The 56,597-nt window shown below is 29.3% G+C and overlaps 5 protein-coding genes and 2 long non-coding RNA genes across 14 annotated transcripts; 3 read left to right on the top strand and 4 right to left on the bottom strand.

The window, feature by feature from the left end:
* Nucleotides 1–6,507: 6,507 nt before the first annotated feature.
* On the bottom strand, nt 6,508–8,726 carry LOC101255557 (uncharacterized). 7 transcript variants are annotated; one of them, XR_011214607.1, is made up of 6 exons: nt 8,312–8,706; nt 7,630–7,727; nt 7,292–7,473; nt 7,087–7,204; nt 6,935–7,003; nt 6,508–6,816 (listed from the first exon to the last, which is right to left on the bottom strand). It is a non-coding gene; the product is annotated as an uncharacterized lncRNA (long non-coding RNA). The 7 variants fall into 7 exon arrangements; XR_011214609.1 differs by having other exon boundaries at nt 7,630–7,685; nt 8,312–8,553; XR_011214612.1 differs by having other exon boundaries at nt 7,649–7,733; nt 8,312–8,491.
* Nucleotides 8,727–11,767: 3,041 nt separating this feature from the next.
* Nucleotides 11,768–14,440, bottom strand: LOC101255856 (uncharacterized). 2 transcript variants are annotated; one of them, XM_004233439.5, is made up of 4 exons: nt 14,088–14,440; nt 13,745–13,974; nt 13,349–13,635; nt 11,768–12,076 (listed from the first exon to the last, which is right to left on the bottom strand). In XM_004233439.5, exons 1-4 carry the CDS (start codon nt 14,212–14,214, stop codon nt 11,929–11,931), a joined length of 792 nt encoding a protein of 263 aa, XP_004233487.2. In that variant the 5' UTR covers nt 14,215–14,440; the 3' UTR covers nt 11,768–11,928. The 2 variants fall into 2 exon arrangements, with proteins under 2 accessions (XP_004233487.2, XP_069149485.1); XM_069293384.1 differs by having other exon boundaries at nt 13,745–13,950; nt 14,088–14,362.
* A 935-nt stretch (nt 14,441–15,375) lies between these two features.
* Nucleotides 15,376–18,289, bottom strand: LOC101256156 (delta(7)-sterol-C5(6)-desaturase 1). The gene is given in 3 exon segments (NM_001366108.1): nt 15,376–16,095; nt 16,945–17,250; nt 17,862–18,289. Coding segments are annotated over 3 exon segments (816 nt in total). The 5' UTR covers nt 18,079–18,289; the 3' UTR covers nt 15,376–15,802.
* A 6,268-nt stretch (nt 18,290–24,557) lies between these two features.
* Nucleotides 24,558–26,128, bottom strand: LOC101244837 (uncharacterized). Its single transcript, XM_004233914.5, has one exon. The coding sequence runs from the start codon at nt 25,657–25,659 to the stop codon at nt 24,883–24,885; it is 777 nt and encodes a 258-aa protein (XP_004233962.1). The 5' UTR covers nt 25,660–26,128; the 3' UTR covers nt 24,558–24,882.
* Nucleotides 26,129–39,699: 13,571 nt separating this feature from the next.
* LOC138341735 (uncharacterized) lies at nt 39,700–42,112 on the top strand. Its single transcript, XR_011214618.1, has 3 exons — nt 39,700–39,821; nt 40,763–40,832; nt 41,873–42,112. It is a non-coding gene; the product is annotated as an uncharacterized lncRNA (long non-coding RNA).
* Nucleotides 42,113–45,179: 3,067 nt separating this feature from the next.
* LOC101256451 (mannose-6-phosphate isomerase 1-like) lies at nt 45,180–50,389 on the top strand. The gene is made up of 5 exons (XM_004233441.5): nt 45,180–46,037; nt 46,461–46,628; nt 47,302–47,514; nt 48,836–49,102; nt 49,943–50,389. The coding sequence occupies exons 1-5, from the start codon at nt 45,687–45,689 to the stop codon at nt 50,249–50,251; spliced, it is 1,308 nt and encodes a 435-aa protein (XP_004233489.2). The 5' UTR covers nt 45,180–45,686; the 3' UTR covers nt 50,252–50,389.
* A 1,411-nt stretch (nt 50,390–51,800) lies between these two features.
* LOC109119480 (LRR receptor-like serine/threonine-protein kinase FLS2) lies at nt 51,801–53,819 on the top strand. Its single transcript, XM_069294350.1, has 5 exons — nt 51,801–52,200; nt 52,310–52,465; nt 52,515–52,892; nt 53,017–53,420; nt 53,511–53,819. Exons 1-5 carry the CDS (start codon nt 51,801–51,803, stop codon nt 53,817–53,819), a joined length of 1,647 nt encoding a protein of 548 aa, XP_069150451.1.
* Nucleotides 53,820–56,597: the final 2,778 nt, after the last annotated feature.

The raw sequence follows: 56,597 nt of genomic DNA, 5'->3' as shown, positions 1-56,597 counted from the left end.
TTTTGGGGAAAGAATATAGATAGCTATCAAATGATATCTTGAAGCTAGCTAGCTTTGGATGATATGATGGGTTTTCTAGCACTTCTATTTATAGATAAGATATGAGATATAAAGTGGTATACTTGTGAAATATTCTTATTCTTTCTCCCAATTAAAGTAGATTGCTTGAAAGTTTTAAAAATCACATATTAGGAATAATTTGTTTTTATAAATATATAACTTAATTCATATTCTCTCCATTCTATTTTTTTCCCTTTAGTTTGTTTTAAAATAGTGTCATCTTTTTATATTTGAAAATAATTTAAGTTTAATTTTTTTCTTATACTCTTAATATTGGATGATTTTATAGTCACATAATTATTATGATATGTTTAATACAGTGAATTTGAAAAAAATTATTCTTCCTTTGTTAATCTTTGTTTTATAAATTCTAATCAAGCTGTACGACATAAAAATGAAATAGTAAAAATACATTTTATCTAGTAAAATAATTTTAGTAATTCATTTGGTGGGCTACTTGAACTAACACCTTATTAGTGAGAGTTTGATCCCCGAAATTATAATAATCCTCATTCCTATCATTTTAAAGAAAAGTGTAACAGAAGAGATGGTGATCTTTTCAAGATCAAACCAATTAATCCAAACATTTTCACTAGTTAACTATAACTAATTAATGGATATGCATTCTCAATTTAATTTATGATTATTACCCTTAAATGATTTGGCTCGATGTAAAAGGTCGAGACATCATATATTCCATTCGTCTCATTTTATGCCTCGAGCATGTAATTTTTAAAAATATATAAAAAAGAAAAACTTTATGAAACTCTATAATCTTAAAATGGAAAATATATATATTACATATGTATAATATAAGAAAAATATTCTTAGACTTGTGTAGTATTTACTATGTTATATCATTGATTTAAAAGAGAATGTAAAATTGAAATGTTGGAATTAAAAGCATACTAATTATTAAAATATAACGTTCCTTTTTAAGTATTCATGAATTGACAAAAACAATATCAATATTAATGTACTTAAGTTTTTTTTATATATATATATATATTTACACAAATTTAAGTGGTTTAACACTACTATTATACTTTCGTTAATCGAAACAAAAATTGCATTAAACATAAATTTATGAGTTTATAGGAAAATCTAATGATGGAATCTCCCAATTGGGCTGAAGGGATGGGATAAAGCCTGCATTCTCAAAAAGGGCAAATCCAAAAACATTGGTGCCAATCCCTTTTTGGGCAACTAGCTTTGATTCTATCTCAAAATCCCCTTATTTGACTATATATTTATGTGATAATATTTTTAAATATATTTTAAAAGGAATGATTTTCTTTATTTTAAAAATAACTTTATTTAACCTTAAATGACAAATTTTTGTATTACTCCTTTTTTGAAATATTTCCGCTTCTATATTCTCAATAGTCAATTAAGTTAACAATTTAAAATCTATCACGTTCATTAATTTGCATATTAAGCTCAATAATAAGTAGTAAAACCTCAGGCTTCTTATTCTTTAAAAAAAAAATATACTCTATAAAAAAATTATATTCTAGAGGATATGTGGGAGAATAGTTTGAAGATTGTAGAAGAATAAGCTTAAGTCAAACTTATGGGGTTAAGACAGGTGTAGATACTAATTAGACCATTTTTTGAAAAGAGAAAAAGAACATTTTGATATAATGGGAGTGGGAATAGGGGAAAAGTGAGGATAAGGAAGTTGTGGTGAGGGAACAGGGATTCTCCAAGATTGCTTTATTCTCCATGGCTTCTTGATTGGCCACTTGCATGTTTTCCTTGATCTTCAAATATATATTATATGTAGATTAGGATTATGATAATCATTATATTACTTCTTAACTAGTAATTTATGTTCTCAAGGATTTATTTTTTTTATGTTGATATTTTGTCATGTTAATGACTCGGTGAAAGAATGGTGTTAGCATATGTCAAGTTGCCTCAATAGACTATTTTGAGAGTAACAATGTGAACTCTTGCTAGTCCCTAAAACATTTGACTAGAGTATGTATGAGAAAGGATTTTACTTGTACTATTCAAGACGAAGATTTTTATGAACATAATTCCAAACTTGTATCTCTAAGGAATAGAAGACAAAATGGTCTTACTCCGGATACATGTATCTGTGATTATTCGTAGTGATTCACATGTATTTAGGAAATCACATACATGGGAGTAGGGGTTGTTCAAAACCAGATCGAAATCAATAATTCGAACTGGAAAAAAGTTATTGATTTAGCGATTTTGATCACGATTTTAATTTATTTTTTTATCGGGGTATCGGTTCTTAACTGTTTGAGTTTTTTTTCTTAACGGATTAACCGATAACCCGATAGTAAATTAAATAATTATATTTATACCATTTTGTATATAAAGTCAGTTGACTTAGAGTTTGGTTTCCTACTTTTTTTGGTTGTCTCAAACATTTGGTTATTCTACAATGTAAAAGTGTTGTTTTTGAGCAAGATGTAACTTATGAACTCATGTGCATGATTCATTTGACTTGTCACCTTGTTTCTAAGTGATTTTCAATGACTTTTTTTTATGTCAAATCTTAACTGTTAAACCGATTACCAAACTAATAACGATCAAAAATCGATAAAACAATATGAATAAGTCAATATCTTAATGGTTCTATAAGGGTTAGCATCTCTACAAATCAATAATCAATAAGCCAAATCGAAACCGGTTCGCAGTCCTACATGGGAGAGAAGTGAGCAAAATTTGTGATGTATCTCAAATATATGTGAATATACTTGGATACAATGTATTTAGAATAAACTACTCCTAAATTTGACCTGCATGTACTCGAGATAGTATATCTAGAAGCACCAAAATTTGATAAGATCATATGCAATATTACGAACCACAGTGTAGTTAAGGAATTAACTCAAAAGTAGTAAAATTTATTTAAATCCTCAATTATTTTAGAAAATTTTTTAAAATGTCATTATTTTAGTATTTAATAGGGTATAGTGTCAACACTTTCAATATTTAGTGATACTGTCAAAATTTTACCTTATTATGTATTTTAATTATATTTTAATTATTTTATTTAATTATAAAGAATACATAATTTAAATAACAAACAGAAGCTATTTAGAATAGAGAAAAATTATAAAAAGTAACAGATGCTTAAAACTCTCAACATCAGTTACAACTTATTGAAAAGTTGAACGATATATCTGTGCATTATTCATGATGTTCATCAAAAAAAAAAAATCTTGTGAGGTTTATGTTTTGGAGAATAAACTGGGTAAAAGATTTTTGGAAAATAAACACAATAGAAAGTCGAAAGTCAGGTATGTTTTGGTTAATTAATCCTTATATTTTTTGTATTTGATGCGATTTTGTTTGTATAATGATTATTCAATACGTATTTGCGTTTTGAATTATTATGTATTTTGTCTAGTTATCTTGTCTGATTCCTCATTATATTATGGGAAAATGACAGAAATTCGATCTGTAAGTTCTCTTATTATTACTACCACTATTAATTTTATAAATCTCCAAAATCTCTTATTTTCGCGCATCAGATTAATGTATTTCGCGCATCAGATTAATGTATCATGTATCAAATGTACACCAGATTAGTATATGATGTATAAAATGTAATGTATCTAACTTAACGATTAATGTATCTCGCGTATCAGATTGATGTATCAGCGCTTATATTATTGAATCAGTTTGACAAATTTCTGTAATTATAAACTTATAAGGAACAAATGTTAATTTTATTTTAAAAGCATGTGATTTCTGTCCTTTATCCTCACTTTTTAATGATTTTTTTTCTTTTCCGAAAAGACGAAAAATATACTGAGTTAGGACACATCAAAGTTGCTTGTCATGTAATGCAGATTGTTGTCTACTTGATCTTCAAATGTATATTATTTGTAGATTAGGATTATGATAATCATTATATTACTTCTTAACTAGTAATTTATGTTCTCAAGTTTTCTTATACTATATATCACGGTTTCCTTAACCATTTCTAAGGAATTATTTTTTTTATGTTTGATATTTTGTAATGTTAATGAATCAGTGAAAGAATGGTGTTAGCATATGTCATGTCGCCTCAATAGACTATTTTGAGAGTATAATGTATAAGAAAGGATTTTACTTGGTACCATTTCAAGACACAAATTTTTATGAACATAAGACCAAACTTGTATCTCTAAGAAATAGAAAACAAAATTGTCTATCGATCCTGGATATGTGCAAATCATACTAGATACATGTATATGTAATTACTTATGGTGATTCACATGTATCAAGGATACCATATACATGGGAGAGAAATGAGGAAAACGAGCGAGATTTTTTATGTATCTCAGATATATGTGAATCTACTTGAATATAATGTATCTAGAACAAATTACACCTAAATTTGACCTGCATGTACTCGAGATACATGTATTTGGAAACACCAATTTGATAAGAATATATAATATTGCAAACTAGAGGATAGTTAAGTAATTAGCTCATAAACTAATAAAATTATGTAGGTTTCTCAATTTTTAAATAAGTAAATTGACCCGACGTGATTAACGACCCAATAGTAATAGGTTGAAATTGATATTACTTGGCCCAACAAAATAAAGACCAGCTCAATTTGACCCGTCAAATTTCTCAAATTCGAGTGGGCTAGCCTAAAATATCTAATCTAGACTATATTGATAGTTGTACAGTCACATTTTCATATTAGTAAATATTTTTTTATAAAACATCATCCAACAGATTGTATGAAAAACAAATGGATTACATCTTATTTGATCAACTGAAAAGTGTGGATGATACTATGAAGTAATATACTGATTGAAATTGGTGCTACATGACACATCTTGAGTTTTTGTTTTATAGAAATATGATAGAGTAAAATGTCAACTCTACTATATCAATTAATTAAGTAGCTTTGTGATAATATTATTATCTAGGCAGGTTAATTAGACTCAATCTTAGAATAAAGATATTCATATAAAAATAATTGAATATTTATCTTTATCTTTTTGTAAACGTTTATTGATTCTTATTATCTATAATTTTATTGTTTAAAATTTAAGAAATTTACTTGATCGCTAAAGAAATAAAAAAAAGAGTTAGAAAAAGAATTGAATAATAAAGCAAAAAGACTGAAAAAGAGGACTCTACAAAAAAAAAGCTTAAATAGTGAAAGTTAAAATTACATGTTGTGACAGTCAGTAACTTCACAATTTAATTTTGAGGCAGTAGTGAGAACCCCTACAAATAGATGTGTCACAATTAAGTAATGGGAGTTTTTGATCGACCCCTGTTATCATTAGCATGGTTTATTAGTGGGAGTTTTAACCCAAAAATGTATGTCAAAAAAATTGCAGTTCAAGTTTGAGAATCAGAATTCCCAAAAATCATGAATATTACATAAGAATAACAGGAGTTTTTAATCCCTGTAATTTATGAACATGTAACCTGAATTAACATGTACATCATAGTCAAACCTGAATTAGTGGGGTTTATTAGCATTAATAAATAACAAAATATTTCAACACAAAAATGTATTATAAAATGTAATATAAGTTTTACAAACTAAACTGAAAAAATATCATTCACTTCAATCATTACGATTACAATTACAAGAAACATCAAATCACTATTAAAACAATCATTCGCTAATTTTGCTTTTATAAAAAAAAAAATTACTATCATCCATACTCAAGGAAAGGCCTGCAACGATTGTCACTATGACTAGTGTCACTAATGCCCTGCTTTGGAAATATTAGCTGTCAACTTTTGAAGAAAAAAAATTGACATCTTTGGACGTTCTATAAAATGTCCTCCCACCTCTTAGCGAGGCCATTACCTTCAAGCATTCTTACAACTTCTGACATCTTTGGACTCCGTAGGCATACTTTGCATGCAAAGTAGAGTACCTGAATAAGTTGGTGGACCTTGAAGATCGACATCAACTAATGTTTCATATTTCTTGTCCTTCATGATTCCCTTCACCTGAATATCCAGTGGAGTGTTACAAGTCAAATAATAGTTGTGCATGCAACTATATGTGCCATCTCTAAGAGCACAGTCACTAAAAAGCTAGTAAGATCTGAAGGGAGAATAAGAAAAGAACACATATTAGTGTTCATATTAAGGCATGAGGCTCAAACACAACTAATTGTTTCTAACTGACTTTAGTGGTATTGCTGCTTATTAGTGTTCATATTGCCATTTATGATTTTTGTATCCATCATAGACACAAGAGGTTTGGAAAAGCTTTTATTTTAATAGTCACTTCCTAACAGTTTGACTATCTCCTTTTCCTTTTTCAGGATGGCGATACCACATAAGACTAGACTTTCTCTCAAGGATGCTCCGAATGAATACCTGTCCTAAAGTATAATTTTTACTATATCTACACCCGAATACAACACGACTAAAGTGACATTAATATGGTAGCTGCAAATACACCTTAACTTATTTGAATATGGCAAAGCATTAAAGAAAACAACGACAATGAACTGCAATCTACAATAGTACTAAAATTTACAATGATACATAATTCACTTCTACAATCTACAATGATACCTAAATACACACATAACTATCTTTATTTGCAGTCCACCAAGCACAAAATACCCAATAATATCAAATACAGTGTACGTCAATCCACAGTAGTTGTCGAATTCATAAAATTCTTGTCACAACTCACATAAATTAAAACAAGGCATCAACAAGATATCGTAGCTCTCTACTTATCAATTGCCTCTATCCGTTGCTTATCTTGGCACAAATCCAGTATGTAAGCTTCAAAAGAAAAGAAAATATATGTTAGAAGGGCAAATACACCAAATTCTCAAGAAGAGTGAAACTATAACAAATGAACAAAAAAAATCTAAAACATAAGCAATCCATATGTGTGCACCATTATTTGGTTGTCTCTTGAAACTTAGAAAAACAACTTAGATGTTACTACATCCATTCCAATTTCAATCTGCACCAATTTTTCAATGAAAAAGCCATCACTTTCAAAAACAATGTAACAGAACTTCAAGGCCAAAAAGAAAGTGACCTTACCGGTGTAATTAGCCCTTCCCTACTACCGTGGACATTTAGAATGAATCCACCTTCATCACCAACCTCACAAGCATCTTATCTGTACTTAACTTTGATAATTCCCTTTAGTGTGTATAGACTGTTCTCTTTTAAAATGTGGACAATCAGAAACAATGACTAATTTGCGGTAAGTGAAAAGTGAAAGTGAAAAAATTAATACACTAACCTAGAGCAATAGCCTCTTATTACATGCATAGACTTGTTTTCATTTTCACTGACATCAATCGTCTTTATAGCACCAAAATGAGCAACTTGAGCTCCAAAATCATTAGTACTCTACAAACGTACTCTCAGAACAACTTCTATTTCATGTGTCATACATCTTTCAATGAGAATTCAAAAGTTAACCTACCAAAACAATTAAGATATAACGCTTGCCAAATAAAACGTTAAGCAGAATTCAAAGCAATTTATGGCTTGATATATTTTTTGCAGTGACTAATCTTATGTACAACACATAATATCCAAGTGAACACATAAAAGAGAGTTTTACAGGAAATATACCATTCTTTCTGCAACTCACCCAGGATGGCAATCACTAAATCTCTATTTCAGATGACCTGCGAATACATCTAGAGCTAGAATCTCACCACTTCATATGCCTAATACTAGGAAAAAACTCATACATTCAATATCTGCTTGATAAATAATCAACTAAAACTCAAATCCAATACAAAAGTATAATTGTAGAATCTCAAATAAGCATATAGAATAGGACTTCAAAATTCAAGCCAAGGATCTATCTAAAACCAATCTAGTAGAACAAATGTATATCTATATAATCAAGTATAGATAACACTATGGTACTACAATTGCACATAAGAATTTCAGATCCTTCAAATTCATTCAACATTCAGAACTTTATTGGATACTAGGACTGGAAAATTTAGTCTAGAAATAATAGTAGAAACTTTGACTCATTGAGTTGCAATTTACACCAAACAGTAATTTTTCACACATTGCATCATATGCTGAAACATCTAAGAGCTTAGGAGTTAGATTCAGAATTGCAGCTGATTCCTCATAAAGTACAACTTACCTCATCAATATACTCAACGAAAACACATTAATTCCAGAATCAAAATTCAGAAATAAATTAAAAAAAATAACTAACTTTAACTCTATCTGAATCAAATACACTATACATAACTCCTAATATTGCACATGAGGGAGACAATATTCCCACCTGTGACGATTTTGAGAATATTTGTCGACGGAAGAGCAAATTTGCAAGCTTAGAGAGAATCCAATCAATCCTCTCTTCCTTAATGGAAAATCAACACCTAACTAGAGTTCCTCTTCTCTTTTGCGAACATAAATCACCAGAATTCTCTTCACCAGCTAGAAAATTCTGAGAACATCTTCCCTGCAACCCTAAATTTTGGGAGGAAAAATATTGAGGGAAAGTTGAGATCTAAACCCCGGCATACATTTTCATTATAATGAAATACTAATGAACTTTTATATTTTTGAAATAAAAATTTTTATTTTCAGATTACGGGCATTTTAGATGGCGGGGTTCTGAACCTTCGCTATTTACTTATATTTTCTGTCAGCTCTAAAATCTCCGATACTTAAAGTAATTTGTGAAGGTTGCAACTAACCTCTACTTTAAAACTTCCACAATTTAGATATTTTTTTTGTAGTGGCAGTTGATATAAACTCATGTGGTACTTAGGTTTGGTGAAAGAAAAAAATGAAAAGTATTTTATCTAATACAAAAAAACAATTGGGTAGCCAATAACTAGGAAGGAGTGGGTAAGAAAACAAGTTGAGAAAGAGAAATTGGTAGGTTTTGGTGAAAAAAATTGAAAATGAGTTTATCTAATACAGAACAATCGTATTCGGGTAAGCAACAATTGGGAAAGAGTGAAGATGTGTCACGATTCAAAAGTGGACGTGATGACACTCGTCTTATCCCACCAAGACAAGTTAGCCTAAAACTCAACCATTACAATAAAATGCGGAAATAAAATATAAGTAACTTAATAAAAACCCAAAACCTAGTAATCACGTGTACAAGCTTCTAAAGTATTACAATTGATTCAAAAGAAAAACTCAAGTCTCAAATGAACTTGTATCTAGAATAGAACAAGATCATAATTAAGGAGAAGAAAGTCTGCTGAGATGGAAACAACTACCTCACAAATCTCAAAGAAGCCTCGGAAAAGAAGAGAATGACAAGTACAACAAAAATTCAGGCTCATAACCTACAAAAATTTATAGATGCAAGGGATGAGTACTAAACCACACGGTACTCAGCAAGTAAACCTCTAAACACAAGCTAAGGGGATGAAATATCTCCTACCACCCCCAACCGAACCTCCACAACTATAACCTGCATTAAAATCAACTCAACCTAACAACTCACAGTTTACATAGCACGTAGCTCAACAACAACACTTAGACAAATTACACATCCTCAACAACAACACTTCAACAAATTACATATCCTCAACAACAATACTTCAACAAATTACATATCCGCAATAACAAGCTCAATATTGATCAATCTCAAGTTCCGTAGAAAGGCAATCAGAAGATCATAAAAACAAGATATCAAGTTCACAAATGATAAGTATGTGCAATGCAATGGAATGCATTGTCATGTATAATGATGCATGTCTGACCTGGTGATACACACCTGTTGTCTCTCAGTTCGGGACCCACGGGGGACATATCTGTCCATGCATCTGTCGTGGCGCACGACACGACCCTCGAAAATAGTAACCATTGCGGCGCGCGATACGTCCCTCGAAATATAATATTCATTGTGGCGCGCGATACAACCCTCGAAATGGTACATCCTCTTATCACATAACTCTTATTACAACCATGTCTCAGATGCAATGCAATGACATGCTCAAATGAAAATGAGGAGATAACCATTTTGATATCAAACACAATTTACAACAAGGAAAACAACACCAACAAATCAGCAACAAGTCTTCAAATCATTCTCAACACCACACAAGGATATACACGAATTTCATACGCTTAACAAGAGTTTAGAAATCCACTTGCCTCAATTTATCGAACAATCACTTCGGAACTTAAGCCTTCCTCCTTCGTTGTACTTTCAATTCAATACAATCTATTCAAATCAATAACCACAATAAGACTTCAAAACTTACAACACTCATATTACTATCTGTTTAACTTTGACCCAACAATTTATCCAAATTTATAATAAAGTTTCTCAATCTTGATTCTAACCAATAAGTCAAATGTCATATTTCTTAAATTTCAAGTCAAGAGTTAAGTCATAATTTCTCCAAACACTACAACCCTAATAGTTTCCATATAATATAATTGTCCAATTATTATCTCAAAATGGCTATTGACGACATATTAATATTCCATTGGAAATCTTGGCATACTTCCAAAGGGAACACCATCAATAATTTCTAAAAAAAATCCAATTACATATCTATAACTAGTTATGACATTATCACTACATAGTTAGAGGATTTGGTGAGAAACTTACCTGAAGCAGTTGACCGCTTTTCTCATTGACGCTGAACCGCAGGTCCTCTCGTCAAACACTTCTCTTTATTTCTTAATTAGTTATGTACTAGAAGTTAAAAAAATTTTACTAACCTATTTTAATATTTTAGACTTGGCCCACTATTATTAATATTAAACAAATTGCCCATAAATAAATTAACTATAGTTAAATGACTATTCAAAATTATCAAAAATGACATTTTGGGTCATTACAAAATGCAAAAGAGGTGTGAAAATTAATGATAAAATTGAATATAATTTTATCATATACTTGCATAAAGAACGAATCATTGTATTTGAATTTCATAGGTTTGTATACAATGGAACTTGAATTTTTCTGTCGAATATAATAGTAATGAACCATAGTTGAAACCATATCCTCCCTAATTTCTAGTTTTTTTTTTAAATATATTGGTTAGTCAAATAAATTATTTTTATGTCAAAAATAAAAATAATTACACCAGTCAAACGAATCGAATTGCGACTCATCAAGCAAATACTATGATTATTCAAATGAATTAAATTTCTCAGAATTATCGTCTGAGGAGAAAAAAAAAAGGTGTGTCGAATTGTAGTTATTGCAACTAAGGTTCAAAGGAATTGTATGAAGAATTATAATGTGAGAAAAAAATGGTATATAGATGTTTTCTTTTTCTACTTAGTTCATAAAGTCAATTTTTTATATTAGATATTTATGCAAATTTTTTGCTCTTGAAATCACATTGGTAGACATGGATTAAATAAGGAATTTGGAACAATCCATGATTCAAGTATGGATTCTCAATCTTAAACCCGATAAGGTTTTAGGAACAGACTCACAAATTTCAATTCAATAATAGAGACGTGATCTTAATTTGAGATCCAATTTTTTATTATAACTTAAGATTAATAGAATCGAAATTTCAAACTAAGACCCATAACCTAGTTGTGATCTTACCCGTGACCTGAACTCTTACCTCAATTTTTGGTACAACATTCATATATCGGTTCTGATCCCGATTCTAATTTAGTACACTAAAGTTTGGATCCTTTAATTTATTCTTTAGTTGTCTGAATTTCTCTTTGATCTGTCAATCATTTTTTTTTTGAACACTTGTTATGTGATAGACTTCCATCAATATCAGTAAACTATACATTTTGGTGGAGATCTTTTCCATTCATCACAATAAATTAGTGTCATTTATTTAAAGGAGGAGGAATTAAAAGACCTATAGATATCATGGTAAATGTAACCCTGTAATTTAGCTAATATGCTAATTACAAATGGTGTTAATATAAGAGTGGAAAATAGATTATTCAAGTAATAGTGGAGCCATGGGCACTTGTTGTCTTTAAATCTTGTATAATTTCATCACAAGTGGACTTGCATTGTTTGGGCAACAGACAAGTCCTCGTTAATTGTGGTAGCTTCTCCAATATCACTTCCCCATCCAATGCCAATACTCTGCCACATGCATTGAATTAATTACACACAAAAATTAGTGCAAAAGATCATTGTACCAAAATAGCCAACTTAATCGAATGTGTCACGTCAACGTAAATAATATTATATAAATATACAACAGGAATTCGATGAACAATAAGATCCTAGTTAAATTAAAATCTATCGATAAAGTTGCATTCATAATTTAGAGGTTACAATTAATCAATTATATATTGTACTTATATAATTTCAATAAAAGATATTATGATCGTCTAGAAGTACTGATGTAAATTTGACAATGTCGAACCATGCCCCAATGTAATCATGGCAAAGGAGTGGATAAGTAACACACATTGCGTATAAATATTATTTGTATTATGCGTATAATTTAACAGATTATATTAAGTTATTACACTATTTTCTAGATCATACATGCCATGATAATTTAATAGGAGTAATATTTTCTTAATTTTATTTGAAATTTCAAAGTTGTACTTGATATTGTGTTTGATAATATTTTTTGTAATAAATATTTAAAATTTTAATATACTTTAAAAAAAATATGAAACATAAATTAAATGGTTTTATTTTATAAAAATATAAAATTGGTATAATTTGAAAAAGAAATTTTTTTAAAAATTAAAAATAAGGTTTCGGGTATTTTTCAAATTTCATTTCAAATAGAATTTTAACTTGTATTAAAAAAATTTATGGCCAAATATTAATTTTTTGACATCAGTACAATTTTCTCATGGCCAAACAGTTCATATGAAATCATACTTGCAATTAAAAGTTATACTTACGGTAGATATTCAAACTTAACCTCATAATATATATATATAAAAGTTAAACTTTATAATAAACATATCCAATGGGGTAAATATGTATCTTACTTTTATCTATGCGGGATAAAAAAATTATTCCTAAAAAATCCTTTACTAAAGAGAGTTATTCTTCAAAAAATAATTTGAAAAAATAATAAACTGTGACATAAATAGTTAAATACCAAAGATAGAAATGCATGACATCACAAATATTAAAGATAATCAAAGTAAAAAAAATTAAAATAATATATTGTTCGATAAGCCATAAACTTTGTTGGAAATATATATATCAAAGTCTAAGAAGCCAACTAAAGTCAACTTTATTTCAAAATTAATTAATTTGTAAAATTGAAAGTGCTTATTCAATATGGATCCCAAATCTTGTGTGTCAAAAATCAATCAAAGCCAAATTTGAACTATATTAGAAAAAAAAAAATTATCATGACTTTTAGTTAAAACGTTCACATACCCGTTAAGTTTGCAGGCAATGTAAGACTCAACAAATTGTTCCGTGCTTCTTAGGCTCAAACTTTCGCAAAGCCTGTAATGCTTCTGGAGGTAATACTTTTGATGTTGATTCTCCGCAACAAAAAACTCACAATTACTAGTAATTTGTTTCGATAACAGATTTATTTTCGTTAGAATCCTTCTATTAAGTTTCATTTGCCGTCTTATCTTTGATTGTTGTGCTTGTTTTCTCTCTTCTTCTGTTGAACAGAATATAGCAGATCTCAGATGCGTATTTGACCCAAAATTCTGCATAACAATAGCATATCTCATGTCACACTTGTCTATATAAGAAATAAATAAGACTTTTTATTGATACGTTAGAAAAAATATGTTACGAGAAGATTGAGAGACTAACAAGGGAATTTTTATTGGTCGGATCATGAGTTTCCCAGAAATAATCGCAAAGAGATTTGTAAGATACAAATCTGTTATCATATGTGACTTTTACTGCTTCAGTATGTCCTGTTTTTCCTTCAGAGACATCTTTATAGGAAGGTTTTCTCATAGTTCCTCCATAATACCCTGTTGCAGTTCTTACGACTCCTTCAAATCGACCATATGCTGCTTCAACACCATAGAATCCATCTAAAATTTTACCAGATTAACAGCAAGCTTGCTAAAATTTGATATATACGCGTGTTTCTATTACTATTAATTGCTCATACAAATTAAAAAAGAGAGAAAAACAGAGTAGGTACCTCCAGCAAAAATTGCTTGGCAGAGGAATTCTGCTGGAATATTACTATTGTTATTAACAGTGTTTTCGGAATCAGAGTCGTCTGAATCGTGAGATTTGCTTCTTCTAAGTAACTTGTAGTAATGCATAATTGACAAAATTCTGTAATTGATTGATACAAGGGAGTGAGTATAATTTTGTCTTTAAAGGAAATGTGTGTGAATGAATGTATATGATAAACCAAACAATGCATCTGAAAATGCTGCGTCGTATGAACGTAGAAAATGGAGAACAAACTAATGGAGAGACTGAGAAGCCAAATACGTATTGCCTAATTTAGAAAACCTTGTGACTTGTGTGGTAAGAGACGGGCACACCTTATACCAATATTTTTATCATATTTATTAATTTTCGTTGTGTTTTTGAAATTTTTATTGTCACATTAGATACATTTGAATCATAGTAAATATATTCTATACAGATATGTATTTAATATGATACGCATGTATCTGGAAATATCAAATATGCAAAGGAGATATAAGAGTGGCAAGTAAGATAAGAGAAAAACAAGCGAGATTTATTTACCTAGATATATGTGAATTCACCGTAATCTATCTAAAATAAATTTATTTTTGAATTTATCAAAATTTAATAAATTTGTAATATTATAAATTAATATATATCTAAGTAATTATGGGTGATTTAATCTGAGAGGCCGTAGGAACACGTGACTACACATCTGATGGTACATGCCTTCATTTTGTTTGGCCGGTGATTTTGTCTACACTTGGTCGGGTGATGTCTCCTTCTTGGAAAATCAATTACTACATAATATGACATCATATCACTTATCCTCTCGTCATAAATTTTGAAGTTAAATATTCAAAATTTTACAACTTTCGTAATTATAATTTTTTTAATTTTAAATTATATTTGGATATGCATGTATTTTACCCACTGAACCAATTCTAACTTACATAAATAGGTCCTTTAGACCCAGATCAATTCAAATGCTATTGATAGCCATTGAAATTTGTCAAACCATAAGAATTTTGCCAAATACAAACTTCATGATCGAATGACAATCACAAGGCCTTTCATTTCCATTAGGGCAAATGTATTCCCATTGTTACAACGGCGGATATTAATGAGGTATCTTAACTTTCTTTAATAAAAGAGTGTAGACGTTTGGATACAACTTGACTATATATCCGCTTGGGAGAGAAGGTAGACAAATGTCTACAACTTGATTATATATCCGCTTGGGAGAGAAGGTAGACGCTCACCCATCTGAATTCTGCCATTATGAGTGAATGTTAAAATAGCACATAATTGTTCCAATTGAAATACTAAGAATAATTCTATTTTTCTACTAATAGTAGCGTTTTTAGTGCTAGCTGAACGTAAAGTAATGACTTCTGTACGACGTCAAAAGACTAGAAGATTTAAGTCCTATCCACACTATCGTAAATGTTCAATACATATTCCAAAATCCACGAGATACTTTCTCCTTGAAACTTGGATCTCTTGCTTCTTTCCTCAATAACAATACCTCAAATGCATCAAGAGCATTTCACAGTATTTTTCCTGGATAATATTTTTTGTCTAAACATTGAAAACCCACTAGTAAAATTTACATCCATGAAATGCACACACAACAAACTCTAAATGAAGCACCAACCACTCTGCAACCTAATAAATAAGACGATGAATAACAATTCGTTACAGGGATGAATGTTACAGTTTCTTCACTTCATCTTCAACAGGATCGCGAAGAGTTCCAAACATCCAGTCCATCCATATTGTGTAGTGACCATAATTATGGCGGTACGTAGTATGGTGGATGGTATGGTAACCGGCACCCATTACAGGCCAAACCTTCGCATGTATACAGTCATGAATATTTGCAGTCCATATGGCTTCTATGAATAAGAGAGCAATGTGTGTGGTGAAATGCACAGGCAACAGAAAAAGAGCTATTACGTGTGGCACTGCCTGTAGTATTCCATCCAATGGGTGGAATGCCAAACCTGATTTCCAGAGCAGCAAACCATTCATGTTACTGATCAACTTGGAACACAACTCCGGGAGTAACAGACATTTGAATATTGTACAAGCTCGAGAGGAAATATCATACAATTAAAATACAGAGAGAACTTATCATTACTTAATTGGACTAAATTAATGAGTTAGCTTGCAATGTGGTGAAGATTTTTTTGATAATCATGGTGTCTAAGGTCAGCTTTCACACGCTTCTACTAATTCCATAGGATACTTGTCAACCCTCACTAGCAACAAGTACCCGGTAAAACAATGTGGTGAAGATTTGACAACCAATTTCCACGAACATTTAAGCTTTGGGAAAAAAGGTAAAACACTTCCTCGATTCAAAAAATCCTAGCATGGTTGCAACAGGCAGGGGAAGCAGTCTTGTGATGCATCAATATCTAATCTCAATGCCATGCAGTTAGATTTTATAAGTCATTGAGATGTATGAAGCCAGTTAAGCTTTTCGAAACTAGATTTATCTTGGGGAAAAAAACAAGTGGATGAAGAAATTCCAACAAACCGTTTTTTTTTCCAATGCTCTCTTATTCAGTTTAAGATTAATATAGAGGGATCAATAGTGGGCCTCTTAACTCAGTTAACGATATGTAACCACCTGCCTTCAATCCCCTCTAACCAAATAAGGAAAGGGCATATGACCAATGATTGATAATTTGAGATGTGAGAATTTACATTGTGAGTTTGTTTGCTCAGGAAAATGTCAAAGCACAACTAGCAACAAGTTATTGACAAAGCAGGAGCAAGACAAGCCAACCTAATGGGGCAGCTCAAGTTGTTTTCAAAATAGAACATAGTTATGAGACGAAACTTACCAGCAAATGGGGAGAGTGTATTTTGCTTGTTGTATATATGATGTGTAGCATGGAGATATTTGTACAGAGGTTTTATGTCATGCAACTCTCGATGCATCCAATAGATACCAAATTCTACTATTACCAGATAAACTGCAACATAGATAAGGTAGGGTATCCATCCGACATCGCTTATTCTTGAGAAACATTTAGTCCACCCATTTTCAATCATGTACTCAGAAAGTGATGGAAGGGCACAGTACCATGGCATAGCTTTCATTGCAACTCCTATTTGCAAGAGCATAGCTCTATTTGAAGGGATGGCATCTGCAATCACAATGTTCAATGAGGCTGAAAACATCGTAGTTTCTTCCATAACAACATCACATGAGACTAAATGAAGCAAAAATGCAGATTTACCATTGTCAAAACATACGATAAAACAAAGTCATACTTATTGAGACATTGATGGCTTAGTCCTCGAAGAGATCATCCATTAATACGAATTGATACTTAAAATATAGTCCCACCCAGTACCCAAAGGTGTGACCTAGTCAATGAAGTGGTTGACAGGTATGAGGTTTCAGATTCAAATGCCAGCAAAAATCTTAGTCATTATGTGGACAGAATTAGCTCATATACACTAGGTAATTGTTCGTGATTTTTTCTTAGAAATCAAGTGTCATAGTCTAGTGTAGAGCAACTAATATTATGTTGTTATTATTGTGTCATAGTCCTATCATGGTCATGTGTCATCATAAACAAAACTTGAATCTGTAATTACTCATCACTATAAACCAAATGTGTAGCTTTAGTGATTGAATGAAAATTGACAGTTAGAGTTAGATCTGGGGTAGCTGAAAACAAAACAAAAAGTCTAATTTCAAACCTAAATCTCAGGAAGCAAAAAGTAAGTAAAACAAAGGATATTACATTACCTTTAGGTAGATAAACATTGCGTTTTAAGTAGTAGATGTAGAAGCACCAAAGAAACCCAGAGATAAAGTAGAGCAAGACTCCACCGATGTAGTTGCGAAGCCATCCTTGAAACCAATGAGGGAGTGGTCCCCACCATGATTCCGGCAAGAATGTGCCCAGAACAATCCTATTAAAAAACGACGTCTCCTCTACAAATAAATTCAAGTAGTCGTCCATCGACGATTCAGTAGATTCCGATGGGAGATGATCGGAGAAGAGAGAGATTTGGAGAAAGTAACAAAGAGGTTAGTGGGGCACACAATTTTTTAGATTTCTTTGTTGACTTGTCACAACTAGTAGTGTTAATTGTTGTGATCTGGCTGTGTAGCTGGGCGCCGCCGGCCTTCATTGCTTTGGGCTCATTTGTCTATCATCTTTGATGCCTATTACCCATTTCTATTTGAATTTTTTTTTATAAGAGTATTATTTATTTTAATCATTAACTTTTTATTATTGATAATTAATTATTAAGATATTTATTATCAAATTTTTTATTGATTTAATAGATAAGAAAATGTTCATATACAATAACATACATAAATATATGTTTATAAATAAAAATATAGTAACAACAATAGAAGTGCAACATATAATTTTATATTAATCACTTTTGTTTATGTTAAAATTGTTTTTTAATGATTTATAAAATAAATGGAGAAAATAATATTAATTATTCGTATTTGTCTCAATCAAATCCAAATTTTTTATAAAAAAAAAAGAAGAAGAAAAGGTAATACTAATTTCTGTCTAGATATATATATATATATATAAAACATAACAATCATATTTGTATCTTATAGTTATAAGAGAAAAGTCATAAAATTATCACTATAGTTGTTCTGAATTTTTAAAGGACACCTTAACTTAATTTTGCAATCGTCCTATTATCCCAGTAAACAATTTTGATTAGATATAATTACATCATTTTTTATCCATTAGGGTGAGCAGCCTAAAATAATAATTTTGATTAGATATAATTTTATTTACAAATATTTTATTATAAAATATATTGATTAGATATAATTTTATTTTAAAATATTTTATTATAAAATATATTTTCTTATTTTTTTTATATTTTAATTTTTTCGTTTTTATTTTTCTCTTTCTTTCTTCTTTCTTTTCAAAAATTCACTATCATCTTCACTCATTGAAACTTCTTACTTTCAATGTCACCATTTTTATCACAACTTCACATTTCTTCTTTTTTTTTATTACTATTAATTTACTCTCTTTAGTTTTAAAATTTTATCTAAATATTTTCTTACATTTCAAACAATTCGATAAACTCATTAGATTTCAAGATGATTAGAAAGTATCATATAGTTTTTTTATTCGATTTCAATTAAGTTCTTTAAATTTTTGAGAAATTAATTGATTCTTTTAAAATTATCATTTCTAATATATATGAAAAATGAGTAGTTGATGGTACCTTCAAAATTTTAAATTTTCTTTAAAAAATAATTAATTTTGTTATCAATAATTCAATAAAGTCTAAATAATAGTTTGAATTTTATAAATAATTTGACCGGAGAAGAAGAAAAAAAAAAGAAAAGAAAAAAAATGAAAATGGATTTCAATTTGACATGGGGGGTGGGATGTGAAAAAAAAAATGAATGGATGAATCACTTGAAAGTGGGAAATGGAAGATGAAATGAAATTTAAGATATATCAAAATTAAAATTCAAAAAGTAAAGAGAGAGAAATAAAGAAAGAAAAAGATAAAGGAAAAATTTTAAATGAAAAAAAATATATTTTTAATTAAATTAACACGTGTCATGCAATGATTGGGGTGTAAACTCACTTGCTTCTTAAGATTTGGGGCTGATCAAAAAATGGTATAAATAATATATGTTCAACATTATTTTCAATGGTAACTTTATGTCTTTTCTCTAGTTATAATTTGTATAATTACGCTTCATAGCAAATTTTATGTTTGTTATAGAAGTTTTGATTTGTATAATTCGCTACTGACGTTCAACTTTATACAAATTGTTCGGGTTTATATAAATTCATTTATACATTGTAATTTGTATAACAAAATTTTGTATTTGTATAATTATAAGTGTAAGACGAAAATATTTGTATTTGTAAATACATTTTAATCTCACTTTATATAAATACAAACGCATTTTATACATTATATATTTGTATACTGAATGGGTAATTGTCTATCGAAATGGCTAATTGTCCGCCGAAGATTGCAAAAACAAAGGATGTTTCTTGCGAATTACATATAAAACAAACTTGGACTATATCATTAAATTTGAATTAATAATTTGTTATCTCATACAATTTTCCCTTGATAGAGCTAATATATTAAAATCACTATCATACAATTAGGAATAATTTTTAAACATATTTTATTAAATGAAAAATTATGAAAATAGTCAAAATTAGCAACTTATTTATGAAAAATAGATATAGTTTAAAAATACTATTAAAAAAGCAATATATTGTTATTATAGCAAATCCTTCCCCTCTCTCGCATAGTAACGGAACCATGATTTTCAACAAAGAGTTCAAAATTTAATCAAATAGACATACGCAGTAGTCTAAGGGGGTTCGAGATCTACTATATATACCTAAAAATAATTTTAATCATGTATAAATAGTGTAATTTTTCGCCGAAAGAGGTGCGATAAACCTTGAGACTCCGCCACTGCTCTCACACGCCCTCGCCCCTCTTTCTATTTTTCGCTCATGTCAATAAGAAGAAACTCATTCAAAACATATTATTATCAATAGTATTAAATCAAATGTATGTAAGAGTTTTGTATTTATTTCAATTATATTTGAAAAGGAATATTTTACATTTTTTATATATTTGTATTCGTATGAATATAATATGCATTACCTTTCCCTGTCAAATGTATTTGTATCCAATCAAAGAGAAGATAAATACAATCATATTCGTTATATTTTGAATACAATTGAAACAAAATAAATAAATAATACAATGCAAAATAAATACAAAATACAATTCGTTGTATTTCAGATACAAAATAAATACAAAATATAATGCAAAATAAATACAAAATAACAATCCTTTCTCTCGATCTCTCTTGCCTCTTTCCTTCCTCTCTCGATCTCACTCGTTCTCTCCTCTTAATATGTATTAATATGATACAAAACATTATGTATTTGTAATTTTTTTTCTCCAAAATTCATGGGAAAAATACACTTTCTCCTCTCTCTCGCCTACCTCTCTCTTCCCCTAACATTTGCTATTATTCGTAAATAAACAAACTAAACCTAAAGCCATAGAATACCTAATATTTGCTATATTTGAAATTCTCTCATTATTAAATTATCGATTTAACTGTTAACTAAAATCATACAATTAGAAATCAAGCCATTAATACAATAAAAATAATTTTAATATAATCGCGTTGCACGTTCAAATCAACAAGCACATGTGCCTGACAAATCAGACTCTCGTGATGGAGATTTAAGGTACGGGTGAGAATTTCTGTCGTAAATAAATTATGGCTCGTTCACATCGCTTGTTTTATTAATTGATCTTATTATAATCTTTTAATTTAGTGTATGTTAAAATTAGATTAAATTATTTTATTTATTTTATTTGTTGCAAATTAAAAAATAATAAATTAAAAAATATCTATTTTAGTATTAAGATAAAGTAAAACGAAACGAATGAAGTAATGGAGCATAAATTTAGGCTGGGTATAACATATGTATAGTTATTAAGGTGTCCTTGTTTCGTTTATTAATAGTGATGATCTTTATTCTAAAATAAAAAAATAGTGGCTCTAAGCTAATTTTGATTCTCAAAGACAACTTTGTTTTGAATTCTCATCCCATGGGGAAGTTGTCACAAATTTTGATTATAGTTAGCAGGGGTGGATTTAAAAAAGGGGCAGAGGTGTTCATTTTGAACTTGTTTGATGAAAAATGAAACATATATATATATATATTCAATATTATCGTAAAATATTGACATTTTAAAAAATTTCCTACAAAATTTATAAAGTGAGATGGACAAAATATAAAGTGATTTCAAGAAACTTCATTAACTTATGTGTTAAAAGAACAAAACTCAATTTTAACGAGAACGCTTAAGAAGTTAAGCCCAACATTCCTTGCTATTTCTATCAAACTTGGGCCTCTTAGCCCATTCCTCTTAGGAAAAATTACATAAATTGATACATTTTAATAAATAATTACTGATTTTAGTTTTATTTATTATCATTTATAGCAATATTATATTAAATCTGTCATATGTATTAAAAGTAAATCAAAATGTGTAATAAATGAATTATTTATCATTAAAATTTTTATTATATATAAATAAAAAATTATTCTTTGTAATATAAATTAAACTTGTACTATAAATAAATTAAAAGTGATCAAGTAAAAAGAAATATTATTGCTATAAATGGTAAATATTTTATCATTATAGTATATTTATATAAGTTTTCGTTCCTCTTATTAGGCCCAAGGCCCGTTTCACTTACCAGTTGACACCAACAGATCAGTTTTAACTTTCTCCCTAAAAATTTGGGAAACTACCTAATTATAACAGTCATACTTAAATATAGTGTAGTATTAAATTTGTAAAAAGTATAAAATGTAAAAGAAAAATTATTAAAATGGGATGGATGGAGTGCTTGGTTACTTTCTTCTCAATCAATTTATGTGACGTAGACTGACTCGTGTGAAATTCAAAAATTATGATTTTTTTTTTGTAATATTTCATAAATATCTCTAAAGTAAATAAATTTTTAAGTAGAAAAATACATCTTTATAAAAAAAATTGTTAAATAAATAAAATCTAACATTAATAAAATATGGACAATGTAATTAAATATTTATCAAATGAAAAAATATATATTATTTCTTTTTTAATTGAATAAAAAAAAATACCTCCTATAAATTAAACTTGATTCGTTATGCCCCTAAAATATCAAGAGTGGAAAAACTTTAGACCTGGACTGAGAAGGACTTTGTCGTTTGGCTTTGCTTAATCTTATTTTTACTAATTTGGATTGGAATAATGTATGTTAGGTTTGTTAGGAAAAGAAAATGTTTTTCGCGAAAAATAATTTTATAAAAAATATTTTTTGGGAAACTAAGTGGATCTTTTAATATTTGATTAATAAGTAAGAAAATATTATTTTAAGAGTATTTATATGTTATTTAACAAAGTATTATGAAGATGGATAGGGATAAGATGTGTAGGTTCAGAGGTGGCTCGGGTGGGATGGTCAAGGGGTGAGGGTTAGGTGGATTGAGTCGGCGAGAAAGAGACAATAAACTAAAAATATTACATATGCAACTTGTTTTTTCTAGTTCTATTAGGGAAGTCATTATTATCATTTTCTAAAAAAAACTCGTTTTTCTAGAAAAAAATTCAACTATTCTAATCAATCAAATAAGAAATTGAAGAATATTTTTCTCTATACCAAACACCCGCTAATGTATACAGTAAGGTTATGAACTTAAACTGCCCATATTTTTTAACACATATTATTTAATTCTAATTGTATTAACTGACTTTTAAAAAAAAGTAACTAAATTTTGTTACACTCACGCTTGAAAGAGCCTATAATATGCCAAAATGTATTCATAATAAAATAATTACAATAACTCAATAGACAACTAAATTTATCAACAAAATTTCATCAAGACATTCAAACGATGGCTCTTCATAAAATTCAGTTTAAACTTTGAAATTTCCTTTGTATGTGTTTTTGAGTTCTCATCACCTTGATAAATTAAGCACTTAAATTATATAGTCTCAAAAAACCATACAACTTGACACATGTTTCAATTAAGTACGTATGATTATGATTAAACAAAATAAATATTATATTATGATTTATTAACTTATCCACGTAACAAATTTGAAAAAAACACAAAAACATTTTTAAAAAACTAAAATTTAAATAAAAAATTCCCAATAAAATACTTTATCACGAGTTTAGATATTCAATTAAATCTTGGGTATCTATTGTGCCTGATAAAAATATAAGTTGGGACATGATAGCGTAGAATAGGCATGTGTAAAATCTTGAGTGTCAGTACTGCCCTGCTCTGCTCTGACTAAAGAATTTTTTAAAAAAGAGACAACAGTGGTGACCTCTCTGACATTATGGTTACACAATATTTGGTACAAGTATTTGCAGTTCAAGTTAAAAATAGCTTTTTATTTAAAGATTGTGTTTAAATATGAATTTTTACTTATGTTCTCTGTATAATAGTGGTGATGATGATAATATTTGGTACTGATGTCTAATAATAAAGATGGTGATCGTTTTAATGATAGAAATGGTTGGTGGCGATTGATAGTGTGATGAATAAACTACAATAAATATGATTATTAGCGATATTTAATTTTTAATTATTGTTAAATATGTATTTTTACGGCTCTTTGTATATGTTTCTAAAACCTTTAGCGTCATTGGTTCTAATGACACTTAACTAGTATTGATAAAGATTTTAACACTTTTTATTAATGTCAACATTTAATGCCGTTAAAGATTGTTTTTGTTATAGTGATAATTGATAGCAATCGACGATAGTATGAGAAAAACATACTTTAATTTTTTTAAGATTTAACTTAAAGAAAAAATCGATTCAAATCGAACCAGAGCGGTTGAACTACTGGTATACTTTTTGTCTGTGATAAGAATCAGTAAAGGAGAAAAGCAAATTGAAATCACATATAGTTACATGCATGTGTAAGGCAAACCAAAAGCACAAAAACAAATGAAAAGCATAATGGGACAGGCCCTCTCCTCTCTGCCAACTGATAGCAAATGTTACCTGTTTCTTCTTCTTTTTTTTTTTAAAGCATGTGGCATGGAATGAATTATGCTCCATGCTTTTGGCCCCAGTTATCCTTTTCTTTCACTTTTTTCCCTCTCAAATCTCAATCATGTTAATGGAAAAAAAGTAACTTAATCACACCTTACTAATTTTGGAAACTAATAAAGCAAATGCTACTTATATTATAATTAATCACTTCTTCTTGTTCTTTTCCTTGCTACTTGAAAAGAAAGTGCTTAACCCAAACAAATTTGCTGGAGGAACATTTAGTACTGGACTGAATTTAACTCCATTGTTGTGTGGTGCCTTCTTCAATGGTGGTTTTTGACTGTTTGAACCATTAGAGGACATTGACTTTGATAAGTGTCTTTGTGAATGATGCTTTAAATTATCCTTTGATAATGTTGAATTACGCTTCACACTTGGAGATGAACCAGTTGAATTACTTCGAGATAGAAGCGGCAATGGACATAAAGTTCTTGCATAACCGCTCCCACAACTACTACTTCTTTTGAATCTCCAGAATGATTTGGAATTCGGATTCTGTTTCTCATCTGATGATTCGAGAGTCCCCGTTTTGTTATTTTGGATCGCATGTTCATTACTCGATGTTTTGCCACAATGAAGACTGGTAGTGGTGTTACAGGGAGGCAGAGGATGTGGCGGCGGCGGTGGTGGTAATTGTCGTTGCTCTGTTTTTCTCAGTGGAACAGAGGAAATTCTTCGCTTGATTTCAATCGGCAGAATCTTTCCGTCAAAGAAAAGTTCATCAGCAGAAGAAGATTCTAGATCGAAACTCTCACGAAATACACAAAAATCAAAATCAATGCTGGAGGAAGGTGAAGTTGATCGAATACATTGTTCAACAGGAACAGAGCCTGTTTGTGAAACATCGTGAGAAAAGGAGATCCGAGCTGGACTCATTATGCCCACACTAGACTCGTCAGATGAACAGAGCTCAATCGCCATTGTAAGTGAAACTTTTTAAAGCAATTAAGCTAAACCAAATGAATCAAAATGGTACATAGATCATAGCAACTTGACGACAAGAGAAAGAGAATGTTAAATAGTAGTAGTATTGTTAAAGCAGAGAAAATGATGAATAACCAAAGAAGCGTGAGAAGGAGGCTAAAGAGGAATTAATGGAGACTTGGAGATGAAGATAATACAACATATAGATAGATATACATATGTACGTATGTAAAGTGGAAGAGGGCGGAGCCAGCTTTCTATTTCTTCTTTCGTTGAAAAATATTATTATTCATGTATAATTAAAATAATTTTTTCATATATATATAATACAAATCGAAATCTTATTAAAAATTTTAATTTCGTAACTTAGAGTTAGAATTGGTCGACCAAATTTTGAAGCAACGTGGGTGGGGATGGAACCGTGGAAGGTGGAACTCATATACTTTTAGGAAAAATAAAGATAGGAAAATCAGTTAAATTTCAAGGTTTTGTAAAATTAAATAGCTACCAAAATGTCTTTTAAGTTCTCAATTATCACACTCAATAATTTTGTTGATAATTAGGGTGAATTAAATTGTGATATAAGTGAAAGATATGTTGTTACATGCTCACAATAATTTTCCTTCATTATATACTTATTTATGGTGAATTAGATGGGGAAACTCGTGATATTTTATTTCTCTTTGGAAGAAAAATAGCTTTAAAACATTAAACATAATTAAGAGAATTATATGAGTGATTGTTTATTGTTGAGAATATAATTAATTAATAAAAGTGTGTTCTTTTTAATAAGATTATCATACATTTTAACATGATACCAGAGTAGGTAGAGGTATAAGATTGGATTTCATTACCATCCATATTAAAAATAATTTTCAAATATGAAAAAATGTCGGAGAAAAAACCGTGAGGTCTAATTCAAATATGATTTAGAAAAATATTTTTTAGCCTACCAACACCTTTCAATTCTTTTTAATGACTGATTTAATTTGCATTTAAATCACCATTAATCTCCTTTTTCCAACAACTCCAGCAACTTGCCTATAAAGGAGTTGTCGTTTGTGAATATAAATCCCCTTTTGAGTATACATGTTTACAATAATTTTGTATTTATGTAGTGTCAGTATTACCTTCAAGACAATAACTTGCTATAATATAGCTTCGTACTCTATTTACTATTTTTAATTTTTGTTCAATATCTCTATTATAGTAGCATTTTTCCTAAAATAAAACACATATTTCTTCTTTAATTGCACTTTGTATTTTGCTACATTATAACAATACAATTTTTAGCGGCAATAGATAAACACAATAATAAAGGGTATTAAAGTATTTACCTGCATTAGTTAAATGTCATTAAATATAATGTCGCTAAAATTTTTAAAAATATATACAAAAAATGGTAATTATCACTGTCAATTAATTGGTACTAAAAATAATTTTTGATATGATGCTAACACATCTCTCTTTGACTTTTAGCAACTCAAATAGAGTCTCCTTAAACAAATAAAAATATGGAAGGGATATATGAATGATATCCTCCTTTTGGTTCCCTCCATCTGAAATTAATTGAATATTTTGTTCGTTTAAAATTGAGAGAGAATTTAATAATGAAAAACTAGATTAAAATTGTCTACTATTAGCTTCTTCTTATTTTATTTTTTTTAGCAAATTCTAAGGGGAAAAAGTTTGATATGTCCCTTAATTTTATCATTTAGAGATGATATATATTTTGTTATGATAGTGATTTATATATATCTGTCTGCAACAAATTTTATTGTGGCAGAAAATAAATTACAATCACAAAAAAAATATGAAGAAACATAATTTTATTAATTTAGATTGAGTGTAAAATTCTGTTGATCTCTTGATTCTACTCTCCTATGGTTTATCCATGATTCGAGCACTGGCGAAGCAACGATTTTTAATAAGGGGGTTCAAAATATGAAAAAATAGACATACGAAGTAGCCGGAATGGGTTCGACATCTACTATAGATACCTAAAAAATTGTTTTAACCATATATAAATAATATAACTTTTAGCCAAAGGCGGTTCTGAAGGTGACTCTGTCACTTGATTCGAGGACCGTTAGTGGCGTATTTTTCGAATTAGAATGACTTAGATCTGACCTCTTTATGAATATCCCACGGCTTTTGAGCAATATTTTGAAGGATTGTACATATCCTCGTATAAGAGTTAAAACTAACTTTCACTTTCGTTAATAAAGAGTATTATAAGCTTCTTTTGCAATGATAAAAGTATAGAAGAATCATTTATACGATAATAAAGATATATATAAATTACTTTCTTAACGAAAATATATTGAATAGAAAAATTGAGAAGTATATGTCATGTTTCTCCTTTGGTATACTTGATCTTCCATATGACAAATAAAGAAAAATATTAATTTTTTTTTACAGATAAAGTGCGAAAAACAAGCATTTTGTCTAGTCTTGTCAGTACGGATGCAAAGTTAAACTTGAAAAACAAAACAAAAAATAAAAAATTGAGAAAATAGATTTGATGCCAACTATGTATGTGGGCAAATTAATCTATTTTACCTCGTAGTAACCAAAAAAAAATTAAAACACCTGATTTCTTTTACGTAACTTGAAAATTGATTTTTCAATTGTTGTTTAATTCAAAAAATTTGAAACTACATTCATGCATTACAATTTTTTAATTTAAAAAAAAAGAATGTTAAAAGAAATATTTTAAAATGTTTTTTAAAGAATTTATTTAACTTTAGTCATGTCAAATGAAATGGAATAACAGATGGAAAAATAGGTACTATTAATTTTAAAACGACAAAAATAATGGTGGGTTATTTGGTGCTATATATGCCGTGCAAACCCCACTTATCATTTGTGTTCCACTCATTCACATAGCCAACTGTATATATAGGTTAGCACGTAATCGTACAAGGTGTGAAAAAACCGAGAACGCTTTCTCTCAATAAATTTACTTGATGTCTAATATATTTATTAGAATATATACCGTATTTATAGGCTATAAAACATAATTGTATAGAGTGAAAGAAAATTGAAAAACACTTTTTTTGAATGAATTTACTTGATGTCTGATATATTTATTAAAATATATATAGTATATATAGGCTATAACACTTAATTGTATAGGGTGAAAAAAAATGAGAGCACTTTATTTAAACAGATTTACTTAATATTTGATATATTGATTTGATTAGTATATATATATAGGGAGAAGAAAAACAAAAGAACTTTCTCTGATTAAATTTAATTGATGTTAGATATACGAATTAGAATATATACTTTTATAGGATTTCGTTTACATACATAAACAATACACTAAGTAAGTGTATGGTCAATAGTCTTGAAGATTCAAATTTGAAATTGGTGATTGTGTATAAAAAATTGAACAAAAGTTTAATTTTAATTAAAATTATGACTTCAAATTTTAAAATTTCCAAAAAATAGGATTTCAATTTTTTGAAATGTAAAATTTGACACGTAAGTTTGTATTTTCAAGTATAAAAAAAGACTCATTATTTTAAATTTTACAAAATAATTCATAGTCGACGTTGTCCCTATCGCGTGGAATGATTATAGTTATACTAACTAATAGTTAATTACTACTGTTGTTTGATTTATTTTTGTTGATTAGTGAATCTTTGTAAAATTATGTGTATTTAAAAATTTATAATAACATGTAATTGCAAGTATATGCATGCTATTTACTAATTCGTCGTCTTAGGATAATTTAAGACCTTTTTTCATAAATTTATGATTGCTCATTTGGTAAAATTGTACAAAAAAGATGGGGGAAAATTGATAGTTTTCACAAATTTTCTACCGTTTTAATGTTTACGGGGAAAAAATTATATAATTTAAGAAATCTAACTTATATGTCCAAATAAAATTTTAACTTCAAATCAACTCACTTTCACATCATAATTTGAAATCATGTCCAAATAGGCCGTAAGATTTTGAATATTCATATATCTTAACCTATTAAAACAGGTAACAATTATATATCTTTAGCTATTTATCGAATGCTTAATGGACTATTGGTTATTTGTAGTTATCTCTTTTTAGATGACATGACAATGCACACACTCTTTTACTATTAAGAATCCCCACATCAGAAAAAAGGATGGAATTTGTCTCCATATATCGATTTAGACAATTCTCCTCTTCATAAGCTAGTTTTTGAGGTTGAGTCAGGTCCAAGGTCTATCTTTTCATGGTATTAGAGTAATACTCATCCCAATTTCTTTGTTCATCGATGTGGACCCCATATTATAGTGTTCACGCTCCAGTTTACAAGGTCTGGACGTGTAGATAAGTGTTAAGAATTTCCACATCAAAAAAGGATGAAATTTAATCTCGTTATATGGACTTGGAAAATCCTTCTTTCATAAGCTAACTTTTGAGGTTGGATCAGACCCAAGATCTATCTTTACATTTACGCTGTGAGCTAGTGTTGTAACTCACCTTTTAAACAAAGTAATCTCAAACATTCTACTCCATAGCCTATGGCATATCAAAGGAAACAAAGAAGGGGTCCATGAAAATTGAAATGAAAGATAATGGTTCTAATAAGTTGTGGGCAATAGATACATTGGAATATTGGAATGTATCCTATCCTCTACCTGCCTTTTTTTTTTCTTTTCTTACTTTGTTCAACCACTAGCCATGTGAGCAAATGCTAAAAGGAATAGCAACTCAACCAAAATATATCACTTTCACTCTTTCATTATAATTAACGTGTTGTGTTGTCTCTCTTTTTTCCCATCGTTGGCCATGCCTATCTTATAATAAGGTCTTGTTTGTACTTAGACAACAGCAACGTTAGTGAATTAGACTAGCTAAGAGGTTTATCTATTGCACAAATTGAAACTTACACTAGCTAGCTAGTTTGATTAATGTGCATACAAATTAGGTGTGGATCTATGTCTTAAACACTACTGAAAAAAATGAAATTTTTTATTTGAAAAATATTTAGTGACTATTTTCACGGTATTTTTGATTGATTCAGCAAGAAAAAAAAATATTCAATAGTTATTTTTAAATATTTCAATGGAAATTTTGTACTAGAAATTTTTCTTTGGTTTGTTATTAGGAAAACCTCTATTTCTAGTAATGGAAATTTAAACAACCAGGTGCATGAGTCTACTCAACGATATCATGTTCAAGTTTTTTTACATATACATGAAAAAGCAACAACAAAAATATATGAAGAGTGTGATCTATGTCACAGGGCGTAAGAAAGGTAGAATTGTAAAATTTTATTTTTACTTTGTGATAGCGAATATATTATTTCTAATAGACTCTCGATTCATGTTTAATATATTTAATTAAAAGGATTAATTAGAATTCACCTTTTTCGATACAAATTCTTTAATTGAAAATTTACATATACTTTATATAAGTATGCAACCTCTACTTTTGTTCATTATTAAAATGCATATACTCCAAAATATTTAAAGAATACAAGCATTACGGTATTTTCAGTATATGTTTTATAATTTGGGTCCATTATTTCAAGTTAACACTTAAAATAGAAATTTGAAAAATAAGTTTGAGGAATATTTCCAAAAAAAAAAAAAAAGGGAAAAAGGAGGAGGAGTATTTAAGTTTCTTTTATAAATAAAACTTTCAATTTTTTCTTTCAAGTAATCATTCGTGTCCAAACTCCAAACATAAACTTCCAATTTTCAAATACTTAATTTGTTTTTCAAACTTCAAAAAATCATGTCAAAAATCATGAATTTGTAATTATCTCTGCTCCCAATCATTAATATGGTGCAATTCGTTTTTCCTAATTACATTTTGGAAGCTTTTTTCAAAGATATTGCAAGGGTTTAAAACAAAAAGTCTCTAATATATTTGATCAAAATTATTATTACGATATTGAATTTTATGAAGGATCTTTTACTCCTGCATCATTTAATAATATATTCTAAAGGTATGTAAAATGTTTTTCATAAAGTTTAATATCGTAACAACAAATCCGATCAAAGTTGAAGTATTTTCAAACCATTTTCCCTTTATTTTAAGTTAGTATTTGATCATAGATAAAATATTTTTGGCAAGTTGTTTTTTGATAAAGTTTCACTATGTGTTTATCATAAATTTTTTTAAAAAAATATTTAATTTTTTAAAATAATATAATTTATACCCATAAATTTTAAAAACTATTCAAAAACACACATAAATTTATATTTTCATTTTATAAGCTCCAACCTACTTATTATCAATTATACACAGGTCAGATTAGCTGAGTAGGAGCTACTTATGTTTTCTTTTATTCACAAAGCAGCAATCAATTAGTGTAATGTTAACATTATTTTTAATAAGTTCTATGAAATAATGTCATTACATACTTGACAATGAAATAACTATAAATATATTTCATAAAGTGAGTAACTTCATGGTGCGTTTCTCAAACTTGTCGAGTTGAGATTAATTAATGGTTTGGCTATTTTTAAAAAATTTGAAGTTTGGAGTAAATGTTAAAAATTCTTTTTAAAAAAATAGAATGTAGCATCAAAATAGTTAGTTTTTTTTTTTTTTTTTTGCGAAATGTGTGTTTTTTATTTGTCAAAAACATTTACCAAAAATTAAAAGTTAGATGGCCTTTTGCCCCTTCCCCTAAAAAAATACTTTTATTTTTTTTAATAATTAAATGGATCCTAAATATGTTTAATCTTTAATAAGTGGAGACAGAAAAAGATGGGAGATTAACCAAAGTGGCCCAAAAGAAAGAGAAAAAAAAAAGATGAACTATATGTGTAGATCCAAAGTATATATGTTGATAAAAAGGAGGTGTATGATTCAGAGTTTGTTAGATTATCTTTATTGAATTTATTATTAGCACAAAAACTATATAGTATATGCCTTTTGGCCTGTAAAAGCTCTTTTGTAGTCAGACAGAACAGTAACCACTAACCAATGAAGCCAAATAGTACCATATATATATGCACTCTCCATTCACTTCATCATCTATTGTGCATCTTCCTCATTATGTTCAATATTTTATCTGAAAAATAGTACAATCGTTTACTACTTATCGAGCTTGTATTTTATATTTCTTATTTTAACAATATTACCTGTTGTATAGAAGAACCAAGTCATCAAACAAGAAGTAATTCAATTGCACGCCGTAAACAATATAAAAAAAAAATTATCATGAAAAACTTCCTTGTTCGAGGGTAGAATTAGAGTGAGCAACGATTCAGGGGTTCATTTGAACTCTTTTTATTGAAAAATTATGTTTTTTTATAAATTTTTAAAATTATTTTTTACATATCGATATAGTAGATTGATTTCTTCATAAGATACACATCAGTAGATATTTTGATTCCGTCACTGTTCAAAAAAGTAAAAATTTGTGCTTAAAATCTCCACTAAAGCTCGAGTAATTTTTACATTACAATACTATTATGATATTCTTTTTTTAAAAAGAAAAAAGAAAAAAGACTAACTCTAGCACCTTATACTTTTACTATCGAACCCATTTTTGATCACCTACTACAAAGTTTCCATGAAAACGATCTCTCTTTATATATATATATATATAAATCTGAATGCCTCTAACAACTAGAAGAATATTTATCTGTTTTAGTATTTTTTCAATCATTTTTAAAATTTTAAAATACAAAAAAAGTTACTTAAATATTGAAGATATTCACAATTTAAGTCATTCAATTATAATTACTCCAATGAACATTATTTATCTTTTCATATCCGCATGTTACTATTAATTATACTAACTATAAATACTAAAGCAAATGTCTAACACCGCATAACATTTTGACTTTTTCATTCATAATTTCCTTTCAGGTCTTTTTTTTATTTTGCTTCTTTTCATTTGAAACTCTTTTTTCCAAGAAATTGTTTTTTATTTTAGTATTGTCAGTGTTGTCTCCACAATTTATTATCTTAGTATGTAATTTTCATGCCCGATTTTTATTTGTTTGAACATGGGAGATAGCAATATATATATATTACCTTATTTGTGAAAGGAATTCGCCAGGACCAAGCTTGAAGAATGTCAATCATTAGCAATATAACAAACTTTATCTACATGTATTTTTCTGTTGCAAGCTTGTATATAGTTATAGTATGAATTCAAATATAACAAATCTTATTTTTTGTAAGGATAAATGTCCTATTCTAAATTTAAGGAGTAAAATATTAATTTTACATCAAATTATTATTATTATTATTGTTATTCACAAACAAAATCTCTAATGCTCCCAATGAAGTAACATATTAAAAAAAATATAATTATTTCTTTCATCCCAAAACAAATAATATATGAATAAAAATAAAATCTTAAAGAATATTCTTGAAGCTCCCGACACTTCTATATGACAAAAGAGATTTCTTTAATATAAGAACTCTTTGTGCAGTATGAATCGATTGATTTTTTTTATTTTTTTATTTGTTAAATTTATAAAGACCTAATAGACTTATTATAATGATAGGAGAAATTGATTTTCAAAACATTATTTTGGTGATTCTGAATAAGATAATCAAAAAGGAAATGAGAACTGAATTAATTACCCAAAAAGGATATAATTAGTAAGACGTATTTTATTTTACCTAGGATAGTCATTCTAACAATAATATAATGAGAAAATAAGGAGAAAAATGTTGTATTAGGTTTTATAGTTTTTTTTTTTTTTTTTTTTACAAATATTCAAATTTATTTTAAAATCGAAGTTATGAATGCAGAATTTAATTAAGATAAATTAGATTATAAATTCTTTTGAAATTGAAAAAATATTTGGATAATTAAAATTTTAAAATTAAGTAACTAGGGTTACTTGAGCCACAACAAATAAATCAAAATTATACTTATTGAACAAGGAAGAGGATGGTATTAATATTTGATGCTTTTAGGTTTTAAAATATGTGATCTTCTATGTATTATATAAAACTAAATGTATACAGGGTGATGTAACACATCTCTATAATCACCATTCTTATTTATCTTTTTTTTTTTATATATAATTTTGATCTTTTCTTCGTATTGTTTTGCTTAACTAATTTTTATAAAAAAATCCTAAAGTTACCTACCTACCTTTATTTCTTTTGTGACAATAGAAAATGAATAGACATCCCTTTTAAGACATTCATTGTCAAATGTGGAGTAATTGTTTTGGTAAAAAAGCACAAAAGAAAGGGCAAAACTCCCTATTAAAGTGCCCGTTTGATTATCTTTAGCGAAGTAACATAAAATTTTATAAATGCAAAAATACAAGCTCGTTACATGCCATATATGTATTTAGTTTTCTGTTTCTAAAACCTTTCATTTCTATTGCATTTTCATCTTTTTTGTACTATATATTATATATATGGTGTGTTAAGAATATGTTTCAATTTGTATATATGTTGGTGATTGCAGAATAAATACAGAAGGATTTTCAAATAAGTAAATTTTAAAAAGCAATCATGGATAGTATTACTCTTGCTGAGTTTTGAAGAACTGAGAAATTCAAGTATTTCCATGATGTTTCTATAATTTTTAGATTTTTGCTTTAATTTTATAATTTCCACCTTCGTAAAAAACAAGTATATTGACGATACTCAAATGCGAGTAAGTATGTGTTTAATGAAACTTTATTTTCTATCATGTTTTAATTTTTATGCTTTTTTGAAAAATGTGGTATGACACATTTTTTATTGTGTGTTTTAATGTTAGCTACTACTAAAAATATAGGTTTTTTCCAAGTGTGAATCAATGATGGTATTACAAAACATGATTTTTTATGAACCAGCTCATTAATGAAACAAACATAAAAAACATGATAAAAAAATAAATTTTCATTAAATAACGAGAAGCGTCTAATTTCTTGTGTAAAACTTGGAGATGCAATAGTAATTGCATTATTTCATGGAAGAGAAAAAAAAGAAGCTCACATATATATATCTCCGTTTGGAAGAAAAATAAAAAAAATTTCTATTGAGAGAAAAAAAAAAAGCTCACAAGATAAATGGATCGTGAAGAGGAACAATAAAAAATTCTTGCTAGTGAATTATAAATATATCTATTAATTGTTCTTTCAAAATCTTTAATTTAAAATTTAATAGTCGTTATTTTATTTACTCTCATAATTTTTAATATCATAACCTCTAAAATAATTAATAGGCATAGTCATGACATAATTTGTTATTCATATTATAGTAGAAAGCATTGTAAGATTTAGAGATATGATCACACTAGCCTTTTAAATTGTTATATTTTCGATACTTATTTTATTTATTTTTTAAATTTGAAGGCTATTGAATGGTGATCGCTTGTGAGAATGGATGTTGACAAGAGCTCGAAAGATTGCATGTTTACTTCTTATCATATATTTTTTTATTTTTTTAATGATTAAGATTGTAAGAATTATGCTTTTTTTCATCTTTAAAATTTCTCTTTGTTTTGTATTTTATATTAAAAAATTATTGTTTAAGTTTATATTTTCTTTTAATTCAAAAGAGTAACGTATGACTTTGTCGAAGGTCATCTAATTACTAATCACATATTATTGACATTTTATTATTTTTCATAATTGTGCAAAGCGCGAATAAATTCACTAATTAGGTTGTAATTCAAGACCAGGTAAACCAAGACACGACAATCAAAGAACTAAACATTTGAAAAAAATTGTTCAAAATATCTTTGATCTATAAATTTAAAATTTAAAACTCAAATTTCAAATTAGTTTTAACTCGAAGGCTTTGTATATTGTAATTCGCATTGTGTTTACTGCGGCATCTAATATTTGTACGGTAAGAGCTAAAATGTGGAAACTGAAAATTTATTGTTTATTCATGAAAATTGAAGACTTATTTTTTAATTGAATTAGGTGTATAATTTTTTATTAAGATTATATTATTGATTCTTAATGAATTTGTTGATTGTTCAGTTGAGTAAAATTATAGAACATCGTTATTCGATTGTGCTAAATTTTAAGAAAACTTGTTGAATAAAAGGTAAAGCGGCCTACTAAATTTTGAAGGCTTACGTTGTATCTAAGGTTGGAAGTTATTAGTATTTATACATTAGAAGGTTCTATAACAAATATGGAGTTGATTTGAGCCAATTTTAAAGTTGTAAAACTTTTACATATGCTCTTTTTTGAAAGAATTAAATATTAAGAAAAATCTATGCCAAATGACTTTGAAAATGAGTAGTCTTGAGATCCTATTTACTTCATAGAAAAAACTTTCAGATGAAAAGTCAAAATTTGCTCACAGTGCAAGGCCAAAAATTTAAGACCATTCACTTTCCAAAGCATTTCTTTTTAAAAAAATAAAATAAAAATAATCCAACTTGAATGGTGTTTTTAAAATAACAAAATTTATAAGAATGATTTTTAATTAATTTAACAAAGCTTACCTCACACTCATTTAAAAATACTTTTTTTAGGACAACTTTCACATATATGCAAACACAAAATTTATATTTGTAACTATAACAAAGTTTTCATAGTTGCGCTCCATAACAAACACACACACACACACACACACACACACATATATATATATATACACACACACACACATATGTATAAAAACGAATTGTATAAAACGAGAAAGAGATAAATTATATACATTTTGAATTTGTATAAAACGAGAAAGAGAGAAATGCAAAAGACACTTGGGCAGGAAAATATCCGCATTGTATAATTATAAGTGTATAGGACGATTATATACAATTCGAATTTGTATAAAATGAGAAAGAGAGAAAGGCAAAAGAGACTTGGGCATAGAATATACAATTGAATCGAATAGTATAAAACAAGAAAGCGAGAAATTATATACAATTTGAATTTATATTAAACGAGAAAGATAGAAAGGCAAAAGAAACTGGCGAGGGAAGTATTTTATTGTATAATTATAAGCGTATAGGACATAACAATATGTATTTGCATGTGTATATACAATTTTCTCTTGCTTTATACAAACAAAAACGCAATTTATACATTTCATTTCTGTTTGTATAAGCGAGAGAGGCGAGGCTGGCGAGCGATATTAGAGAGAGTAGCGAGCGAGATCTGAGAGAGGGAAAAAGGGAAATGAAAATATATGTATTTATACAATTTCCTCTCGCTTTATACAAACACAAACACATTTTATACATTTGTGTTTGTATAAAAAGCGAGAGAGGCGAGCGAGACTGCCACCAAACGAGAGTGGCGAGCGGTATTCCACTAAGGAGAGTAAAGAAAATAGCTATAGTTTGATATAGGGTACAATTAAATCAAAGTATTTTTATAGCATTAATTTGAATTAACATTAATTTGAATTAATAGTTTGCAATTATACATTTTTCCCTTTCTTAATATCCAATTTGTGTAAATATCTGTGAAGTTTATAGGCTGTCGACTACTGCATGGGCCTCATTGCAAGATGGGCCGCTAATTGAGTATTTGAACTGGCCCAACTATGTACGAATTGTTCGGCTAAGTTTATCTCAAGATTTTTTTATTTTCTTTTAGCCACGGATAACCCTTGGGTAATCGCTACAATCTCTGCCATAACATGTATCTTTCCGGTGAACATTCTATGGACAGAATCATTTTCCACACTTTGTTGGAAAGTATTTCACCTTAAAAGAACATTTTATGGGAGCCAAATATTAAGAAAATGACTTGATTTATTAAAAATATTTTCCAAAAATGAATTTTCACCAATACCAAACACACTCTACATTGAATTATTTGCCTCATCATTTTGTTTTGACACACTATATTTGCATACTATACTCTTACCTAATTTCTTTAAAAAGTTTGGCACAAAATTAATCACTTTTTTTCTTAGTAGCACCACTTAATTAACTCAACATGTCTTAAAATTGACAGGATATATCCAATCTCAATCATCAAACATCTTCTACCTTCATAAATAAATAGGAAAAGAATATTATCGCCCTACAAATATCAGCCAACTAATGTATTCTATACGTATATTATTATAAGGTATATGTATATATATTTGATACAAAATAGAATATATATATATATTTAACAAGCAAATATAATTATTCTGATCGACCGATTAACTATTACCTTTAATTTGTGAACTTTTCAGAGTCAGATTAAATTCTTCCCAAAAGCATTGAAACCACAATAGTAACAATAATTGTCTCTTAATCACATTCTTTGAGATCTCATGTTTAAATTTTTGAATATGCATAATTTATACTATTATAATAAAATCTGAATAAAATAGAAAATAATTGAGAACAAATCCTAATAAAAAGACTGTTTGAACTTGTAAATTGTAAGAGTATTTTCTCAGCTTCATGTTAGTACCTCATCATATTTTATTGCCTATCCTCAAATACGTATAAATAATCCTTTTTTTTTATATATATTTTGTAAAATGAATAACGTATTAATTTGACCCCATAAGCGTGGCCAAGTATATTACCGTCAGAAGCAAAACCCCGTATAAAATCTCCTAATTATTTCAGAGCTATTAGGAAGAAATTCTTTAATCAGAAAGAGTATTGCTACCGCACCTGACTTCGAGAGTCACGATGATATTACTAGAGGTTGAAGAAAGAAAAATGCTTAGCATATATTCTTCCAATTATAAAAGTTCACGCCAGCTTGCCAACTCGTATTCTTCTTTTTTGGCCCCAAATCTATATATCTTCTAGACTAACATAAAAGATTTGAAGCGTGACACAGTTACATATTTTTTTTTTTAAAAAATAAATTTATATTTTAAATTTGATTAATTTAAATTTGCGTTAATAAATTCTTTTTTAAATAATAAACGCAAAGTTAAAACTCTGAAATTTTAATTGAATTGAATGAATACATTGAAACAACCCGTGTAGTCGTTTTGAGCACTAGAACATTTTATGTCAGAAAATACTTTCCTATAGATTTAAATGGGTGTTTTGGAGTATTCATAATTATAATTATGAAATTAGTGGGGTAGTTTTATAATTAAGTTAGTTGGTGGTTAAAGAAAATAACTTTAAAATTGATAGTGTGACCACTTTTATAACTCTTATAAGTAGTATATTAGATTAGGGTAGAGAATAATTTTGTAGAAAATAAGAAAGGAATGGAATAACGCAAAGCGGCGTTTGAACGAAGAAAAATCACGGGCAGCTTCAAGTAAACTATGCGACTGTTTCAATATTTTTTTGGTGTACTTCGATGGTATGTAGTACTTCAATTAGTAGTATGTCATTGTTCATATTAGTGGGAAAAAGGGGATAAAATAGTTAGTTGTTAATCAATTATATGAGGTAATTACAGATGGATTGCAAATCTAGGCTTCTTAATTAATTAGTGGAGACATTATTAGGGGCAATATAGTTAATCAATGGAAAGTAGAAAATCATTATATTTTATTAGGGGTTTGAATTAGAGCAAGAAAGGTAGGAATGTTTTTGCAGTGAGGAAGTCATGATAAGATTGTTTGTCGAGTTTTATTATCGAATAATGATAAGTTTAATTCACCTCATCATTTTTTTTATTGTTAAAATTGTTGTGGAACGATGTTGCTTCAGCAACATGGTATTGCATATTGTTTTTTTAAAAAAAAATTATAGTTGATGATTAATGACTATATTAATGGATAAAAAATGGTGGAAAATTATTTTATTATATGAAAAAGGTAAATATTTTAGGCATAATGATGGGTCATGAATTGTAAGATAAAGATCAGTACATGGCGAAAGGTAGGCGTGTGGTGTGAGGTGCTCTCTGTTGCTGCCACTGGTTTCATAACCAGTGGTTTCGATTTTAAACATAATAATGTTGTTATCTTATTATATACTAAGTTTTGATATATCGAGATAGGTAACTAAATATTAGATATATTGAATTACTTAAATTTTATTTAAGTTGCGCTAATTGGAAGAATTAAGATTTTCGCTTAGGTTTGAACTTTAAGGAATTAATGATAGAATTAGGTGCATTGATGGGTAGAGGTTAGACATAGAATAATTGGAGCTTTTGTGGGCTTATTAACTTACACCTTATTATATATGTATATATACTTTATAGATTGGGTGATCTTTTGAGTCTAGGCTTAACCTATAGTAATGTGGGTGTTGTTAGTTTCGAAACCTTATTATGAATATATACTTGAATAGATTGCATCGATTTGGAAGGTCAACAGAAAGGAAAGGCTCAAGTCCCTGAGTGATTGTTCGATAAATTGAGGCAAGTGGATTTCTAAACTCTTGTTAAGTGTTTGAAATGCGTGTATTTCCTTGTAGTATATGTTTGGGAGTAACGGGATTGGTGATGGGTTGACTTGTCCACATTGATTAATTCTAATGATGAAAAAAAAGGGACAACAAAAAGGCAATTTGATTAATTGTGTATGTGTGATGTGTTGAGAAAGGGTTGAAGGCTTGTTGAATCATTGTTGATATAATTTCATGTTTGTGTGGTTGTGAACTGTGCAATGTTATGAAAATGGTCATCTTCTCATTATTTGTGTGAACTTGTCATCTGCGTTATTATGAGGCATTGGTTGTGACAAGTGTTATGTGCATTGAGAAAGAAAGAGTACTTAAGAGGATGTACCATTTCGAGGGACGTATCGCGCGCCGCGATGAATACTATATTTCGAGGGACGTATCGCGCGCCGCGATGGATACCAAATTTCGAGGGACGTATCGCGCGCCGCGATGGATACTATATTTCGAGGGACGTATCGCGCGCCGCGATGGTTACTATTATCGAGGGTCGTGTCGTGCGCCGCGACAGATGCATGGACAGATATGTCCCCCATGGGACCCGGACTGAGAGACAGCAGGTGTGTATCACTAGGTCAGACATGCATCATTATACTTGACATTGCATTCCATTGCATTGCACATACTTATCATTAGTGAACTTGATATCGTGTTTTGCTGGTCTTCTGATTGCCTTTCTGCGGAACTTGTGATTGATCAATATTGAGCTTGTTATTGCGGATATATAATTTGTTGAAGTATTGTTGTTGAGGATATGTAATTTGTTAAAGTGTTGTTGTTGAGGATATGTAATTTGTCTAAGTGTCTTTGTTGAGCTACGTGCAATGTAAACTGTGAGCTGTTAGGTTGGGTTGAATTTACTGCAGGTTGTAGTTGTGGAGGTTCGGTTGGGGGTGGTAGGAGTACCCGTATTTCATCCCCTTAGCTTGTGTTTAGAGGTTTACTTGCTGAGTACCGTGTGGTTTGGTACTCACCCCTTGCTACTACAAATTTTTGTAGGTTATGAGCCTGGATTTTTGTTGTACTTGTCATTCTCTTCTTTTCCGAGGCTTCTTGGAGATTTGTGAGGTAGCTGTTTTCATCTCAGCAGACTTTCTTCTCCTTAATTATGATCTTGTTCTATTCTAGAAACAAGTTCATTTGAGACTTGAGTTTTCATTTTAATCAATTGTAATATTTTAGAGGCTTGTACACGTGACTACCAGGTTTTGGGGTTTTTATTAAGTTACTTATATTTTATTTCCACACTTAATGTAATGGTTGAGTTTTAGGCTGACTTGTCTTGGTGGGATAAGACGAGTGCCATCACGTCCATTTTTGGGTCGTGACAAATGAATACTTGTCCATTCAATTAATAACGTAACTCATTCAGGATTTGCTTTTTGTTCGATGCTCACAAAATAAACATGCATTTCTGGGATCTAAAATTTTGAGTTCGAAGCTTAACGGGTAAAAATAGTTGATCAAACTTTTAAAAGGATGATCAAAAAAAACTTATAACTAAAATGGTAAGTTTACTTTAACATCATTAATCAAAATCGCTGTTTGTGAAATGATTTTTTTCTTGAATTTTTTCTTTTTCTAAATTGTTGTCGAGATAGTGATTTTAGTACTTTTTTTTTTGTCCTTTTAATTGTGATAATTTATAATCGCGGCCTTTCATTAAATCCATTTTTTTTAAAATTGAGATTTTGTCAAAAAAAAAAAAAAAGAGAAGAAAAGGATTGAATGAATCGCAGCGATTAACAATGCAAGTTGTCACAATTTGTAAAAAAAAAGTAAAAAAAATATGATTTCTTAAAAAAACAATGACAAGGATTTCCAATTTTTTTAAAAATTAATAACAAAAATTGCTGTCAAGGCAGTGATTTTAAGCAAAACAAATGTAATATTGTAAAATTGCATCATAATATTGTAAGCAAAACAAAGAATTAGTGGTGACAAATGAGCTGGTTGAGTTGAATATGGATGAGTTAATTGGGTAAATAATTCAATCCGCTTATATTTGATACGAATAAAAATAAATTGAATATTAAATAAATTCGATAAAATACTAATTTATTCATATTTTCATGAGTAAATAGTACTCTACTTAAGAATTCAACATGGAGAAAATATTTTATGAAGTAATTTTTTTCTCCCGAGTATTTTAAGTTATTTATTTAATGTTTAGTCGTTTAAAAAATATTAAAATATTTCCTAATTTTATAATCTTAAATGTATATAAAAAAAAGTTAGTTAAAATAAACTAAAAAATAATAAAACAAGTAATTTCAGACTGAATATTTAACATTCAAATTTATTATATTGAATGATATCAAACCAATAGAATTTCAACCAATAGTTTATATATCATAATAAATAAAAAATTAAAAAGGAAGAAACTATAGTTGAAGTTAGATATTATTATTTTACATAAATACGTAAAGGTCCAAAATTGTGTTATTGTGGATGTGCATGTGATGATGACCACACAACCCACCGACTCAGAATCTTAAAAACAAAACTGCGTAACTCTTCAGCAATTCCATATTTATCTACTCTTCTTCCTGCCCCTACTTTATTTATACTTATCAACAATCTCTACCGTATAAATTTTTAAGTCGGTATTTGAGAAGGATAGAATATATAGAAATATTATTTGTATATTTATTTTTATGAGATATAGAAAAATTTTTATTTTGATGTAAATAGTTGATTTAAGCAAAAAAAAATTTGAAAAATATTTTAATTCTAGCGTTGTTATGATATCAAATTTTATGAAGATTTTTTTATGGTATATATTTAATAGTGTATTTAAAGGTATATATGTATTCACATAGACACATTTTATATTTATAATGATGAGATATTTAAATAAATATATATCTTTAAAATACACTATTAAATAGTAAAAAGATAAATAAAATTTAATACTTTTTACATTAATTATAAAAAAAACTCAAATATATTTCTGACTCTATTACTTTAATGTAAAATATATGAAATTAAGTACAATAAAAAAAAACGCAATACAAAACAACAAAGTAAAGATAACCAATAACGCTATGCATATAAGCAAGCATATGGTAACTAATATTACAATGTGCATGAGCTATCTATTATTATTTTATCTTTACTTTCGATTTTTTAATAAATTATGTTCCTAATAATAAGCTGAAGATATTTTTCTTCTGTCAACCTCTTCATATCTTTTTAGAACTTATTTTATTCAATTTCTCACATCTTCTTATCACTGCATTGACACTTCTTTTATTCACATGTCCTATTCATTTTAATATCACTTTCGTTATTTTATTCGTCACGAGGGACCAATTCAACTTTTATCTTATATAATCTTATTTATTAATCTCACGTTCACATATTCTTCAAACAAGGATACACATCCCTTATATCTTTTATCAATTGATTTTCTTCATATGTATGCTTGAAATTAGATTTGTATTACATAATCAATTAATTATTTAAATATTATAAAGCAAGATAAAATAAATATAAGAACATTTAAAAATAATAATCATATCAATGCTTAAATATAAGAATCTATAATTCTATTTATACATAAAAAGTTAAAAAACAAAAACAAATAAAATATTTAGAATACCTAAATATATACTTTATCATAATTAAAACATGTAATATATACTCTACCATCTTTAGATGGTTTGTACAATAATTACCAAATTTTAACACTAGGTATCATTAATTCCAAATTAATTAGAGTACTTCTTTGAGTTTTTTTAATTCTAATCTATAACCATCTTTATGTCTACTCTACGAATGGTTCAAACTTCAAAGGGTGGAAATAATTTGTCAAAAAATATAAATTAAGCCGGTCTATGGAAATCAGTATACCACATTTTTTCCCAACCTATTGCATAGTAAATTTTGTATTAACTATTTTTAAGTTGACCAAATCTAATCTTCGAGTACGTAGTAATATTGATTATTTTTATGTTGACAAATTTTTCCTGTCAATTTATTTATTAGATTTTAATTTGATATAAATTTCTAAATGTAATGTAAACCTATTATACAAAAAGTTCAAATTAAATAACTATCAAAAAATATATTTTTTTCAAAAATAACTTGAAAGAATAAGAAATAAACTAAAACAAATCAGTAACTAATAGTACTAATTATTTCTGTATATAGTTTAACTGGACAAATATATTTAAAAAAAATAAAAGTATAGTTTCTCTTAAATAAATAAAATTAATAAAGGTACAATATCAATTATGCGTAATAAGTAAATTTTTTTTTGGCATTAACTCAAAAACAAGTGTGTCATATATAGGAACGGGTATGATATTGCGTGTTACGGTTTTCAAAATTTTGCTATCGTTTAATATTTATGTTCAATTTTCATAATTACTTTATTATTACCATACTAGTCTAAATTCGATAGCAACGATAAATCATATATTATAATATTAAAAAATTTAATATAATATTATAATTCGAGATATTCCATACCGCCCATCCCTATAGATACGAAAGGAAGAAATATTTAAAGTTGGCAGGAAAATGTTTTCCCTTAATTAAATTTGAAACCGCTGCTTTGCGAGTGATAAAGAAAAAAAACACCAAAACTTGTAAATCCTCACTAATTTTTCTTGAATGGTACAACACCAACATTTATGTGCTCCTCTGTACCCTATCAATCTTCTTCTTCTTCAAATCATCATCATCTTTGTTTGAACTGAAGCTACTGTTTCCCGTTCCTTGCTCTGTAGCATAAACAAAGACAACTAAAACTTCCGCAGAGGAACAAACACGAGAGCTTTTTTTTTTTAAACTTAAAATCTGTTTTATGGAGACTGACTTGTTGTCGGTGACGGAAGGGAGAGGGAGGCTGGTGAGGTTGATGGGTTGCGTGAAGAATTACGATTGGGGACCACCCGGGAAGGAATCTCGTGTAGCGCGGTTGTATGCTTGCAATAGTGGTAACTATGTTGACCAAGAGAAGCCTTATGCCGAATTTTGGATGGGTACTCACGATTCTGGGCCTTCCTATGTTGTGGAAGGAACTGAGAATGGGTTGGTTAATGGTAAAGGAGAGGGACACAAGTTAACATTGAAGAATTGGGTTCAAAACAACCCTAATGTTCTTGGAGAGAAGGTTGTGAAGAAATGGGGTACCAACCTTCCTTTTCTCTTCAAGGTAAAAAATTGCACTGAATTTTACTTTTTTTGAGGGAGTTTGAAATGTCGGCAAAGCTAATTTCTTCTAGAGTTCTGATTTTTAATTATGCTCGCTCTTTGATAGCATTATACTCGTGCCTAAATAGCTAAAGATACAAATTTTATAATTTCTGTTTCAGGTCAAACATAGATTTCTTCTTATTTTATTTTTATAAAAAATTGAAGAAGGAATTTAGTTATATTTAAAAATTATTTGAAAAGAAGTTTTGAGTAATGGTGTTTAGGAGACGGGCAAGAGAAATTACCTGAGTATGTAATATCATATAATGGGACAGTTAAATTTATTTTAATTTAACTTGATGCATTTTGAGCGAGTTAAAGCTGTTTATACTTGGCTATTAGTATGATTTTGATAAGATTCTAACATGTATGGAGTTTTTAGGTACTATCTGTTGCAAAAGCTTTGTCCATACAGGCCCATCCAGACAAGGATTTAGCCTCTCGTCTGCATAGTGAGCTTCCGGATGTTTATAAGGATGACAATCACAAACCGGAGATGGCATTGGCGTTGACGGAATTTGAGGCATTGTGTGGATTTATAAGTCTCGAGGTACTCAAACATCTATGTGGTTTCTTAGGTCTAGTTAGTATTTTTTGAATTATGTTAGGCTTCGTAATCCAGGACATTTGAGGTGCCCATAAATTTACAATCCCCTTAAAATAGAGTTAAGCTACTTGTTTTGGTTGATTAATGTAATAATTGGGTTGCATAGAGGTGCTTCGTTGTGGTAGATTAATAGCCCACCTGGTCTGGTTGCTAGTATGTTCGTAGACTTGTCTGATTTAAAGAACAAAGGAAGTTAATGGAGTTGTTTAGCTGGAAATTCTGTTTTTGTTTGTTATATTTGCTGTTTTTTCTCTTTTGAACAATAATTACGAGAGCTTATAGTGTTCTCCTCCAACAAACAGAAGGAAAAAGAATATATAATATCTGGAAAAGGAGGTTAGAAGCTACTTGAACCTTACTGCTTGTTCTTGTTTTTAAAAACTGGCATATTCACATCCGCTTTAGGTTTTACCATCCATATTTTGTTAGACGGAAAGCCTAAAGGAGCTTATCCTGGATCTCGAGCTTATCATAGTGTAAACATAACAATGCGTGCAGAAGAATGGTGTAAGATATTAGGTGATTGATTCACTCGAAAATGTGCCTCTTAGCCTGAGATGAAAAATGAACTTAAGAGTTCAATGTGATTTAACATTTACTTGTGCAATTTTTGTAGGAGCTTAAGTTGATTGTTCAAACTGTGCCCGAGATTGTTGAATTGGTCGGTACAGCACACACAGAGCAGGTATTGGAATTGAACGAGGATGATGGGAAGGAAAAAGGTAAATTAGTCCTACAATCAGTATTTACTGAGCTGATGTCAGCAAACAAGGATGTGGTTGCTGAAGTGATAGCCAAGCTGATTAGTCGCCTACACGTTAAAAATCAGGTAAAGTCAAAGTAGTCCTTGATCAGATAGAAGTTAAACTGTGTTAGTTTATCCGAGTACTTGTTGTAAGTCTCCTTCTTGTACTAAAGCATGGTGGGTATGTGTTCATATGGAGTAATTCTTATGGTTTTGGTAAACTATGCTCTTCATTGTCTTGGTAAACATTTTTTCATCTAAAAACTCCCTTTTCCTATTCATATCTAAACACACGGATACTTGCATAAAGAGTTCGGTTCTGAAAGAAGTGAGTTTGAGAGTATCATCAAAATTATATTAGCTATCAGTTCAATTTCCATCTTAGCAGATTTTTTAGTTCATCCCTAACTAGCGTATTTTCTCTCAAAAGGACACTTCTCCTTTCAATTGATGCTTTCAGGAAATTGGATGCCAAATTAAAACATCGATTCATGATTCAACGACGTGAGCATCTCTAGTAATGCATTTTCAGGAACGTACATGATGTATAAACCAAATATCTATAGAATGAAATGGGGATTAAGCACCAAAAAGAAGGAAAAGACAAACAGGAGTAGAAAAGATATCAAAGCTGAGACTTCCTCTGTGGTGAAGATTAAGAGTTCTTTCCTTGTATCTTTGTGAAGAAACATGATCAAGGAAGAAAGGAGTGGATGAGGCTAAGAGTAGAGTATAGAAACAGCTTAAAATAATTCTACTCTAATAAAAAGGAAGATCGAAAAACAACAGTAAAAAAGTAAAAAAAAAAACATTTTCCCAAGAGTTGAGTTAGAATTGACTATGATGAATTGATCTTTATGAGCTGGCTTTAGTTATGTTCCAATCTTTGGGATGTTCATTTTATCAGTTTTGTAATATATTTGATGGATGGGATACTGGTGGTGGTATAAAGATAACATTACTTTAATTCTTTGAAGATGTGAATTATGTATTTTTAATACAACATCTAATCTAGTTCATCAAAAAAATAACATCTGAGCTATTTTTGCGCTCTTTAATGCCCCACAAGAAAACAAAGAGAACCACTCCTTCATTTCCAGGGCAACTATGAAAAAGGCTAGCTGAAATTTGAATTTAGGTAACCAATAAATTAAATCTAGTCGTATTCTTGTTCAATTACATTGAGGAGATAATCTTGTTGGTGTAATGGTGTCTGAATTGCTTATTATATTATTCCTACTTGATTATTTGGTTTTCCTTTGATTTCTTTTTCACTATGTATGAAATGAAATGTCTAGAAACCGATGTCAAAATCAGGAAAGTGAAGCGTGATGGGGGTGAACTGCACTTATACCTATCTTGGTCATTGTCATTTATTTATGATATTTCATCCTTAATGTTGTAGGCAAGGGAGCTGACAGAGAAAGAACAAGTGGTGCTTAGACTTGAGAAGCAGTATCCAGCTGATATAGGTGTCTTGGCTGCATTCTTGTTAAATTATGTGAAACTCAATCCTGGTGAAGCCTTATATTTAGGAGCAAATGAACCTCATGCTTATTTATATGGTGATTGTATTGAATGCATGGCAACATCGGACAACGTTGTTCGCGCTGGCCTAACTCCAAAACACCGAGATGTTAAAACACTATGCTCAATGCTCACTTACAGACAGGTACTGTTATAGACACCATTAGGGTTATTCTTCAAAAAGAATGGTCAAATTTGTCCCTGTACTATTTGAAATTGATCAAGTTTTCCCTCAATTAGACTTTTGGTCTAACATTATCCATGCCGTCAGGAAAGTTCTCTTTTGCCCTTGACACCTAAAGGAGCTCCAACCTGATTTTTTTTTTAAAAAAATCCATAATCAAAAGTTCAAGGGTAAAATTTGATCTTTTTACTCAAAAATATTTGGACACATCTTCACGCCCATTTTACACCTGGAGCTCCCTAATGGTAACTGGCAAGGGCAAATATGAGACGATTTGTTACTGACAAGGGTACGAATGGACCAGAAGTGAAAATGAAGGCATATTGAACTATTTTGAATGGGACAAAGACGAATGTGAACCTTTTACCTTGTTCAAAACTAAATTTCATGATTGGAGTCTGAATATAACTGCAACCTTGATATGTGCTTCAAAAAATTGGACGTTGAATAGACTAGGAAAGAGTTGCATTATTCTGACATTAAGTTATTGACAAAGAATTGTTCGGACATTTAGGATTATGATTGTTAAATTTGAGCTTCTTTCAACGGTCAAATTTCCATCAAAAGTGTTTTAAGTTGTTTAAGTTACTTGTCTGTTTAATTGATGTGTACATTCCTAAACTAGTAATGCTCCTGGAACTTGTTCAACAATCATCAGAACGTAAACTGGTCCGAACTACCACCATAAAAAAGGAGGAGAAAATGCATAGTAGGCTAATATTTGGCAAGATTCCCTTTAAGTGCAATTAACATGATATCGGGTTTCTGTTTATATCTAAATTACATCTGTTCTTGTTGCAGGGTTTTCCTGAAATTCTGCAGGGCACCACAGTAAATCCTCATGTTATGAGGTACATTCCTCCTTTTGATGAATTTGAAGTTGATCGTTGTATTCTTCCCGAACAATGTACTACTGAATTTCCATCTATTCCCGGTCCATCCATTTTTATGGTGGTGGAGGGAGAGGGAACATTAACCTCATCATCAGACGAGATTATCCATGAAGGTGATGTCCTTTTTGCACCTGCAAACACCAACATTACTGTTTCAACGTCTTCTGGTTTGCAATTATATAGAACAGGAATAAACAGCAGTTTTTTCGAGGAGTGAGGGTTGTGTACGTATTCTAGTACATAAAATTGTTCATTAATTTTTCTCTATACGAAAATCGGCTGATCCAACCTTGTAATATTAGCCATTTCTGTAAATCAGGTATACAAATAAATATGACTTGTTATAGTTGCCTCATTGTACTAGTTCAGTATTTCACAATCTAAGTGCAATAGGTGGAATTAGTATAGGGTTTAGGATTTAAGGTTTTGTAAGATACTTTCAAATGCTTTTAATCCAAAACAAAAAGAGCACAGGTATAATTCCCAACAAAAGAAAAAGAGACTGGAGCAGACAATACAGTAATCTTGTGTGCTGTCAACTATTGTCCATTTGAATCTCTCAGCTTGAATATAGTTAATTCAATCTAAATCAGAGTCATAGTCAAGAAGTAGTTAACAGGTCAAATCTTTGATTTTCGAATCCATTTACCTCTTTTCTCCATGATATAATATACCCTACACAAAATTGAATTTCTTATAGCGTAATTTTCGTTTTAATTTGTTCTGAATTAACACAAATGTTAATTTTCAAAAATTATGGCATGTCTAACAACACAAATTTTGAAATTCTTTTTATTTTAGACTCCATGTTAAGTCATTTATTTCACCAATTTTAAAAGAAATTGAAATACCTATTTGTTTGTGAAATATGCAGATTATATTCACCAGTTTTTTTAAAAATAAATAAAACAAGTTTTCGACGTGCCAATATTCCGACCGGACAAAACATGCACAAAAATTTCAAAAGCTATTTTTTTTTTAATTTCTTACCTAGTGTCTGATTTTATTTAGATTTGACAATTCTCTAGTTAAGGATATATGATTATCACTCCACCGCAAGCTTTGGTTATGTATCTATAAACTTCATGTAACCTTTCCTTGTCTTTTTATTTTTTCAATTTGTTGGTAAATATATTGATATGCCTTTCCACAAGTAATCTAGTATTTAGCACTCCAAATGTCTAGCTCTGCGCGTGTAGGGAACAGTGGCGGACCTAGGATTTTCGTTGAGAAGGTTCGGAAAATAAAAGAATAAACATTTAACTGAAAAAAAAAACTGAAACCAAAAAATGTAAAAAATAAAACGCCAATCCAGGGATTCAGTCCTTGGACGTCGCGCGTAACTTTGAGGTCAGCTACCACTGAGCTGTCTCATCCATTGGTGATTAGGGTGTTCAAAATATATATATCAATACAATTCCAGAAAATTCACCTTGTATTGTTTTATCGAGGGGTGAACACCCTGAACAACACGTGAGTCCGCCCCTGGTAGGGAAGTTTGAATGATTCTAACTTGATAAGCCTTTAACTTTTGTGGTGGAGTAAGTCCAACGTAAAACGGAATTAAATTCTTCCAACCACCACTACCCTAGTATGTTACAGATTGATCAAAACAATTTCTACAACTAAACACTTCACTTTGTGAGAGTAAGAGTCCCAAATCACTAATCATGAACAGTCTGATTGAGTTTCTATCACTTTTGTTCTTCTTTTATTTACTTTGTTTAGCTAAACATACAAACTTCATCAGTGACTATGCTGCTTTGATGGCATTTAAATCGAGCCTTCGATTGGAACCTCACAACATTTTGTCCACAAATTGGAGCTCAGACACACACTACTACAGCTGGTATGTAGTTTCATGCTTGCACCAGAGAGTTGTAGCTTTGCAACTTCCTAATTTGGACATTCAAGGCAGAGTTTCTTCAGAAATTGCTAACTTGACTCAACTTGCTCTTCTTGACCTTAGTAGCAATGACTTGAATGGCAATTTACCAAGTGAATTAGGCTTCTTGCAAAAGCTGAAACTTCTTAATGTTACTGGGAATTCTCTTGATGGAACCATTCCTCTGAATATAAGCCGTTGTCGTTTACTGCAACAACTTCATTTATCAGATAACATGATCAAAGGAAGCATACCTCAAGAACTTGGCCTTTTAAGTCAACGTAGAATTTTGCGTCTCAACGACAATAATCTGACAGGAAAGATTCCATCTTTATTAGGGAACTTATCAAAACCTGGAATATTTTTATCTGCATGAAAATGATTTGGAAGGTGAAATACCTGATGAAATTGGTGATCTTACCAATTTGAGGCTCCTTTCGTTTCGTGGCAATCACTTCACTGGTTTGGTACCTGCTTCAATATTCAATATTTCAAGATTACAAATTGTAGATCTTTCCATAAATGCCTTATCAGGGGAACTTCCAAGTAATTTGGGTAATTATCTTCCTATCCTTGAACATCTCTTTCTGGACAGCAACAGGATCAGGGGGAATGCATCGAAGATCACTCATCTCTTCTTCACTGAAAATGATCTGCAAGGAAATATTCCAAGTGAGTTTGGTAAGTTGCATGAACTGGCCTGGTTTGAGTTTTGAATATAATCGAATTTCTGGTGCCATTCCATCAAGCTTATTCAATATTTCGTCGCTTCAAATCCTCAAAGCCAGACATAATTACTTAAATGGACATCTTCCATATGATCTTGGCACTTGGCTACCTAACTTGCAGGAGATTTTCCTTTCACACAACCAATTCAGTGGAGATCTACCCTCTGCAATATGCAATGCTTCAAAGCTTGAAAATCTTGAAGTTGCAAACGATAGTTTTACCGGACCGATTCCCATGATGTTAGGTAACCTGGTGGACCTTATAACTCTAAATCTGCAAAATAATCTGTTGGAAAACAAGCCTGGAGTCACACAACTTGACTTCTTGAATTCATTGGTATCTCAATCATTCTTTTAACAACTTGCAAGGAGAAGTTCCAAAGAAAGGGGTATTTGCAAATGTCAGTTACCGCTTCTTGATGGGAAATCCAAGACTTTGTGGAGCACCTGACTTATATATTCCTTTATATCCAGCTGAAGGCAGAAAGACAACAAGGAAAAAGTCCATCATCCTTAGAACAACAGTACCTGTTGCTGTAACGTTTCTGATATTGGTCGCGTTGTTTTTCACATGGATGATTTGGTCAAGAAAAAAACCCGTGACTGGAAACAATGAATCGGATTACCCACCTAGAATTGCACATCAGAGAATCACTAATTATGAGCTTCTCCAAGCTACAGAAAATTTCAGTCAGTCCAAGCTAGTAGGAAGTGGAAGTTCCTGTACAGTCTACCAAGGTACATTTTCTGGTGGTGCTGTCTTTGCAATCAAAGTTTTTGATATACAATGGCAACGGGGTTTAAGATATTTTGATTCAGAATGTGAAATTTTGAGCAATGTATGACACATAAACTTGGTCAAGATAGTGTCGACTGCGATTGTGCTGGAGTACATGCCTAATGGAAGCTTAGACAAAAGATTATACTCTGATGAAAATTGCTTGAGCCTGGTTGAAAGACTCAATAATATAATGATCGATGTTGCACTAGCCATGGAGTATCTTCATCATGATTATACAGTGCCCATTGTGCACTGTGATACAATTGATGAAAACCAAAGCCAAATCAAAGGTTTTGATAATAAATGTTGCATTCCTGTGTTTGAAAGAGTTGGCAGAGGAAAGGATAAACATGAGAGAGGTTGTGGTGCAGCTAAACAAGATCAGAGCTGAATTAACGAAGCTTTTAACTCAATAATTTGAGAAACAGGATTGATGCAGCAACAAGCAAATTCAGTTATATTTTCCACCTTCTATGGCCTGTAAAAATTATCTGTTATTTCTTAATATTGTCTTTATCGGAATTTCATTGGTAATAATTTTTTTTATGACAATATAGATAATCAAACATATCTCTAATAAGTGTTATATATGTCTGGTGTATACGTACTAGTTTTTAAATATGTGTACGTGTGATCCATGCAAGTTTTTATAGATCCATTATAACGATTAAGTATATATGAAAATATATTATTAGTAATAATATAAGTACTTTACTACTTTGATAATATAATGACAAAGGATAATCTTGACGGGTCTCATAAAACAAAAAAAAATATGAATTTATATAGATAAAAACGCAGAAATACCGAAAGAAAGTTACAAACCAAACATTTGGAGGTTATGATTATAAAAAACATATAACATTAAGATATCAAATGAATAGGGAATTAGATAAAAAAAATACTATTAAATTTAGAGAAACTACACGAACCTAATTCTGACATTAATCAAATATGTGGGCATGTATGTCTCCTCAAGTTTGATGATTAAATTTCAAACAAATTAAATAAAATCATTAAATTCTTATTCAATAAAATTAAAAAGTTTTTTCTTACTTCACAGTTCAATTCATTTTAGAATGAGAAAAAAGATAAAAATATTTTTTTAGAACATAGAAAAGTGTCATACACTTTTTAAGAAGAGAAAATTCAAGAAAGACCAAACAGAAAAGCAAAGTAAAATTACAACCAAAATTTGGACTTCAAATTACCCCTTTTTTTTTTTTTCTTTTTCCGCTTGCCAATGGTTCTCGACACTGTTTAACAATTGAAAGCAAAGTGAATTAGGAAATCTATTAACAATCATAAAAAAATCTTGATATTGATTTTATTTTTGTAAAGGAATTAATGAATATTCATTTCTTTGGATCGAATTTTTAAAATCATGCCAAAGTATGCACGTCTTGGTTCATAAGTCGTGATGACTTAAACCTTTCATACAGTATTCATGCTATTTGAAAAAATCAGTCTTTAAAACTTCACAGTGATGTTGCAAAATTTGTGTTCCTCTTCACAATCTTAATTTTACCTTCAAATTGACAAGATAGCTATGTCCATAAAATACCAATAGTGTGTATATCATTGATGAAAAGGAGAGACAATAAGAGCACGTCACACATGAGTTATTTAATAAAGAGTACATCCCATATTTATTGAAAGAAAGTGGTAATGGATCATGAGTAAATTCCAACTTTTCATTATCATTTGTAAATGATGAATTGAAGACTTGTTGTAAGGGATGAGAATTGGAGAAAATTTTAGTACACAAAGGACTCGACTGTTGAGTTTTATTATCTAATATAATAATAATAATTAACAATTAAAGTCATTAAGAAGTAGAAAATGATTTTAATTGTGATTGTTGATTTTATTTTAAATGATTTTAATTAAAAAATAAATGAAGGATATTTTCGTTATTTAACTTTAAACATAACATCTTCCCTATATATATACTAGATTTTAAAAACGTGCGTTGCACGTTTGTCCCTTGTAATTACTACAAAATGTATGCATACTTAAAAAATTGAATTTGAGAATAGAAAATATATTTGTATTGCACGCTACTTAGTATAAATATTCGAAAATTATTTAAATACAGTTACAATATATATAAACAGTTATTCATAAAATTAAGTAATCAAAAGAGAAAGAGTGTAACACCAAAATAGCTAATGAATTCGAAAATAAAATGAAATAGAGTAGACTAAAAACAATAAAATAGCTAATAAATTCTAAAACTTTTAAATAACAAAAATTAAAGAGAGAAATAGTTCTAGTTTATAAGAATAGAGGAACTTCCTCAATAACTAACAAAATCATAAACAGATCTATCTCTTTTTTTATTGCATATGAGATGAACAATTACATTCACCAACAATTATCCATCAATAATTATAAATTAGAATAACAAAGCGTATGCATCAATAAAAAGTAATTGTGTTGAACATAACGACTATGAGAATTAGATTGTTTAAAGTTGGGAATATGTAAAGTTTCTTACTAAAATCTAAATATGTGTCATATTAAGATGTATGGTAATTCAAAGGACATTTTTGTTCTTTAATGTTATAGGATATTTTGAATATAATTTACTGTCTTTTGTTGTTACGAAACACTTCATCTGCCGCACTCTATTTTAGAATAAAAAATAAATTAAACATTTCTTTAGTTAATCCTACCTAGAAACATAACGGATTAATACCATATAAGTATTATTTAAGTAATATTTTATTAATTATTTCTTTAATAATATTTAAATAGTAAAAGGATAGAATCATAATCCTATTTAAAAAATAAGATCTTCTCACTTATAATAAAAATAATAATAATTTCTGGACTAGCCCTCCGCTCTTTACTTATATCAGTCAATACACATTTTTTTTTAAAAAAAAAGTATAAAAAATATTAATAATATTGTTTTATGTTTAAAAATTAAAAGGAGCATATACTCCTTAAAATAAGTATGAAGAATCTATGAGATTTTTATCCAAATACTTTTTTTTTCTAGATAGAATAAATGAAATACAATAAGTTCTAAATTTAATCAATAAAAACATAAAGTTGCAGAATATAAAAATATTTAGCAATACTGTTTTTCTTCTTCAACGCTTCCTTGTCTTTCGTTATTAGGGTATTTATTTACAAATATGAAATCACACCAAGATTTTAT

This window comes from Solanum lycopersicum, chromosome 2, assembly GCF_036512215.1.
Source record: "Solanum lycopersicum chromosome 2, SLM_r2.1".
NCBI classification, from domain to species: domain Eukaryota; kingdom Viridiplantae; phylum Streptophyta; class Magnoliopsida; order Solanales; family Solanaceae; genus Solanum; species Solanum lycopersicum.
This window is presented reverse-complemented; position numbering and strand designations above follow the sequence as displayed.

Bases quoted from the DNA above. Each gene is read 5' to 3' on its own strand.
- LOC101256451 (XM_004233441.5), top strand. From the start codon at position 45,687: ATGGAGACTGACTTGTTGTCGGTGACGGAAGGGAGAGGGAGGCTGGTG. The intron at 46,629-47,301 runs GTACTCAAACAT...CAATTTTTGTAG, and splicing joins GTGGATTTATAAGTCTCGAG to GAGCTTAAGTTGATTGTTCA. The intron at 49,103-49,942 runs GTACTGTTATAG...TTCTTGTTGCAG, and splicing joins CAATGCTCACTTACAGACAG to GGTTTTCCTGAAATTCTGCA.
- LOC101255856 (XM_004233439.5), bottom strand. From the start codon at position 14,214: ATGCATTACTACAAGTTACTTAGAAGAAGCAAATCTCACGATTCAGAC. The intron at 13,975-14,087 runs GTACCTACTCTG...GTAAAATTTTAG, and splicing joins CCAAGCAATTTTTGCTGGAG to ATGGATTCTATGGTGTTGAA. The intron at 12,077-13,348 runs GTATGTGAACGT...TGCATGTGGCAG, and splicing joins ATTGCCTGCAAACTTAACGG to AGTATTGGCATTGGATGGGG.
- LOC109119480 (XM_069294350.1), top strand. From the start codon at position 51,801: ATGGCATTTAAATCGAGCCTTCGATTGGAACCTCACAACATTTTGTCC. The intron at 52,201-52,309 runs GTAGAATTTTGC...ATGATTTGGAAG, and splicing joins ACTTGGCCTTTTAAGTCAAC to GTGAAATACCTGATGAAATT. The intron at 53,421-53,510 runs GTTTTTGATATA...AACTTGGTCAAG, and splicing joins GTGCTGTCTTTGCAATCAAA to ATAGTGTCGACTGCGATTGT.
- LOC101244837 (XM_004233914.5), bottom strand. From the start codon at position 25,659: ATGGCGATTGAGCTCTGTTCATCTGACGAGTCTAGTGTGGGCATAATG.